At 38.6% G+C, this 72,089-nt stretch overlaps 2 pseudogenes; one reads left to right on the top strand and one right to left on the bottom strand.

The window, feature by feature from the left end:
- The first annotated feature begins 16,403 nt into the window (after positions 1 to 16,403).
- LOC113609084 (uncharacterized) lies at positions 16,404 to 59,153 on the top strand (annotated as a pseudogene).
- On the bottom strand, positions 51,103 to 51,567 carry LOC113609102 (ubiquitin-conjugating enzyme E2 D2-like; annotated as a pseudogene).
- Positions 59,154 to 72,089: the final 12,936 nt, after the last annotated feature.

Genomic DNA, 72,089 nt, shown 5'->3' on the forward strand with positions numbered 1-72,089 from the left:
TTCTTTCTTTCTTTCTTTCTTTCTTTCTTTCTTTTTTCTCTTCCTTCCTTCCTTGTTTTCTTTCTTTTCTCTCTTTCTTACTATTTAGCTATCTATCCAACTGTAAGCAGATAGAGTAGGACGTCCCTGAAGAGAAAGAACCAGGCATAGCTTTCTTGACATAAGAGAAGCCATTTTAGGGCTAGGCCAATTTGTGATCTAAGCCTGGCCACAATGCTTGCCCATGCAGAAAAACATGTCTGAGTAGTTAATGATTGTAAGGAACAAATGAATGTAGGAACAAGCAGCTATTGCCAGGCCAGGGGAATAACCATATCAGAGACAATAAATCAGTCACTAAGACTCCCAGTTCTGTTTCAAAGTTAAAGAATAGCCTGACACACATTCTTGAGCTGTTTTACAGGGTCCAAACCCCCTTAAACAATCAACAACCAGACTAACTGGAGCCAGAGAATTGATTATGCTGAACTTTGCTGGCCTTTGTGACTTCAATCAACTAAAACCTTAACTCCAACCTAGGATGGCTCTTGCCCCAGTTATATGCTAAATTGCTGTTTGAGCAAGTCCCCTTATGGATATGCCTGAACTTAAAACTTCCTCAATTTTACTGTTTGGGTAGACAGTAGACTGCTTTTGTGTTCTCCTTACTTGTTGCAAGTAATAAAATTTTTCCTTCTCCTGTTCTTTGTCTTGATTGTGTCTTTTGTTTTGACATCCACCAAGAGGCAAACCCAGGTCTTGCAACTATCTGTCTAATTAAAATCCATGAGTTCCTACTGATTCTTCCAATACCATTTCAATAGCACTTCAAGGTTTGTTCCAGCCTTCCCCCTTTCTTTGTTAGTTCTTTCTCTGATAGTGAGAAATGAGACCTTTGTTATCTACAGTATATTTACAGATTTGTTCACCATTAATATACAAATAAATTAGTTTCAGAATCTCTAACCCATAAGCCAGTGAGAAGTAACTTTGTCCCCTGGGGTATAATGTTTGTGTGCAGGGTTTTTTGTACTTTTTAAATTTTTTTTGGTATTAGACTATCTAGTAAAAGCACTGTTTCCCAAAGTTATTTAGGTCAGCTTCATTCTTCTCCATGTTTTTCAATATAATTATGTGATTCATTTTTAATACAATTGGATTTATTTTTTACAGCCTACTTTCCCCACCTCATTTTGGTTGACTTTTTTTTTTTTTTTTTTTTTGCGGTACGCGGGCCTCTCACTGCTGTGGCCTCTCCCATTGCGGAGCACAGGCTCTGGACGCGCAGGCCCAGCGGCCATGGCTCACGGGCCCAGCCGCTCCATGGCATGTGGGATCCTCCCGGACCGGGGCACGAACCCGTGTCCCCTGCATCGGCAGGTGGACTCCCAACCACTGCGCCACCAGGGAAGCCCTGGTTGACTTTTTAAATTAATATATAATAAAATTCACTTTTGTTGTTATAGTTCTGTGGGTTTTGAAATGCATAGAGTCATATGTCCATCAACAAACTTCCATATACAAGAGTTTAATCACCCCAAACTTCCCCAGTACTATCCCCTTATAGTTACCCCTCCCTATATGCCCAAACATTGGTATCCACTGATCTATTTTCCTCTCCATAGTTATGGCTTCTTCAGAGTGTCATACAAATGGAATTATACAATATAAAGATTTTGAGTTTGGCTTCTTCAACTTTGCAAAGTACATTTAAGGTTCATCTATGTTGATGCATTAATCAATAGCTCATTCCTTTCTCTTGTTATGTAGTATTCCCTTGTATGGATGTACCGTTGTTTTCTAACCACTCAGTGGTTAATGGACACCTAAATTGTTTCCATTTTTGACAATTATGAATAAAGCTGCTGTAAATGTTTGCATACTGGTTTTTGTGTAAGCATAAGTATTCAATTCAGTTGAGAAGATACACAGGAGTGGGACCTCTGGGTTATATGGTAAAGTGTATGTTTAACTTTAAGGAACTTAAAAAGTATTTTCCAAAGTGGCTCTACCATTTTGGATTCTCAGCAGAAATGTATGAGAATCACAGTTTTTCTGCATCTTCAATAGCACTTAGCATTGACAGGGATAGGTTTTCTGTTTGTTTTATTTCCTTTCTTGTTTTGTTTTGCTTTAAGATATTTTTGAAAGTGGATGGTGTTATTATTGTGGGTTTCACTGAATTTTCAAATGATTGATTAAGAATGATTAACATCTTTTCATGTGCTTATTTACTACCTATATATCTTTGCTGTTGAATTCTCTTCAGATCTTTTGCCAATTAAAAAAAGTGGAGGTTGTTAGTTTTCTTATTTTGTTTTTTTATGTATTATTTAGTTATTCTTTATGTAAGCCCTTTGTCAGAAATGTGGTTTGCAAATGTTTTCTCCTAGTTTTTGGTTTGTATTTTATTTTATTAATAGTGTAGACCAAAGGACAATGGTATTTTAAAATTTTCAGTGAAGCCCAATTTATAAACTTTTTACTGGTTTAGACAAAGAATTCAGGAAAGACCTGAACAAATGCTTTGGCCAACCCAGTACTTTATGGATTTTGCTTTTTGTATTGTATCTAAAAGCTCTTTTTCTTAACACAAGTTTCACAGTTTTTCTCCTATGATTTTATCTACAAAGTTTATAGCTTTATATTTTGCATTTCAGCCTATGATCCATTTAAAGTTAATTTTGTATAACCTGTTAGATCTAGGTCAATGTTCTTTTTTTTTGCATATAATCCTTCAATTGTTTCAACACTATTTGCTGAAAAGACTATCCTTTGTCCATTGAATTGCCTTATTGTTTTGGTAAAAATTAACTATGTTTGTGGGTCTATTTCTGGCCTCTCTATTCTGTTCTATTAATATATATGTCCTTATTTTCACCAAAACCACACTGTGTTAATTATTATGGTTTTATAATAAATCTTGAAATTATAAAATTCAAAGAACCAGCTGTGGGTTTCATTGATTTTGTATACTGTTTTTATGTTTTCAATTTTATTGTTTCTTGCTGTTATCTTAATTATTTCCTTCTTTCTCTATGCTTATGGTTGAATTTGCTATTCTTCTTGTAGTTTAGATTATACTGATTTGAGACTTTCTTTTTTATAATATAGCCATTTAACACAATAAATTTCCCTCTATACATTCCACAAATTTTGATATGCTGTATTTTGTTTTCATTCAGTACATTTTTTTTTACCTTTCCATTTGGATTTCTCTTTGACCTATACTTATGTAAAATGGGCTTTTCAAACTTCCAAAAAAATGGAGATTTTACAAATATCTTTCTGTTATTGAATTCTAGTTAAATTGCACTATGATCTGAGAATCTGCTTTTATGATTTTTATTCTTTCAGATTTGTATATATTTCTTTTATTACCCAATATATTATCAATTTTGCTCAATGATTCAGGTTCACTTTGTTGACCTGAAATAAATCATCTGCCAGATATTTCTCTAGTAAAGATGGGTTTATTTGGGATCAGTGGAGAATTGCAATTCAGGGTCTGCAACCATGACAAGCCACATGCAGGTTCCTGCACAGCATGGTAATGAAGACTGTTTTATAGAGACAAAATGGAATTTGGGAGGTCTATAATAAACAGAGATTCCATGACTTTTTATTGGCTGATTCCTTGCCAGGAAAGGAGAGAAGTCTTCTTCCTGTGTAGTTCTGCTATTATCCCAGGGCTTAATAGTTCCCCCATCTGGTCTCATGATTATTTAATTAAATGTTTTTATCAAATTTTCACATTTCCCCCTTTTGGTCAAGGTCTTTCTCTGAATGCATACTGATCAAGAGTCAGTTTTTTTAGTTTCAGCAGCTTTTTGTCCCTCAGGGTCAGGAAAGACCTTTCCTGGGTGTAATGTCTCATGGAAAGGAAAGTGCACAGATTGGAAACTTATTAAGGTCATATTCGAGTAATAAGAAGGGCTAGGAAGGAGAACTCTTGGGCACTTTTTATCTAAAGTCCATATATTATCAAGATGATAGACATTGGAGATTATCTGAAATATTGTGTCATCATCAATGGTTTGGTAACAGACTTCTAATAGGTGTCATCTGCTTCAATTCTGAGAAATGTTTAATTTCAGGTCACTAGTTGAAGTGCAGATCCAATCAGGTTTGGCGCTTTCTTTAGGTGTGTTATATGAATCCAAGAGCCCATTTCTTGGAGTTTGGTTATCAGTACCTGATAGGGGTCTTTTCAATGAGGTTGAAGAGAGTTCTTCTGGAGGTGTCTTTTCCAATAGGTGAAATTTCTAGGTTGCAAGGTATGATGCTTAAAATCTTCATCTCCTGAGCACACACAGTGAAAAAATTTCTCTATCAAAGCATGCTTATTTTTAGTAGAAGCAATTAGGCTTTTGCAATATTGGAGTATATCTCCTTTTATCAGATGTGGATAAACGGAAGCAGAAGCCAAGTGCATTGGGTATACTATGACTATCTTAATGGGTGAGAGTTTGTGAGTACCAAAAGGAGTGGATCTGAGATTTAGAAGGACCAATGGTAATGTTTTTGGCCAAGGTATTTGGAGGGTGTCTACAAATTTTGCCATTTGAGTCTTAATATTGCCATTAGTATGTCCAACTAAACCAGAGGATTGAGGATAGTAAGAATAGTGAAAGTGCTATAAAACTGGCCAAATAGTGCAGATTTGTTGAAGTACCTGGCCAGTTAAATGGGCTCCTCAATCATTACAAAATTTAAGAAGAGTTCCCCAGGTAGAGATAGTCTTTTCCAAAAGGACTTTATCCACAGAAGAAGCAGTAGCCTGTCTGCAAGGGAAAGTTTCAGTCAGTGTGAAAGCATACAGACCATGACCAAAACATATTTGTATCCATAAGACAGAGGAAGTTATATGAAGTCAATTTGCCAGATCTTGAATGGTCCATTAGGCTGTTTAAAATCTCTGGGAGCAGTACAAACAAGTTTCCCTGGGTTGTGTTTCAGACAAGTGGGACAAGTGAGGTAGGCACTTTTGCAAACTTGTTAATGTTTTCCCACCAATATTGATTCATGAGGCTATCATTTTGTCAGTAGACTAATGGGTTAATTCAGGTACAGTGAGGAGTAAGAATTTTAGAGTTTCTGGTAGGACTGGGTTTTTATTTGGTCCAAACCAGAGCTTTCTCTCTTTATCAAACAATCGTTGAATTTCAAATCTTGTGTTTTTTTTCTTTTCTGAGGCCAATTGTTGGGTTTCTCTAGCTAGTTTTTCCAAGTTATTATTTGGGCAAATATTTCTTTGGACTATGACAGAGGTTTGACTGCTCTTGGTTCCTTTAAAGGCAGCAGCATTCTTTTTGGAAATGTCAGCAAGTTGATTTCCCTTAGCTTCCAGAGAGTCAAGTTTAGAATGCCCCAGAATTTTAATAATAGCAAAAGTGGCAGGTTAAAGTATTGCATCCAATAATTTCTGAACATAGGGGACATTTTTAATTTTATTTCTTCTGGAAGCAAGGAAACTACTTTACTTCCACAATATTCCAAAATCATGAGCTACTCCAAAAGCATATCTGCTATCAGTATAAATATTGATAGTTTTGTCCTTGGCTAAAGTACAAGCATATGTAAGAGAATATAGCTCAGGCTGTTGGACTGAAGTGGCCATAGGTAAAGATACTGCCTCAATCAAAAGGATGTGTAAATAGCATACCCAGAACAATATTTGTCATTGTCACCTTTTAAATAAGAACCATCAGTTAACCATGAGAAGTCATCATTACCTAAAGAATTTGCTACAGGAGTCAGGAGGTGATCCATCAGCATTAAGCATTGGTTAGTGACTTCATCAGTGCTGGGAGGGGATAAGAGTGGCAGGGCTAAGATTATTGATATTATAATGTAAAATAGTTATAAGAAGAGCATTTAACAAAAGGACTTCATAGGAGGTAAGGCATCTGACTGAGAAATGTTGAGTTGAGAATTCAGGAGGGCTTCTACTACATGAGGTACAAAAATGGTTAAAGAGGATCTCACAACGTTTTTTTCAGTGGACTTAACCAAATGGGCAGTGGTCATAATGGCTCTAAGTCAAGGTGAGTATCCCTGTGCCACAGGGTCCAGTCACTGGCTATACTATCCTCTGGGTGGATGGTGGTCCCAGTGTTTTGGGATGAGTAACCCAAGGGCATTCCCTTCCCTTTCATATTCAAAACAGAAAAGGGGACTCTTATAATTGGGATTCCTAAGGGCAGGTGGGTTTCTCAAACTCTCCGTTAAGACCTTGAAATCTATGTCATCTGGTTCTTCCCATAAAAGTGGGTCAGTGTTGTTATAGTTGAGCAAAACATACAGAAGTTTGGCCATAAGAGAGAAATTTAGAATCCAACTTCAACAATAACCAAGTAGCCCAAGAAAACCTTGCAGTTGACACTTAGTTTTAGGTTTGGGGAAACTTAGGACACCCTGAAGTCTAATTAGTGCAGCCTTTGTTCTAATATCAAGTGCCTTAATATTGAACCTGTGTTTGGGCAACTGCAATTTTTCTTTGGTGACCTTTATATTCCTTTAAGGCTAAAAGCTTTAGTAAATGGACACTGTCTCTCTGTGAGGAGACTTGAGTAGAAGAGAAAAGAAGCAAATCACCCCCATACTGAAACAAAGTAGAATCTCTAGGAAACTTTATGTCATCCAGATCAGCCTTTAAGATTTGCTGAAGAAATAAGGACTCTCAGTAAAACCCTGAGGCAACACTGTCCTGGTGAATTGTTTTTCTTCCCAAGAGAAGGTAAAAATGTATTGACTAATTTCATCAACTGAAATACTAAAGAATGCACTGTATAAAGCAATTATAGTAAATAATTTACTTCGGGTGGAATGGATGTTAGTAACATATGAGGGTTAGAAACAACAGGATGTTGAGGAATAACAATGTTGTTTATTACTCAGGGTCCTAGACAAACCTCCTTCCTCGGTCCTTAGGTTTTCTCACTGGTAAAATGAGTGTATTACAGAGGCTAGTACAAGGGATAGTAACATCTTGGGTCTTGTCATCTTCTATTATGGGCTGTATTCCTTGAAAGTCTTCTTTACATAAAGAGTATTGATTAATTCTGGGGGGAGGTTTTGAGGGATCTATTTGAATCTTGATGGGAGGTGCATTGTGAATTTTTCCAATATCAGGTGGAAAATTTGCCCATAAAGAAGATGGCAGCTGATTCAATAAGGACTAATAATCAGTGTTTTCAGAGTCAGTTCTAGTACCATTAGAGATGGAACAAATAAAATATGTCAAAGAGTTATGTCATTCTCCTAGTTGGTTACTTTGACTACTGTCAAATTATAGAATTATCCCTCCATTTTGGGAGAAAGAATTTCTGGCATGATATTTCTCTAATTCTCAGTCTAATAAATGTGTAAGTGTGGAGGAACTAAGGAGAAAAATGTATGTATCTCCCAAAGGGCCTAAACAAAAGGGAATGGGTTCAGAGACAAGAACCTCTTGAGGCAGGGGCTATTTTATAGCAGTGGGGTTGATCACTGAGGGTGTGGCTCTAATGTCAATTAGAACTGGAAGAGATTCATCCCCCATCTGGAGAAATGTTTCTTCAAGCTGATTAAGAGGGAAGATTGGAAAGAGCCCCTGTATTTCCTCAGAGTTCCATTACTGAGCATTGGGAGGACACAGGAAGGCTGGTTAGAGGGCTGAAGGCACCTAAATCACTTCAATTTGTAACAATCTCTGTTCCAATATCTTGCCTCTTTGCAATAATAGCAGAAAATAGGAGGGTTTTTGTTTTGTTTAGAAGCCTTCATTTTCTGGAGTTGAAGATTAAGAATTTTTGTGGCCTTAATTGTGAAGCCAAATCCGGCCTCTGTACCCTGACACCAAATTAAATCTTGGAGACAGAGTTTGGGGTGAAGTAGAAAAGAATAGCTTTATTGCTTTGCCAAGCAAAGGGGGCCATCGTGGGCTAATGCCTTCAAAACTGTGTGTCCCTACCTGGAGAGAGTAGTGAGGAGTTTTATAGTAATGGTTCAAAGAGGGTGTGACCAGCTCGTGGACATTCTTCTGATTGGTTGGTGGTGAGGTAAGTGAGAGTCAGCATCATCAGCCTTCTGGTTCCAACTGGTCTAGGGTCCATGTGCTTGTGGGCAGCATGCTGTTAACTTCTCCCACCTGGTGGGGGTTTCAGTATCTGCAAAACAGCTCAAAGATATTGTTATGTATATCCCATGAGGGGGAACCAGGACCCTATCCCAAGGCTGCACTATCTTTTCTTGACTGTTACTTGTCTCTGCATCCCCTCCCATCCCTAATTAGCAACTGTTTGAATCTGCCAGTTTGAACTCAGGGAAAGTCATGGAGACTGAAGGAAGCCTATTTCTTGTAATCAACAAATAGGGGACACAGAAAGGCTTTTGTGCTCAGGAGCCCCATAGGGTCCCACTTGGTTTTACTTGGTGGTGACTCATCTAGAGTGTGAGAAAGCTGGTTTTCCAGATTAACTAAATCTGGAGTGAACATAGCTTCCCATTCAATCCTGGTCTTTTTACAAGAGGTCCCAGTTCAGCCTATTAATATACATAGAGTTAAAAGCTAGTTAGGTGAAATAAACATCTGAAGGAAGACCAGAATTTTCTTTAAAAACAATCTGAAGTCAATTGTAATAATCATGAACACATTCATCAGATTTTTGTGTACAAGGCCGAATTTTGTTCCAATCATCAGCCTTTGGAAAAGCCCTAGGAATTGCTCAATGAATTCACTTAGCGATTGCTTGAGCCTGATCATATAAGTTAGTGGGCTGATCTCCTGGTTGTAATTCTAGAGACCTTTCAGGATTTTCCCAATTAGTGGGTTTTATTCAATGCTGGGCTTGGCCTTCATTGGCTAGCATATGAACTAGCTGTCATAAGCTGGAAAACCAGGCTTATAAGTTTTAATCACTATATTAAATTCCTCAGCAAACCTGTGAGAATCTTTGGTTATTTTTTTTTCCTTTGGTTACTTTGAGAAAACCTTTGACTATGGCTCACAGTTCAGGTTTAGACCAGGGAATATAAGAAATTAAGATTTTAGCTTCTGAATTCTTAAAAGGCTTAATCTTAAAAGGACATGCTCTGACAAGTTCAGAGGAAAAGAGAATGAGGAGAACTTCAGAGAAAAGGGGAAGTTAGGTGAGAGAATTCATATGGGGGAATTGAGGGTATAGGGGAGCTGTAGGCCGAATAGAAGGGAAGGATGAAGATGGTGCCAGAAGTGGAGTCTGGCCATGAGGAGCTGAGGAAGAGAGATAAGATGGTGTCAGAAGTAGAGCCTGAGACAAAGAAGCTAGAGCCTAAGTAAGTCTTCAGGAGACATTATATCTTTCTTTAATTGTTTGTTAGCCTCAGTTAATCTTAAAATCTTATTTTGTAGAGAGGCAATTTTAGACTCCTTATAACATTGGGAAGCCTTAAAATACTAACAGAAATAAGCATTCCACTCAGTTCTGGGGATTTTTTTAATATTGTAGTCCAATTCAGTTTTAAGAAAATTAAGATTGAGGATTTCAAAAGTTCTTCATAATCTCCATTGATTTTCTAAATTACCTTTGGTCAGGTTGGTCCAAGTAGTTAGAAATGCACATGACAAAGGACCATGATTTTTAAACGTAATATTGGCCAGAATCCCTGTGGGTTGGGGCACCCTCAAAATACTTAGATAACTGGGATTCCATTTATAAGAGGTTTTTCCTCTAGACTAAAGAACAATTTTCAAACAACTTAAACAGTGTACAGTACAAATAGCTCAATTCTAACAACTAACAAGCCAATCCCAGCCAGTACTAAGAAGACAGCTTGATTCTGAGGAGGAGCCAGGCTGAAGGGTTTTTTTTGTTTTTGTTTTTGTTTTTTGCCAATCTCCAGAGGTAGGTTTTCCAAAGGAATAGGCTGAAAGTCTAAAAAACTGGCACAGTTTCATCTGAAGCAGTTCATTCCCAAAGGAATTGGGTCAAAGACATTTTCAGCCAGCTTTGGTTGAGACAGAGCTCAAAATCAGACTGAAGTGCCAAAAAACTATTCATATACAGAACAAGGTCTTAATCAGAAAAGCAAAACCTTAAAATGGATCCTGAATAAAACCTGGGGACCTTTTAGCACAAAGAGTGTGTGAGTTTGGATCTAGGATAAAGACATAACTTCAAACCATGTGGTCATCAAGAAAACAGTGAGCAACAATGGGCTCGATTATAACTCAGTTGTACCTCAAATGGGTACTGCACCTATTTGCTCACCATCCCCAGATCCATCAGAGGGTCTTCTCTGGTCCCTGTCCAGGCCACCAAAATGTTGACCTGAAATATATATTGTGGCAGATATTTCTGTAGCAAAGATGAGTTTATTCAGGATCAGCAGAGGATTGCAATATGGGGTCTGCAACCATGGTGAACCACATACAAGTCCCCACACAGCAAGGGAGGGCATTTTCTTTTTGTAGAGTGGAAATAAAAGTTGGAAGGGCTATCATAAACAAAGATGCCATGACTTTTCATTGGCTGAGTCCTTGCCAGGAAAGAAGAGGAGTGTTTCTTCTTCCTGTGGGTTTTGCTTTCATCACAGGACCTAAGAACTCCCCCTTCTGGTCTCCCAACTCTTTTCATTTGAGGTTTCTGTTTGTTAATTTTTTACAACTTGAAAATAAATTATATTCTGTTCTTGTTGGATAGTGTTTTATAATGGCCAATTAATTCTAGCTGTCTGATAATGTTCAGGTCTTCTACACACTTACTGATTTCTGTTTACATGTTGTATCAGTAACTGAAAGAAAGGTGATGGAGTCTCCAAATATAATTGTGGATTTGTCTATTTCTCCTTTCAGTTCCATCCATTTGTCTCATATATTTTGAAGTTTTGATGTTAGGTGCATGACCATTTAGGATTCAATTTTCTTTTAATGAATTGACCTGTTTATCATTGTTTAATGTTTTCTTTAGCCTTGATACTATTCCTCATATTAATATAGCTATTCCAGCTAACTTTGGGATAATGTTTTAATGGTGTATTTTTCTCCATCGTTTTATGTTTAACCTACTATAGCTTTATATTTAAAGTGAGTTTCTTGTAGCCAGCATAGAGTTGGGTCTTGGTCATTTTTAAATCAAATTTGATAATCTCTTATAACCAGTGTGATTAGACAATTCATATTTAATGTGCCTAGTGATACATTTTTCCCTAGTTGTTCCATCTGTTCTTTGTTTCCTTTATTTTCTTGACTTCTCTTGGTGTTAATCAACATTTTGGGATTTCACTATATCTCTTCTATTGATTAGTTCTTTTATTTTGCTTTTAAAATAATTGGTTTTAGTGGTTACAATTGGGTCTACAAAATACTTCTTTAATTAATCAGAGTCTAACTTTAAATAACCTTATATAGTTTCAAGTGCATTATTAGAAACTTAAAATGGAAAATTCTCAATTCCCCCCACATCTGTGCTATTATTGTCATACTTTTTACTTTTATATATACTATAAACAATAAAAAGCATTGCTATTATTTTTGCTTCAGACTATATATTTAGACTTTTAGAGCAATAAAAAAGACAAAAATGAATTTTATTTATTTTTAATAAAAATTATTTTGATACACATATACATAGTGAAATGATTATTACAGTCAGGCTAATTAACATATCCACCTCCTCACATAGTTATATTTTTTGTGTGTGTGGTGAGAGCAACTGAAATTTATTCTCTTGGCAAATGTCTAGATTATAGTTAATAATACAGTACAGTAGTATTTGATCAGCATCTCCTCTTTTCCCCCACCTCCCCACTCTGCTTCTATGAATTTGACTTTTTTAGATTCCACGTATAAGTGAGATCATACAGTATTTTTCTTTCTGTGTCTGGCTTATTTCACTGTTCCTATTCCAATTTGCACCATGGAATGGTACATCAATCAACAGTCAGGTAGATCAGTATAAACATGGGAGCCATCTCATTCTTGATAGAGTCCTAAACAAAGGCCCTGGCAGTTTTATGGATTCTGGTGTTGGGGAGAGGGTGCAATATTGTGATTTATAAGAAATATATATTTGGTCCTTTAGATCAGAGGTCCCCAACCTCTGGGCCATGGACTGGTACTGGTCTGTGGCCTTTTAGGAACCATGTCACACAGCAGGAGGTGAGCAGTGAACAAGCCAGCGAAGCTTCATCTGCCACTCCCCATTGCTCCCCAATGCTCACATTACTACCTGCACCATCCCCTCTCTCCCCCGGTCTGTGGAAAAATTGTCTTCCACGAAACTGGTTCCTGGTGCCAAAACGGTTCAGGACCACCACTTTAAATGACCAAAATATATTTCTCATATTTGGTCTTTATCCACAGTTCCTGGCTCACAGATCCCAAAATCCTTGGAATTTCCTAAGTGTTGAGAGGAGTGAATAAAAGTGTCCTGTGTTACATGAATGAGGTGACTTTTAGAAGCATCTAAAAATGGTGGCTCATTGCCAGGAGAACCAACCAAGTGATTAGAAGGTTGGAACTTTCAGTCTCATTGCTGATTTCTGAGGGGAGAGAGGCTGGAGGTTGAATCAATCACTACTGGCCAATGATTAGTCAATTGTGACTATGTAATGAAACCTCTATAAAAACCCAAAAGGACAGCTTTTTGTTCCTTATCAGAGAGCTTCCATGTGGGAGAAGCAGGGTGCTTCTTTGTGCCACTGTGTCAGGGCCCCAAGCTCCACAAGGACAGAAGCTCCTTTGTTCAGGACCTCACCCTATGTATCTCTTTATCTGGTCATTGATTCATATCCTTTAAAATCCTTTTATAATAAATTAGTAATCTAGTGAGTAAACAGTTTTCCTGAGTTCTATGAGCTGTTCTGGCCAATTAATTTAACCTGAGGAGGGGGTTAGGAGAACCTCTGACTTATAGCCAGTTGGTCAGAAGTACAGGTAACAACCTAGACTTGTGATTAGCATTCTGTGTTGGAAGGGGTCACTGGAACCTCCAATTTACATCCAGTCAGTCAGAAACACAATAACAACTTGGGCTTGAGACTGGCACCTGAAGTGGAGAGTGGTCTTGTAGGATTGAGCCCACACATGTTGGAATTGGGTCCAGGGTCAGGGGAGAGGCCTGGGTACTGGGTGAGAGTATGGAAGTGTCCTCAAGGTTTCTTCCTCTTTCCCCCATAAGAAGGTCTCTGCAGAGATGTGTAAAGAGGAACTATGCCCATGGCCTCAGATAAAGAGACCTAAGAATGAAAGTGCTGGGACTAGGAATGTAAATATTTGAGGAGCATGACCTGCTAGAGAAGCTTGAGTCCTAGACTGCAACTTCCTTCACAGGCTGCTATGCATTGGCTGTGTCCCTTGTCTGGCATGGGGAGGGCATCTTCCCCCATGAGGCTTGCCAAGGAAGGCCTTTGTAATTGCTTGTGGTCAGGCATAAAAAAATCACACATAGATTTTTAACCAGCAGCTGGACTCCTTAACTCTACTGTTGTATTTTTTATGACATGAGCAAGAAACTTAGGCTACTCCATCATGAAACTGAATAAGTTAGACTTTGAGGTGCTGTGACAATAACCAGGTGATTAGTCAGAGACAACAGCAGACTAAGGCTATGATCAAGACCACTCCAAGCAGGATGATCAGGCCTGCCTGGAGGATTGAACATAACCATGAATTTCAGTTGCTTAGCCAGGAAAAAATATTTCATAACTTATCATTAGGGTCTAATTTAGAGAGACAGGAGGAGGTTTTTACCTTTCTTTTTCAAAATTGAAGTATATTTGATTTACAATGCTGTATTAGTCTCAGGTGTACAACATAGTGATTTGATATTTTTATAGTTTGTACTCCACTTAAAGTTATTACAAAATATTAGCTACATTCCTTGTGCTGTACATTTTGTATCTCATTTATTTTATACCTAGTAGTTTGTACCTCTTAACCCCCTTCTCTTAACTCTCCCCCACTCCGCTTTCCTCTCCCTGCTGGTAACCATTAGTTTTTTCTCTATATCTAGGAGTCTTCTTCTTTTATATGCACTATTTAGTTTTATTTTTTAGATTCCACATATAAGTGAAAACGTAGAATATCTGTTGTTCTCTGTCTGACTTATTTCACTAAGTGTAATACACTCCAGGTCCACCTATGTTGCTGCAAATGACAAAATTTCATTATTATTTATTATTATTTATGGCTGAGTAATATTCCATTGTGTATGTGTATATATGTATATATATGCCACATCTTCTTTATCCATTCATCTGTTGATGGACAGCTGGGTTGTTTCCATATCCTGGCAATTGTAAATAATGTTGCTATACTGTTATGAACATTGGGGTACATATATCTTTTCAAAGTGTTTTCATTTTCTTAAGATATATACCTAGGAGTGGAGTTGCTGGATCATATTGTAGTTCTATTTTTATTTTTTTAAAGAACCTCCATACTGTTCCCTCAGGAGGCTTTTTCTTTAAGTTTTTGTATAAATCTTTTTTATTTTTACCTGGCCTGAGGTATCAATTTAGGCACAGCACAGCTGACCCGAATGACTTCCAGTGGTGAAGCAATGTAATGATAATCAGGGTACATACATAAGAAGCATAATCCCAGAGGACACATTTGGTATCCCTGAAAAAAAAGAGTTTACATTGTTAGGTCATTCTAAACTAGACATATATTCATCAGACAGTCACGTTAACAAGGCCTTCAATGTGACTTTCCAGTATGGGGGTCTCTTGCTGTGGGATTCCCTGTCTAGTCCATATCATTTAGTTTAGTATTTGGTTTAAGAAGGACTGCCTGAAGCAGTCAGTTTTAAACAGTTTTATTTGTCTGTGACATCAGTGTATCTGCCACACAAATGTGGATGACATATAGAGATATTTCATGTGGAAATCGCAGGAGCTGAGGCCATCCTCTGTTGTCTCATTGTTAACATTGTCAGGTGTGATCATAGGCTCAGCAGTCAGTCTGAAGAAGCAGTCAGTCTGCAGCTTGGAAAGATAACACAGAGAGTTGTTTTTAAAAGGAGGGGAACTCTTTCAGGAGTAGTTCTGAAACATAAAGATTATTAATGCCTTCTACCACCCCTGTGTTTTCCTAGGTGTTAGGGATTTAGTTTGTGGTTTTCATTATCAGTGTGTCCCATATTACATTTTAAATCATTCCTCAGTTTTATCTAGACATTTTGTTCCGAAGGATTGCATGCAAGAGGAACAAAAGTATTTTTACAGAAAAATATTTTTATAATGTAATCATAAAACACATCATATTTAAGAATTGGTTAGAACAAAATCCTGAATTTTCAAAAGATTTCAAAAATGTGTTTATATAATTCCCCAACCCTTGTTGTTTAATAGCTATTTCAATCTCCCATTTACTTGAGTCTTTGAAAAGGAGTCAAAGGGAATAGAAGGCTCTTGCAGCATCTTCCACAGTGACCAAGGTGTGAATAACTATAAAAGAAGGGTGTACAATCGAAGGAAGAGAGCAGACAGTCTGGTCAAACATAAGGAGCAAATGAGAAGTACCCTTTTGGGGAACTGCTTGCCTGAGATGTTTAGTCTAGACTGGGGCTGTCTTGTCCCCTCCCGTCAGTTGCTTAAGCCTGTCTTTTAATAGTCCATTAGAACACTCAACCACACTTGCAGCTTGGGGCTGATATAGAGCATGGATATTCCATAGTATGTCTCATGATTGGGTCCACCAATATGTAGCTTGGTCCACAAATTCAGGCTGTTATCTGATGCAATATGCTCAGGAAATCTAAACAGGAGACCAATGTGGTCTCATAGGGCCTGGATAGTGTGGTCTGAGTCAGTGGAACACTTGGAGATAGAAAGGCCAAACCTGGTGAAATTATCAACTGCAGAAAAACCATCTGGATGGCATGAGAGGCCCAATATGATCTACCTACCAAGAAAGTCCTGGTCTGTTGGGTGGTATTTTGAGCTTTGGCCAGGCTCTGGCAGGCAGGGTAGCTATTCATGCTGCTTTGGCAACTTCTGATGATAGTGGCAGTCCATATGTACAGGTCTAGTAAGATGGTGTCTGACTTTTTATGGACTGTCGTCTTATGGGTCTAGGAAGTAGCTGTACATCCGATTGCTCTGGGACAGAGGACAGGCCAATCTCTACATTTAACTATCAAACACAGTCTGCTTGTTGGTTATGGTCTCCCTTTTCAGCATAATGTTCTCTCTGGTAAAAAGCTTATTTGGGGTCAGAGAGAATTTTTATCCAAATGCCTTATCCTCATAGGGGGGCTTATTTTATGTCAGTCTAAGGCTTTCCTATGGTCCAATCAAACAGTGAGGTTATTAGTTATAGCCTATGAATCAGGAAGGCTTACAGTCTTCTATATGCCCCTTTATAATGGCCCTAAGTACAGCAATTCCTATCAGAGCTTGGAGGCAAAGGCTAGCAGAGGTGCACAGAAACATCAACATCAATAATACATCCAGTAATGGGGACTATAATGGTGGAGGTTTGTAGGGACCCAAAGGGACATACCTATAGTCAGACTTGGGTTACAGTGGCATCATATCCCAAACTAGAGAACATTATTTTGCTTTTCCCTCTTCTTAGTGCCAGGCATTGCAGGGATAACAGTCATCTAAGCACCAGTACCTAAAAGCTCAAGAAGTATATTTTCTTTTTATATTGAACTCAAATCTTGACATAGGTCCTCCAGTTCTTCCTGAGTGCAGAGAGACATCAGTCTAACTCCTAGCCTTGTTTATTTTTAAAAGCTGAAATGTGTGGATAAATGATAGTGAGGCACTCCAAGCTATCCCTAGGCCCACAGGGAAGGGCAGAAGGAACCAAATCTTTTTCAGTCACAGGGGCTGCTCATCAGAGTTTGGTCTTGCATTTTATGGGGCTGCAGAGGGAGTGAAGAGCCTGGTGGAGCAGCCAGCAGGGATGGACATCAATTTTTTGTTTGGAACTCCCAGGGGTTTCCTGAGCTGGGACATGCATCTTCTGTTGCCTTGGCATCAGCGCTCCTGGGTCTTAGGCCTTCAGATTCAGACTGAATTACACCACCAGTTTTCCTAGTCCTCCAATTTGCAGATTATCTCTCTCTCTCTCTCTCTTTCATACACACACCCACACATACACACACACACAGGTCCAAATTCATCCTGTGGTTATTACCCCTGTTCTGTAAAGCATAATTGGAAGAGACATCCTAAGCAACTGGCAGAAGCCTTATATTGGTTCCATAATTGTAGAGTGAGGATTATTATGGTGGGAAAGGCCAAGTGGAAACCACTAGAACTGCTTCTACCTATGAAAATAGTAAATCAAAAGCAATACCTCATTCTTTGAGTCATTGCAGAGATTAATGCCACCATCAAGGACTTGAAAAATGCAGGGGTGGTGATTCCCACCTTATCCTCATTCAACTTCCATATTTGGCTTTTGCAGAAAACAGTTGGCTCTTGGGGAATGAAGGTAGATTATCATAAGCTTAACCAGGTGGTGACTCCAATTTTAGCTGCTATACTATACGTAGATTCATTTCTTGGGAAAATTCACACATCCACTTGTACTTGGTATGCAGCTATTGAGTTGATAAATTTTTTCCCCTTATCTGTTGGTAAAGACTACCAGAAGAAGTATGATTTCAATTAGCAAGACAAACAATATAACTTGACTGTCCTACCCTAGGTGTATATCAATTCTCCAGGCCTAAGTCATAATTTAGTACATAGAGATCATTTTTTGCCTTTCCTGTCCACAAGACATCACACTAGTCCATTTAATTGATGAAATTATGCTGATTGGAGCTAGTGAGCAGGAAGTAGCAACTACTTTAGACTTATTGCCAATGTATTTGCATGTCAGAGGGTAGGAAATATATTCTATGAAGATTCAGAAGTCTTCTATCTCAGTCAGATTTCTAGGAGTCCAGTGTTATGAAGCATGTCAAGATATCCCTTCTAAGGTGAAAAGCAATTTGTTGCATCTGACCCTTGCTACAACCTAAGAGGAGGTACAGTGCCTAATGAGCCTCTTTGGATTTTGAAGGGAACATATTTTCTGTTTGGATGTAATACTTCAACCCCTTTACCATGTGACCCCAAAAGCTGCTAGTTTTGAGTGAGTCCTAGAACAAGAGAAGGCTCTAATGTCCAGGCTGCCATGCAAGCTGCTCTGCCACATGGGCTATATGATCCAGCAGATTCAATGGTGCTTGAAGTGGCAGTGGCAGAAAGTGATGCTTTTTGGACCTTTTGCAGTCCCCTATAGGTAAATCACAGTGCAGGCTCTTAAGATTTTGAAGCAAAGTCCTGTCATTTTCTGTGGATAATTACTTTCAAAAACCATTGAGAAATAGCTTTGGGCTTGCTACTGGGCCTTAATACAGGCTGAATGCTTAAGCACAGTCCATCAAGTTACCATGTACCTCAACTGTCTATCATGAACTGGGTGTGTCTGATGCACCAAGCCATAAAATTGGGCATGCACAGCAGTCCTCCACTATCAAATAGAAGTGGTGTATATGAGATTGGGCTTGAGCAGGCCCTGAAGGAAAATGCAAGTCACTTGAGGAATTGGTCCACATGCTCATGGTCCTTACCCCTGCTACACTACCTTCTCTTTCTCATCCTGTACCTACTGCCTCATGGGGCTTTTCTTACAATCAGTTAACAGAGGAAGAGAAGATGCAGTTCTCTTTTACAGATAATTCTGTGTTATATGCAGGCAATACCTGTAAATGGATGGCTGCAACACTACAGCCTCTTTCTGGGACATTTCTGAAGGAATGTGGTAAAAGAAATTCTTCCAGTGGGCAGAACTTTTATATGTACCTAGCTGTTCATCTTCCATGGAAGGAGAAATGGACAGATGAGCAACTATATACCTATTCAAGGGCTGTGGCCCATGGGTTGCCTGGATGGTCAGGGCCATGGAAAAATAATCATTGAGTAATTGGTGACAAGGAGGTCTGGGTAAGAGGTATGTGGATTGACCTCTCTGAATGGATGAAAAACATGAAGATATTTGTGTTGCATGTGAATGCTCACCAAGGGGAGTCCTCATCAGAGGAGTATTTTAATAATCAAGTGGATGGGATGACCTTTTCTGTAGAATCCAGCCAACTTTTTCCCCCATCCACCCATGGCATGGCCCAATGAGCTCATGAACAAAGTGGCCATAGCGGCAGTTATGTAGGTTATGTATGGGCTCTACAACACAGCTTCCACTCACCAAGCAAACCTGGCTATAGTCACTGCTGAGTGCCAAATCTGCTGATGTTGGAGACCAGCACCGAATCCCCAACATGGCACCATTGTCTATGGTAATCATCTAGCTACCTAGTGGCAATTTAATTACATTGGGGTGCTTCCAAATTGGTGTTGTTTCATTTTTACTGGAATAGATACTTACTCTAGATACAGATTTGCCTTTCTGGCATGCAGTGCTTTTGCTACCATCTTTGGACTTACAGACATTTTTTTTTTTTGGCTGCATCAGGTCTTCGTTGCTGCATGTGGGCTTTCTCTAGTTGCAGTGAGCGGGGGCTACTCTTCGCTGTGGTGTGCGGGCTTCTCAGTGCGATGACATCTCTTGTTGAGGAGCATGGGCTCTAGGTGCGTGGGCTTCAGTAGTTGTGGCACGTGGGCTCTAGAACACAGGCTCAGTAGTTGTGGCGCATGGGCTTAGTTCCTCTGTGGCATGTGGGATCTTCCTGGACCAGGGCTTGAACCCGTGTCCCCTGCATTAGCAGGCGGATTCTTAACCACTGCACCACCAGGGAAGCCCTTACACAATGTTTTACCCACAGTCATGGTGTTCCACATAGCATTGCTTCTGATCAAAGACCTTACTTTACAGCAAATATAGGTGGCAATGAGGACATGCTCATGGAATTCACTGATCTTGCCATGTTCTCCATCGTCTTGAAGCACCTGTCTTGATTGGATGATGAATGACCCTTTGAGGACTCAGTTATAAGGCCTGCTAGGTGGCAAGACCTTGTAGGGTTGGGACAAATTTCTTCAGGGGGTCTGTATATGCTCTGAATCATTATTCAATATGTGATGTTATTTCTCCCATAGCTATGATTCAAGCCAGGAATCAAGGAGTGGAAATGGATGTCTTACCACTCACTATTACCCATATTTATGAACTGTCATATTTTTTTCTTTCTGTTCCTGTGAACTTATGCTCTGCTGGCCTAGAGGTCTTAGTTCCAAAAGGAGAAATGATTCCACCAGGAAACACAACAATGATTTCATTGAACTGGAGGTTAAGATTGTTTCACAGCCACTTTGGGCTCCTCATGTGTCTGAAACAACAAGCAAAGAAATGAGTTACTTTGGTAACTGTATTGACTGATGCTGATTACCAGGGGAAAATTGGACTACTACTCCACAAGTAGATGTATAGAAGAGTATGTCTGGAATACAGAGGAACCTTTAGGGCATATTACCATGGCTTGTGATTAAAGTCAATGGAAATCTACAATAACCCAATTTAGGCAGGACTACTAATGGCCCAGACCCTTCAGGAATGAAAATTTAGGTCACCTGTTTGGATAAGAAAACCACTTGTAGTGTTTACTAAGCACAAAGGGAATACATAATAGATAGTGGAGGAAGGTAGTTTTATTTTAGTTTTTGGAAGAAGATTGTTTTAAATACTAGATACAACCATGTGACCAGTAACAGAATCAAGAACTATAATTGTCATGAGCATTACTTCTTAATATGTATGAATATGTATATATATCACAAATATCATTGTTTTCTTCCTTATCTTATTCCCTCATCATAGAACATAAACTGTATTGACTTTTAATCACACAGCATTTAAGTACTGTTGACTTTATCCTAGTGTTCTAGTTAACAGGATATCAGGATATCAAAGAGAAGAGAGGATATCACTAAAGAAATTTGTCATTTTCTGGGGAAGGAGTAGTGTAATGTATTTTTGATTATACTCAGGATTTTTTTTTTATCACATTAGGCAGCTGTACCACCTTGTTATTGTTTCTATTTGGGAATTAAGCATCATTTTAGGAGATGTGTATGGATGCTAAGTTGACAACAGTATTACTTGTGATGGTTAACTTTATGTGTCAACTTGGCTAGGTCATGGTACCCAGATATTTGGTTAAACACTAATCTAGATATTGCTGTGAAAGTGTTTTTTAAAATTTTCTTTCTTTCTTTCTTTCTTTCTTTCTTTCCTTCCTTCCTTCCTTCCTTCCTTCCTTCCTTCCTTCCTTCCTTCCTTCCTTCCTTCCTTTCTTTTCTTTCTTTCTTTCTTCTTTCTCTTTCTTTCGGCTGTGCTGTGTGGCTTGTGGGATCTTACTTCCCTTACCAGGGATTAAACCTGGATCCCCTGCAGTGGAAGCATGGAGTCCTAACCACTGGACTGCCAAGGAATTCCTGAAAGCATTTTTTATTTTTATTTTTTTTTTTTGCGGTACGTGGGCCTCTCACTGTTGTGGCCTCTCCTGTTGCAGGGCACAGGTTCCGGACGTGCAGGCTCAGTGGCCATGGCTCACAGGCCCAGCCGCTCCGCGGCATGTGGGATCTTCCCGGACCGGGGCACGAACCCGTGTCCCCTGCATCGGCAGGCAGACTCTCAACCACTGCGCCACCAGGGAAGCCCCTGAAAGCATTTTTAAAATGAGGTTACTACTTAAATCAGTTGACTTTGAGTAAGTCAGACTGCCCTCCATAATGTGGGTAGATCTCATCCAGTCATTGAAGGCCTTAAGAAATAAGAGACTGACATTACCCAAAGAAGTGAGAAATCTGCCTTTAAATTGTCTTTGGACTGAAGCTGCAAAATTAACTCTTTCCTGGGTCTACACTCTGCTAGCCTCCCCTGCATATTTTTAACTTGCCAGCATCCACAACTGTGTGAATGAAGTCCTTAAAAATCTCTCTCTCCCTCTCTCCCTATATATAATATATATATATTTAATATATATAAATATATACTATATATTATATATATAATAGAATATATATATTCTATAATATATAGTATATATTCTGTAGTACATAGTATACATATAAAATATATGTTATATATTTTATAATATATATATTTCTTTTTTTTACTCCCCTAGGGAACCCTGATCAATACACAGTCACACTGGTAAAAAGTCATAAGTACTATTGGGGAAGGCTGGGAGAAAGATTACCAACATTAAGTTTTTGACACTGTATCAGAATCCTTCCTTTACGGAAGCCAGCTTCCTCTTCATCCAAGGAGTTTGGGGGCTGTAAACTGTCTCAAGTCTGGGAATTTGTTTAGGGGTTCCCTCACAAATTTATTTCTCATAGTCATGGTGAGAAGATGTGTCCTCTACATCCTTCCAGGTTGTGTCAGCAGATCCTAAATGACAAATGCACACTAACATTCCTTTCTCCCAAAGCCTTTGAATCCCTTCTTCTATAATATACCAAAGCAAGTCTTTTTTCAACTGCATTTAGTGTAGTTTACCTTTTTGTCCATGTTGCAGCTAATGAACCAAACTGTTAGAGCCCTCTCTAACTCCAGAGCTGTAATATTAAATCCAGAATCTCTGCTTAGTGGGCTCATATTAGTAAATTTGGCCTTATCCAACTTTATGTTCCTTCCACTGTTATCCTACATCCATAATATTCATTCACACACAGATTCCCTAAATTTTTATTCATCAATGTCAGAAAAAATCATGTAGTTCTTTTGGTTGTGTGCCTCATGAGTCACATTTTGTACCTCATACTTCCTCATATTTAGGGGCCTGCTGTGACTTGAGTCTAGTTATATGTCTAAAAACAAAGAAGTATGGTAGGTGAGGGTCCTGAGGAGAATCGGCTCTCTCTTGCAAGGTAACTAACTCTGTGTTGGCCATTATAGTTTGGCAGGCAAAGCAGGTTTAATCTCATCAGATGTGGCAGGAACAGCTGCTTCTACTGGCAAAAAAGACTCATTATAATTTAGGGGTCCATTATCCCCAGCTTTACTAGAATTTTCTATTATGTCCCTATTCCAATTTTCTGTGTCTCATTCCTTCCCATTCTATGCCCTTGCTTTGACAGTAGACACCCTGTGAGGTTGTAAATTCAACTTGTATTGTAATTCAGCAATTCATAGGGTGAGACTCTGAGTCTGATCTTTAGCAATCTCAGTTCTGAAGCTACAGTAGATAAAGCTTTCTTTCAAGGAAAACCTAAAAACTTTCAAGTCATTTATGTGTAACTTGAGCTGGGAAATTGAATCCTTGAGCTCATCCTCTTCTTTCTCTACTTTGCCCAGGGCAATTAGGAGAACCCAGCCAATCTCATTCTTCATCATTTAGATCCTTGTTTGATTACGAATATCTGATGGTGATATATATTTATTTTGAAGAATTGGCCCAGGCAATTGTGGGAGCTCTAATGTCTGAAATCTGCAGGGAAGGCCAGCAGCCTGGAGACCCTGGGAAGTGTTGATTTTGCAGCTCTATTCTGAAGTCAGTCTGGAGACAGAATTCCCTCTTCCTCAGGGAACCTCAGTCTTTTTCTCTTTAGTCCTTCAACTGATTGGATGAGGCTCAATCACTTTGTGTAGGGTAAACTGCTTTACTCAATGTATACTGATTTAAATATTAATCTCATCTTAAAAATATCTTCACAGAGACATCTAGACTGATGTTTGACCAAATATCTGGGTAGTGGCCTATCACAGTTGACACATAAAATTAACCATCACACACAGTGTCTCACCTGCCCATATTTTGTCTTAGGAAAGTTGTCAAATATTCTAGCTGAACTCTTCTTACCAGTGTCTGCTTTCATCTCCTTCAGGTGAGGACATGATAACCTCTCCCTTTCTCTCTAGGTTTTGTCTCTCCTTTAATTTTGGTGCGGGTAGCTCCTCTGCAACTTCAGCTTCTTGGTAGGTTTGAAAAAAATTCATGAATTTAAGTTAATACAGCTCATGTTGGGAGCAATGCTTGTTCTAACTCCCTATATCCTGGGAGGAACTAAGATGTCAGCACTATATGTAAAAATCCATTTATGTTTCTATGTATACTTGCCTGTTGCTTCCACTTGCAGCATAAGACTCTGAGACAGGAAGACAAGAGTACAGTCATTTTGGGAAAGGACTGGAGAACAGCCTTGGGAAAAACAGGCCTTGCAAGCTAAAGAACAAAGGTACTGGGGATCTGAGTCCTAGAGACAAAAAACAGGCTGGCAGGAATAAAAGATTATCTTTGTTACACTGAGTATACCTAGTTGCCACAAGGCAAGAAACTCAACTATAAATTTTAACCCTATCTGTTCCTGTGCTTTCTTACAGAAAATTCTCATGCATTTCTTTCCCCTCACAAAAGCACTCCCTATTCCTGATAGCCACCATGGAGCCAATTGCTACTGATCAAAAAAGTATTACAATTTCTAGAAATTATCAATGATCATGAGACAAGCCCCCCTTTTGTTATAAAAGAAACTTGCCCCTTCTACTCCGGGAGCTGACTTTTTTTTTCTGCCTTCTCCCTTGTGCACAAGCTATCTCTTTTAATAAAAAGCTTTGCTTGCCTGGACTTCCCTGGTGATCCAGTGGGTAAGACTTCGTGCCCCCACTGCAGGAAGCCCTGGTTCAATACCCGGTCAGGGAACTAGATCCCACATGCATGCCGCAACTAAGAGTTCGCATGCTGTAGCTAAGAAGTCCTCATGATGCAAAGAAGTCTGAATGCTGTAACTAAAAGATCCCGCATACTGCAACTGAGACTTGGCACAGTCAAAAAAAATTTAAAAAAAGAAAGAAAAGAAACAAAGAACTCTTTTAAAAAATAATAATAATTTTTTAATAAAAAAATTCAAAAACTAAAGTTAAAACATTTTTTAAATTAAAAAAATTTACAAAAATAAAAATTATAAAATATATTAAAAAAGCTTTGCTTGACTAAGAGTCTTGTGGAAGTGATATTCATTTCTATGGTAGTGCTGTCCAAGAATCTGGAAAGGGCCCAGTAACAACTCCACGATGTGCATTCACTGAATTTTGTTTAATTATCGTGAAAAACACTACTTGAATTTATAGACATGTTTGAGAATTTCTTTGCATATAAATCCAGAAGTTTTTCCAAACTTTGAAAATGACCTATATAGAGACACAATTTAAAATTGACAAGATAAAAGGATTATAAAAATGAAAGCTTTTTGTTGTTCTTTTTTGTTTTGTTTTTCCAACCCTTCCTTTGCCATTACTACAATTATTAGTAGGCTGGTGGGTAGAAACTAATAGCAATATCTATATATGTATTTGTATATGAAAGAATTATAACCCACCAAACAGTTGGGGAAATCCTAGAGAAAAGTCTTTCAAAATATGGGCTCTGATGCAGGTCACGTGAAGGATCAGAGATTTTATCCTATTTGTATGCTAACAATTTAGCTTGCCACAGTTCTGTAGATGTTGCCAGAATGGCACAAATTTTCTGGGTCAGAGACAAAGAACTTTATTACTCATGGCACAATAGGCAGCATGAGCTTCATGTTTTTATCAGTTCCTCTTGTCACGAAATCCCACAGGAAAGATGCAGAAAAGTGCAGGTCAATGCTACACACACAGTGGGTTTGTGCCACAGCTGAGAAACCGGGAACGTAGGAAACCCCTTGATTTTATAAGGGGGCTGCTAGAAAACTTGTCCAGTGTTAGCCCCAGAGGAACACATTATCTTTGTTGTACTGGTGAAGAAATAAACCAGCTCTCCACCCAGGAGGGAGATTCTACACCTTACAAGACTTCTTTCTATACAATCATACTTGAAATGATAGTTTAAAACAAACTATGATCTGAATGTTGTTGCCTTCCCCCATTCATATGTTGAAGTATTTCCCCTCAAGGTGATGGTATTAGGAGGCGGAGCCTTTGGAAGGTGATTATATCATGAAGATGGAGTCCTCATGAATGGGATTAATGCCCTTATAAAAGAAGCCAAAGAAAACTCCCTTGTCCCTTCCACCATGTGAAGTTACAGTGAGAAGACCATCTATAAGGAAGCAGTATCTCACCAGACACCAAATCTACTGGCACCTTAATCTTGGACTTCCCAGCCTCCAGAACTGTGAGAAATAAGTTTCTGTTGTGTATAAGCCACCCAATTTATGGTATTTTGTTATAGCAATCAAATGGACTGACAATGCCTACACTCATGGAAACATGAGATAACATGGAGAATTGTTTCTCCATTATCCATTAGTAGGTCAGGAAATCTTTTTAGTGGGTCACAACTAGCACATTAATACATATATACACATATATGTAATTGGTCATGATGAACAATGTGTTTCTTATTGTGGGTTATTGTCACAGAAGTTTGAAAGCCACTGCCCTAGAACAGTTTAAATTGCAAAAGTTTTATTGAGCTAAGAATTCATGAAAAAATTAGGGGTCTGAAGTGTATCTTACCCTGGAACTTTAATGAGATATCTGGAAAATCTTTATTAATATTTGTAACAGGAAAGAGCCAATTCTGACTCCATGTTGGATCTGTTTCTTTTACTTTAACCTTTGCTTTTCATTGCTTTTGTTATTATATTCACTGTCTATAGCTGTAAGCACACATAATGGCCTGCCACAGAAAACTCTGCCCCTCTGCCTGACTGTTAAGTGCTTTTGTTCAGGTCACAGAGAGACATTCTGACCCTGCCCACCTGTGAATGACTGCAGAAAAGAAGAAATTAACACATCCCCTCCCCGGTACAGGCCATGGGAAGAGATGTTTTGCAAGATAAATGGCCTTTTTATTTTACTTCCTCACCTCCGCCCCCTCTCTGTTCTATAAAAGGAACTGGCATCCAGACCCCATAAGATGATTTTCTGGGGACTCTAGTCTGCCGTCTTCTTCATCTGCTGGCTTTCCAAATAAAGTCTCTATCTCTTGCCTCAACACCTCATCTCCCGATTTTTTGGCCTGTCATGCAGTAACCAGAGTGATCTTGGATTTGGTAAAAATTTTGGCTTAGCCAGCCAGGAGCCTTGCTGCTCGTGGCTAGCCAGCACCAGTCAGGGAATACTGGGGCAAGGCCCTAGCAGCTGCCAGGATTAGTTGCCCTGAGGATCTTCCCTTCAAGATTCCCTGAAGCAGCACCCGCTACCCCAGCACTTGGCAGTTGAAGCAAGGAACCAACAAACTTCTACAAGTAGATGGACTCGATTTTAGAGGGTAAGTCGCTCCAGTGTGCACACTGAGAACATATCCCCCCCCCCCTCAATTTGGGCTTTTCCTTTACGGGACAAGCCAGTTTGTTTGGTTGGGGTACCATGTTGGAGAGGGGAATTATTGTTGGACTTCATCTGATTTGGGAACCGGTTCGTTGGTTTTGGTTTTGTGTGTGTTGATGTTGGAATTTGTTTGCGTGTTTTGTGCTTTGGTGTTATCAAACTTATAAAAATGGGAAATACTCCATCTATCCAAAAGGAGAGTCCTTTGGGGAGTATATTAGAGAAATGGGCAAAACATAGCCGTGAGCCTATGACTAAGAAAGACATGATATACTATTTTAATAGGGTGCGGACCAAATATATGTTAAGTTCAGAAGAGCGATGGCTCCTGAATGGCTCACTCAATTATTATACGATCTTGCAATTAGAAGTGTTTTGCGGAAGAGCAGGGAAAAGAGATGAGATTCCGTATGTAGAAGCATTTGTGCTATTGCATCAAGAGGAAAAGGAGTCAGAGAACTGCCACCTTATGGTGTAGCAGTCTGAAAGGAAACCCAAGGGGGAAACTGTTCTACAAGGGGAAGAGGGAGAAAAATGAGAGTGGGGACATGTTACTTCAAAATCTGAACCCCCTCCGGCCTATCCAGCTCCCCCACTGGCCAAGCAGGCTGCACCGGTGGTTTTTCCAACAGCCCCCTCCCGCATATTCATTACTTTCACCATCTCCTGTTTCCCCTACCCACGGGGATCGAATAGAAGTTTCTATGTTAACTCCTGGAACACAGAGACCTGGTTTAGTGTTACCATCTAAGATCTAACAGGGAACACAATTTGGATTGGGAGCCACTTCTGCATCAGGGCATTTTCCCTTGTGCCGATATCCTGTAAGAGGCCAGGGGACGCCCTTAGACTTGAGGCATCCGATTCTAATTTCCCCACAGGAGCCCCAGGTAACTTTGACAGTGGGGAACAAGTTGATTGACTTCTAATAGATATGGGTGCCACATATTTTGTGGTAAACACCAAGGTGGTACAGAAAACATCTCAGTCTATCATGGTCACAGGAGTTTCTGGAGAAGTACAAAACCATCCATTATTACAGCCTTTAGAATGCCAACTATGGGACCTCACCCTGAAACACAGCTTCTTATGTATGCCAGAGTGCCCAATCCCCCTTTTTTGGGATGACATCTCCTTTGTAAATTAAATGCTCAAGTAACTTTTTTGCTAGAATATCTTGACATCAGGGTCCTACCAGAGCATGCTTTAAACCTACAAATGGTGCTCATGGAAACCCCAGAGAAGGAAAAAAGTCATCCAAGGAGAAACTTGCCTGTATCTTTGAGATGCAAATGTCCTATCTGGTCTTCTCAGGAACACTCATCTCTGTCATCCCTTTTTTTTTTTTTTTTGCATTGAATGTCTCTATTATTTTCTCTATGTCATTAATTTTCATTCTGATTTTTATTATATCTTTTCTTCTGCTTGTTTTAAGTTCAGCTTGCTTTTCTTTTTCCAGTGTTTAATAGTGGAAGGTTAAGATATTAATTTTAGATTTCTCTTTTTTAATACAATTATTCACAGCCATAAATTACCTTCTCAAAACTACTTTACCTGAATTCTATAAGTTTTTACTATTCTGTGTGTTTTTTCATTCAGTTGGAAATAGCACATAAGCTTTTTTATTTAAATTAATTTTTATTGGAGTATAATTGCTTTACAGTGTTGTGTTAGGTTCTACTGTACAGCAAAATGAATCAGCCATACATATACATGTAACCCCTCCCATTTGGACTTCCTTCCCATTCAGGTCACCACAATGCATTAAGTAGAGTTCCCTGTGCTATACAGTATGTTCTCATTAGTTATCTATTTTATACATAGTATCAATAGTGTATATGTGTCAATACCAATCTCCCAATTCCTCCCACCCTCCTTTCCCTCTTGGTATCCATCCATTTGTTCTCTACACCTGTGTCTCTATTTCTGCTTTTCTGCCATCCTTTTAAAATGTAAATTTTGAAAAGAAGGTAAAGTAATTTAGAAATTGACTTGTCAAGGGTAAATAGAAATCCTAAGTGTCTTTTTGTAAACATTTAGCCAACTAGACAAGTGAGCTTGATTGTTCCATCTGCCAGAAATGTATTTTAATACAACCTCTTTTGTAAACTGATGGGTTTTACATTGCTATACCTGATTCAGGGCTGAAATTTTGAAATAAGAACTATGAGGTCGCTCTGTCTGTCTGTGTGTTTGTATGTGTCTTTGTCTTTGGATAACATTGCTGAGGTTAATCTGTAAATGAGCTCTATTTAATTGGCATGAAGAAAAGTAAGCACTTACTTACAAATCAAACAATTCTAAATACAAGAGAAATTAAGCTAAATGAGTTTTAGGTTCATGTGAACTGGGAAATATTTAGTATTAAATAATACCTGGTATTAATGTTTAAGTTTGTTGATATAATTAATATACATGTGTCTTTAGAGTCATCAACATTAAGTATAATACTTTCACTGCACCTAGGTTTAATAGAAGTTAAATGAAATCTTGTTATACCTGTTGCAAATTTGTCAGCAAGAAAAATAACTTGATATGATGAAACTTTAAAGTAAATGTAAACGAGATAAGAGCCTTTAGGTTAACTCTATAGGAATAATTATGTTCTGAAAAATTATCTAAAAGTCTCTCCAGATTTTGGTAACTATTACTTGCCTCTTGGTTTTCACTAGAAATTAAGGTTTTTAAGAGTTGGGGATTCTAATTTAAATATATAATTAAAGCTACTGAAAATTAAAAAGAAAAACAACATTTCAGTATGGTAGAGTGTGTGTTTTCAGTTAAGAAGGTATGAGGAATGGAATTACATTTTACAGATAAAGTTTTATAAATGGTCAGGATTAACTAACTTTAGATTGAAGTTAACTAAGTAAATGAATTTTGTTAAGTAAGCTAATACAAGACTGGAATTTGATCTCTCTGCCTGTTAGAAGTGCTCCTTTTTGATAACAGATTGTATGAATTTCTGTGCCCTTAGTTGATCCATATTTGTTTTCTTTTAATCGGTTTGTGAGTTTGGTTAAATGAATAAGTATTGTTTCACAGTGACCTATGATCCTGTTGTGTTTTAAATCCTTTCTGATATTTTTAACAAACTTCCCAAATATCAAAATCTGACTAAAGCTTTTTAGCTTCCAGCTGATTCTGGGATACTTCAAAAGAACATCTCTGAGACATCTCAGAGAGGAATGCCAAACTATGCTTATTTGGTATGTTAAATTACTTCAAAAACATTGTCAAGTGATTGGAGATGAACCTTTGGTTATAGAGTAAGGATAAATGTCATTAATATAGATATTCCAAATTTTATATGGAATCCCTAACATCTGATATGTCCTAATATGTTATCAATCATAATTCTAGTTATTCTAAAATGTTATATGTAACAGAAATATCCACATTTCCTGCTAATTGCATTGTACTCAAATCTTTAACCAGACTACTTTGTTTTGTTCTGATGCTTTTACAAAATGATTTTCAAGAAGACTCATAAAAAGGAACTTTTTAACAATTACGAATTTCTGATGGCCTTTAGATAATATCATGGGACTGGGTAACAAATGACAAAACTAGTGGAAAACCTGATTACTTCAACCAGATCAACAGGAATTAATTACATGGGACTGAATGAACTGGTAAATATGATTTATAACTTTATGTCTTTGGGAAATATACTGGCTTTAATCTTTGTTTTTCTAAAAAAACAAAACAAAACAAAATCTTTTCTCTTATGCTATGATGTATGACAAGTTGATAAAGTATGTCTTTGTAAAAAGAAAGGAAACATTTATCTTTTTCTCTCTACCTGGTTGATTCTGCCAGTAGCATATGCTTGTCTCAAAGATTAAGGCCATGCATGTCTAAGTATGCATGGCCAGTACAGTGAAAGTGTGGATACCTCATTAAATCAGTTATGGTTCCTTTGGCTGCACATTATTGCAGCTGGATTACAACTAGTTATACTAATCATTGTTTTAATTTGTTCTTTGTTTCCAAAATGTTTGTGTTTTGTGTCTCCCTGCTGCACGGTGACTTTGTCAATGTTACTAGCTGCATCAATTTTACCCTATTTTATAAAATTGTTGTGTCTTATAGTACCTAGTGTGTAACCAGGACTCCAACAAAATATATGATGGTTAACATCTTGAGGAAATAGATCCCATTTATAACATAAAATAACTGTAATAGTGTGATTCTAGTTATGGGAAGAGGCAACAAGGGAAAATATCTCCTGGTTCATATTAGACTAGTAAGAGGATCCAGAGAATCTTTAATTATCAATAGGACCTAATCAGAAAATTAGCACCTGGAGTGGCATATTAAGAATTTTCGCCTGATCTGGGATGAGCCTCCAAGCGCTGTGGGACAAAATTTCATCATGAGATGTCTCTCAAATATTGGTGAAATTCCTTAACAAGAGGAAAGGATCTGAGAAATGGAATATTTCCTGCCATATCTGTCACCAGCAATTGCAGCCCTCCAAAGTGAGCAAGTGAGACCTGAAGATATTCAGGAAGGAGAAGAATACCTGCCATTTAGCAGCCATCAGACTGCAGTCATTCCCTATGGTGAGCCCTGAGGAAACTCAGGATATGAGAATATAGGATACAGGCCCCCAGATAGCTGAGGTGCATACCAAAGGAATGATTTCAGTGAGCCCAGATTCTTGCATCTTCCCATACACAGAAAAACATTAAATTCCTTAACTTGAGAAGTGGCTCTCAGGCTTGAAGTCCTCAAAATTCCCAGTAACTCTCAATTTTAGGTTGTGAATACTTTTAAAGTCTACAGGTGTAAAGTAAACACTTTTCAAAGAGGAACAAAAGAGGACAAATCTCAAAATTGGAATACTGGCACTGACGGCAGACAGTCCCAGAAAGATCCATTTGATGAAGCAGTTAGAATGGTTGTCACCACTTTTTCCACAAGATTGCCAAACGGACATTGACAGTGGGGAGTTGTAACAGGAAGGAGGCAATTCTGACTCCATGTTGGATCTGTTTCTTTTCCTTTAAACTTTGCTTTTCGTTGCTTTTGTTATTATAATCACTGTCTATAGCTGTAAGCATACATAATGGCCTGCTACAGGGAACTCTGCCCCTCTGTCTGACTGTTAAACTAAAGTGCTTTTGTTTAGGTCACAGAGAGACATTCTGACCCCACCCACCTGGGAATGACTGCAGAAAAGAAGAAATTAACACATTCCCTCCCTGAGGCAGGCCATGGGACGAGATGTTTTGCAAGATAAATGGCCTTTTTACTTTACTTCCTCACCTCTCCCCCCTCTGTTCTATAAAAGGAACTGGCATCCAGACCCTGATAAGGTGATATTTTGTAAGATGGTATTTTGGGGACCCTAGGCTGTTAACCCAAGTTCGAGTGCTCGACTCACAGTGAGGCCAAACAAACTGAAACATCAGAATTTGGGGCAGAGAAAGGTTTATTGCAAGGAGACAAGGTGGCTCATACCCTGAAAAGGCTCGAGCTCCCCCAAAGGTTTCCGCAAAGCATTTTTAAAGCCCGGGGGTGGGGAGAGAGATCACAGGGTACGTGATCAGCTTGTGCACAGTTCTCTGATTGGCTGATGGTGAGGCAACAGGGTGGTGTCACTGGGGTTAAGTTTGTCAATCCTTAGGCTCCAGGAAACCAGGGGCTATGTGCTCATAATCGTCAAGTAGTTCTTCCATCTGGTGTGTGCGTCTGTGTGTGTGTGGGGGGGGCGGGGGTTCACATCTACAAAACAAGGCAGGAAATTTGCATCAAACATTATCTAGGTACCTCAGAGAGGAGCTAAAGCAGAAGATATGAAAGAAGGCCTGTCCTGGGAAGGCCACATAGGGTGCTGTTTGGTTAAAATTCCCCCCTTTTCTTTGTCACTGCACAATCATGAGGAGAACATTTTTTTTTTAAATATCTTTATTGGGGTATAATTGCTTAACAATGTTCTGTTAGTTTCTGCTGTATAATAAAATGAAACAGCTATATGTATACATATATCTCCATATCCGCTCCCTCTTGCATCTCCCTCACACCCTCCCTATCCCACCCCTCTGGTGGTCACAAAGCATGAGCTGATTTCACTGTGCTATGCAGCTGCATCCCACTAGCTATCTATTTTACATTTGGGAGTGTATATATGTCCATGGCACTCTCTCATTTCATCCCAGCTTACCCTACCTCCTCCCTGTGTCCTCAAGTCCATTCTCCATATCTTCGTCTTTATTCCTGCCCTGCCCCTAAGTTCTTCAGAACGATTTTTTTTTTATTTTTAGATTCCATATATATGTGTTAACATATGGTATTAGTTTTTCTCTTTCTGACTTACTTCACTCTGTATGACAGACTCTAGGTATATCCACCTCATTACAAATAGCTCAATTTTGTTTCTTTTATGGCTGAGTAATATTCCATTGTATATATGTGCCACATCTTCTTTATCCATTCATTCGATGATGGGCACTTAGGTTGTTTCCATCTCTCTGGGCTATTGTAAATAGAGCTGCAATGAATATTTTGGTACATGACTCTTTGAATTATGGTTTTCTCAGGGTATATGCCCAGTAGTGGGATTGCTGGGTCACATGGTAGTTCTATTTGTAGTTTTTAAAGGAACCTCCATACTGTTTTCCATAGTGGCTGTACCAATTCACATTCCCACCAGCAGTGCAAGAGTGTTCCCTTTTCTCCACACTCTCTCCAGCATTTATTGTTTCTAGATTTTTTGATGATGGCCATTCTGACTGGTGTGAGGTGATACTTCATTGTCGTTCTGGTTTGCATTTCTCTAATGATTAGTGATTTTGAGCATGCTTTCATGTCTTTGTTGGCAATCAGTATATCTTCTTTGGCAAAATGTCTATTTAGGTCTTCTACCCAGTTTTGGATTGGGTTGTTTGTTTTTTTGATATTGAGCTGCATGAGCAGCTTGTATATTTTAGAGATTAATCCTTTGTCAGTTACTTCATTTGCAAATATTTTCTCCCATTTTGAGGGTTGTCTTTTCATCATGTTTATGGTTTCCTTTGCTGTGAAAAAGCTTTTAAGTTTAATTAGATCCCATTTGTTTATATATATATTTTTATTTCCATTACTCTAAGAAGTGGGTCAAAAACGATCTTGCTGTGATTTATGTCATAGAGTGTTCTGCCTATGTCTTCATCTAAGAGTTTTATAGTGTCTGGCCTTACATTTAGGTCTTTAATACATTTTGAGTTTACTTTTGTGTATGGGGTTAGGAAGTGTTCTAATTTCCTTCTTTTACATGTAGCTGTCCATTTTTCCCAGCACCACTTATTGAAGAGACTGTCTTTTATCCATTGTATATTCTTGCCTACTTTATCAAAGATAAGGTGACCATAGGTGCGTGGGTTTGTCTCAGGGCTTTCTATCCTGTTCCACTGATCTATATTTCTGTTTTTGTGCCAGTACCATACTGTCTTGATTACTGTAGCTTTGTAGTATAGTTTGAAGTCCGGGAGCCTGATTCTTCCAGCTCCATTTTTCTTTTTCAAGATTGCTTTGGCTATTCAGGGTCTTTTGTGTTTCCATACAAATTGTAAAATATTTTGTTCTGCCTAGAGAATTTTCTTTAGCATTTGTTGTAAAGCTGGTTTGGTGCTGCTGAATTCTCTTAGCTTTTGCTTGTCTGTAAAGGTTTTAATTTCTCTGTCGAATCTGAGTGTGATCCTTGCTGGTTAGGGTAATCTTGGTTGTAGGTTTTTCCCTTTCATCACTTTAAATATGTCCTGCCACTCCCTTCTGGCTTGCAGTGTTTCTGCTGAAAGATCAGCTGTTAACCTTACAGAGATCCCCTTGTGTGCTATTTGTTGCTTTTCCCTTGCTGCTTTTAATATGTTTTCTTTGTATTTAATTTTTGATAGTTTGATTCATATGTGTCTTGGCCTGTTTCTCCTTTGATTTATCCTGTATGGGACTCTCTGCACTTCCTCGACTTGATTGACTATTTCCTTTCCCATATTAGAGAAGTTTTCAACTATAATCTCATCAAATATTTTCTCAGTCCCTTTTTTTCCCTCTTCCTCTTCTGGGACCCCTCTAGTTTGAATGTTCTTGCATTTATTGTTGTCCCTGAGGTCTCTGAGGCTGTCCTCAATTCTTTTCATCCTTTTTTTTTCTGCTCTGCAGTTGTTATTTCCACTCTTTTATCTTCCAGGTCACTTATCCATTCTTCTGCCTCAGTGATTCTTCTGTTGATTCCTTCTAGAGAATTTTTAATTTCATTTATTGTATTGTTCATCATTGTTTGTTTGCTCTTTAGTTCTTCAAGGTCCTTGTTAAACGTTTCTTGTATTTTCCCCATTTTTATTTCCAAGATTTTGGATCATCTTTACTATCATTACTCTGAATTCCTTTTCAGGTAGACGGCCTATTTCCTCTTCATTTGGTTGGTCTGATAGGTTTTTACCTTGCTCCTTCATCTGCTGTGTGTTTCTCTGTCTTCTTATTTTGCTTAATTTACTGTGTTTGGGGTCTCCTTTTTGCAGCCTGCAGGTTCGTAGTTCCTGTTGTTTTTGGTGTGTGCCCCCAGTAGGTAAGGTTGGTTCAGTGGCTTGTGTAGGCTTCCTGGTGGAGGGGACTGTTTCCTGTGTTCTGACGGATGAGGCTGTTTCTTGTCTTTCTGGTGGGCAGGACCTCATCTGGTGGTGTGTTTTGGAGTGTCTGTGAACTTCTTATGATTTTAGGCAGCCTCTCTGCTAGTGGGTGGGGTTATGTTCCTGTCTTGCTAGTTGTTTGGCATGGGCTCTCCAGCACTGTAACTTGGCAGTCGTTGAGTGCAGCTGGGTCTTAGCTTTGAGATGGAGATGTCTGGGAGAGCTTTGGCCAGTTGATATTTTGTGGAGCTGGGAGGTCTCTGGTGGACCAATGTCCTGAGCATGGTTCTCCCACCACAGAGGCTCAGGCCTGACACTTGGCTGGAGCACCAAGACCCAGTCAGCCACACTGCTTAGAAGAAAAGGGAGAGAGAGAGAGAAAGAAAGAAAGAGATAGAGAGAGAGAAAGAAGGAATAGAAAAGTAAAATAACATAAAGGTTTTAAAATAAAAAAGAAATATTAAAAAAATAAATTAAAAAGTAATAAATAGGAAAAGAAAAGAAAGAAAGAGGAGAGCAACCAAACCAGAAAACAAATCCACCAATGTTAACAAACACTAAAAGCTATACTTAAAAGAAAGAAAAAAAAAAGGACAGACAGAACCCTAGGACAAATTGTAAAAGCAAATATATACAGATAAAATCACACAAAGAAGCAAGCATACACATACACAGTCACAAAAAAAAGAAAGGAAAAAGAAAAACATATATACATATATTTAAAAAAAGGAAGAGAGCAACCAAATCAATGAACAAGTCTACCAATGATAATAACCTCTAAATATTAAACTAAAATAAGCAGAAAATCAGAAACAAACTAGATGCAGAAAGCAAACCCCAAGTTTACAGTTGCTCCCAAAGTCCACCACCTCAATTTTGGGATGATTCATTGTCTTTTCCGATATTCTAGAGATGCAGAGTACAGCAAGTTGATGTGGAGATTTAAACCTCTGTTCCTGAAGCTGCTGGGAGTAATTTCCTTTTCTCTTCTTTGTTTGCACAGCTTCTGGGGTTCAGCTTTGGGTTTAGCCCCACCACTGCATGTAGGTCGCTTGAGGGCATCTGTTCCCCACCCAGACAGGATAGAGTTAATGTAGCAGGTGATTAGGAGGCTCTGGCTCACTCAGGCTGGGAGAAGGGAGGGGTATGGAATGCGGAGTGAGCCTGTGCTGGCCAGAGCCCAGCATGACACTGCAACAGACTGAGGTGTGCCATGTGTTCTCCTGGGGAAGTTGTCCCTGGATCATGGGACCCTGACAGTGGTGGGATGCACAGGCTCCTGGGAGTGGAGGTGTGGATAGTGACCTGTGCTTGCACACAGGCTTCTTTGTTGCTGCAGCAGCATCCTTAGCGTTTCATGCCTGTCTCTGGTGTCTGTGCTGATAGCTGTGGCTCATGCCAGTCTCTGGAGCTTGTTTAGGTGCTGCTCTGAATCCCCTCTCCTTGTGCACCCCAAAACAATGGTCTCTTGCCTCTTAGGCAGTTCCAGACATTTTCCTGGACTCCCTGCCAGCTAGCTGTCCTGCACTAGCCCCCTTCAGGCTGTCTTCATGCAGCCAACCTCAGTCCTCTCTCTGGGATCTGAACTCCGAAGCCCGAGCCACAACTCCTAGCCCCCATCTGCCCCAGCGGGTGAGCAGAAAAGCCTCTCATGCTGGTGAGTGCTGGCTGGCACTGATCCTCCGTGCAGGAATCTCTTCACTTTGCCCTCTGCACTCCTGTTGCTGCACTCTCCTCTACTACACTCTCCTCCATGGCTCTGAAGCTTCCCCCCACACACCCCATCTCCACCAGTGAAGGGGCTTCCTAGTGTGTGGAAACTTTTCCTCCTTCACAGCTCCTTCCCAGACATGAAGGTCCTATCACTATTCTTTTGTCTTTGTTTTTCCTTTTTTCTTTTGCCCTACCCAGATACGTGGGGAGTTTCTTGCCTTTTGGGAAGTCTGAGGTCTTCTGCCAGCGTTCAGTAGGTGTTCTGTAGGAGTTGTTCCATATATAGATGTATTTTTGATGTATTTGAGAGGAGGGAGGTGATCTCAATGTCTTACTCCTCCACCATCTTGAAGGTCCCACCCCCACACCAGGAGAACAAGTTTTGATCAAGAAAAGGAATAAAGGTTCAGATAGAGAGGTTAATCATAAACTTGACAGAGGGACCCATAGTGTCCCTCTTGGTTACAATTATTCCAGCAGACACTGCTTTGAGAATGGCTAGTGGCTTCTGAGTCTGACACAGCTACTCCATTTTTACTTCCAAATGCATTTCTCTCCTCAATGGCCAAAGCAGATGTCACCATTAGTGATTTTAATGCTTTTCTAAATATGAGAAGATGCAAGAATTTGGGCTCATATAATCTGAAAATATCTAAGGCCTGATCCTGCCAGCCTTTTCCAGAGCACAGAGTGCCTCATTCATGATCTCCACCCTGACGTCCTTTTAGGGGGTGTTGAAGGCCAGCAGCTGCAATGAAGAGGTAGATGGCAAGTGTCAATTTCCAGCTGGTCCCTTCCTGGTCATAAATTTGATCATGGTTTTGGGGGCTCTTCATGACCATTTTGTCCCACAGTGCTAGGAGTGCTCATTCTCAGGTCTGGCAAAGATTTCACTGGTTGGCCACTCAATGTGCTATCACTGGACTAGGCCTTAGTGCCAAAAGTCTCAGTATCTCCTGTCTTACTAGCCTCTTATGTTCCAGGAAAATATTCCCTCTTGTTGCTTCTTCTCATACCTAGAGTTTCACTATTAAAATCACTGATGGTATATGGAACTATATATTATTTTATCAGAGGCTCAGTCACACATTTGTTAATGAAAGAAACAACAAAATAGGCAATATAGGTTATAAGTTGTTGCAAGTATCTCCTGGTTTCAGCCAGACTCAGGAGGTGATATGTTACTTTCTTCTTTCCTGCAGCCATTCACAGGTGGGCTGGGTCAAGATGTTCCCAGTGAGCTGAACAAAGTATTCTAGTCTAACATTCAATTGTGGGGAGAGGGTTCCCTGTGATGGGCCATTATGTATACTTTAAGCTATAGGCAATGTCTCTGTATTGATGAACTTGTAGCAAAAGCAACAGAATACAAAGATTAAAGTAAAAGAAACAGGTCTAATAGGGAGTCAGATTTGTTCTTCCCTATTACACTTACTGACTGTCAATGTCCATTCCACAGTCTTTTAGGGAAAGGCACAACAACCGCTCTTAGATGCTTCCTGCTGTACGGGGGCAATGAAGGGTGATTGTGGAATGGAATTGATCATCCTTGGGCAGGGAATATTAAACCCCTTAGCCTTGTTATCTAATTTGTAATTGGACCTACCTATTAATTTTAACTTTCTCACTGCGTCATAACTATACTTAGGGGGAGAGATTTCCTTACATCTGGATAAACACAGATTAAAAGCCAGTAATATTTCAGGCAATATCAAAAATTACAACCATATTCATCAGTTTACTCAGTCCTATATAATTATCCTTTTTACTAACAGTTTTATGAAATCACAGTTTCCATTACACTTTTAAAATATCTTACCTAGCTCACCGGTGTGATTTAAAAGTTATCAGAAACCTGTTTTTGTCAAAACACCCTTTTATGACTCTTGAAGATGTGCCAGTCTTGTAAAGCATCAACTTAGCTGCCTGTGAATGATAAGTCTTAAAAAGGCAAGGTTAAAGATCTGATTACCATTCTTTCTTTCAAAGATGCTTATGCAAGCTATTGTGGCATGCAATATTTTAAGATAACTAAAATTATAACATCATACCAGGATATATACAAATTTCAGAAACTTTATATGATTTCTACAATGTCTATATTAATAACACTTATTCATACTGTATAATCTGAGGAGGCTTATCACTCATTTGACAATGCTTTCTGTGTAATTTAGCATACCAACCAATTCTAGTCAGTTTAGTATATATATATATATATATATATATATACACGCAATCTTTTATTTTTTTTTCCGGAGGTGCCTCAGGGACCCTCTGAAGCATCCCAATGTTAGCTGAAGTCAAAGGAACTTTACTTAGGATTTGATAGTAAGGTCGTCAAAATATCAGAAAGTTTATTTTTTTTAAAAAAATTTGGTCAGATAGAATATTTAAGAACAAATTCAAATCAGTTAAATGCAAGATAGTTCACACAATCTGTTGTCAAAAGCAGCATTCTAAGTAAACTTGTTCTCTTAATAAAGAGGAACCAAGTCTGGTCCTGCACCCAACTACTTTTATTTATTTATTTATTTATTATTTTTCTTTTTGTGGTACATGGGCCTCTCACTGTTGTGGCCTCTCCCATTGTGGAGCACAGGCTCAGCGGCCATGTCTCATGGGCCCAGCCACTCCGTGGCATGTGGGATCCTCCCAGACCAGGGCATGAACCCATGTCCCCTGCATCGGCAGGCGGACTCTCAACCACTGCACCACCAGGGAAGCCCTACCCGTCTACTTTTAATAACAAGATTCATTTCCCAATTAAGTGTAATTTAATCTCAGCCTGACCAAAACTCCTTTTTTACTCAAAATATATATCCCACTTTCCTACTGGATAGTGAAATGTTTTATTATTTTTAGTAGCTTTAATTACATATCTAAATTAGAATCCCCAACACTTAAAACCTTAGTTTCTAGTGAAAACCAAGAGGCAAGTAATAGTTACCAAAATCTGGAGAGACTATTTTAGATAATTTTTCAGAACATAATTATTCCTATAGAGTTAACCTAAAGGCTCTTATCTCGTTTACATTTACTTTAAAGTTTCATCATATCAAGTTATTTTTTTTGTTGAAAATGTGCAACAGGTGTAATAAGATTTCATTTAATTTCTATTAAACCTAGGTGCAGTGAAAGTATTATACTTAATGTTGATGACTCTAAAGACACATGTATATTAATTATATCAACAAACTTAAACATTAATACCAGGTATTAATTTAATTCTAAATATTTCCCAGTTCATGTGAACCTAAAACTCATTTATCTTAATTTTTCTTGTATTTAAAATTGTTTGATTTGTAAGTGCTTACTTTCCTTTACGCCAATAGTGCTCCTTTACAGATTTACCTCAGCAATGTTATCCAAAGACAAAGACATAGACAAACATACACAGACAAACAGAGAGAGCTCATAGTCTTCATTTCAAAATTTCAGCCCTGAGTCAGGTACAGCAATGTAAAACTCATCAGTTTACAAAAGGTTGGATTAAAATTAGGTTTCTGGAGGATGGAACAAATCAAGCTCACTTGTCTAGATGGCTAAATATTTGCAGAAAAAAACACTTACAATTTCTATTTACCCTTGACAAGTCAATTTCTAAATTACTTTACCCTCCTTTCAAAATTTGCATTTTAAAAGGATGGCAGAGATGAGGATTCCTGAGAAGACCAAATAGGACATTTGCACCTCAAAGATACAGGTAAATTTCTCCTTGGATGACTTTGTTTCCCCTTTGTTGGTCTCTGAGGTGTCAAAGCCATTGCCATCATGGGCCTTTTGCATATTTCTCTGGGTGCATTCAGCCTTTTCAACCATATCCCTATTATTGAAAACCAAATAAGCCAATTGAAACAAATCATTCATTGGAGTCTGAGGACCAGCAGTTGCTTTCTGAATTTTGCGTCTGAGGTCTGGGATAGACTGGCTATGAAATGCATAGCCGAAAGGGCCTGTCCCTTGGGGGAGGAGGGATCCACTTTTGTATACTAAAAGTGTCCACTAGTCTCCCTTGGATGACTGAAGGATTTTTGTGCTGTCCCTATTGCACCTCTTTCACCTTTTTATAATTAATAGATTTTACTGTAAGTTTTTTCATACCCTAATGAAAGTTATGAATTAAAGTTTAGCTGAGGGAACATTCCCAGCAGTTTTGAATGTTATTCTTGCACCCCCTTTTTTCTTCAGTTCCAAGCAACACAGATTGATTAGATCAGCTCCAGAGAGCCCAGGTAGATCATTTATATCTCAAAGGCACAGGAAGAGAAATGCAAATTCCTCTTCTAACTACTTATATAAAACCCAGCCATCTCAGGCTATTTTCAGGGAACTTTACTTTTTCTCAGTTCCCAAATATCCACCTCAGTTTAAACAAACAAATACATACATATCATCCACTCACATTCACGTGCCCCTTTTCCAGCAAAACCAGGAAGAGAAAAAGGGATTCGGACTCAGGTACCGAGACACCCATTCACATACACACACGTACCCCCAAGACAAAAGCAATTGCAAAAGACCCACTTTGACAGAGTAGCGAAGCCATTAGGGGCCTTTGCCGTCCAGATCTCAGGGAGTATTGAAGCATTTTCTTTCATTTAGGGAACACAGCTAAAGATCTCTTAGTTTTGCAAAAGCACCCCAGGGGACGATAAGATGGAACAGAGCTCTGATCATCCATACTTAATTATTAATGGCCGGTGTTATCAAATATCAAGCAAACAGCAATTCAAATTGGTCTCTCAGGTTCACAGTTCCCTAGCCCCTAAAAGGAAGAAAGTCCTAACCAATGTTCTGCCACAGGCAAAACCAAGGCAATAAGGAAGGTTACCCTGGTGTCGTCACACAGGAGGCCTGTTATTGACCAAAATGTCTCAGCTGGCCAATTCAAGTACTAACACACATACAAACAACCAACGCATGGTCCCACAAACAAAGAATCAGACAAGGCGTAGCCCAGAAATTCCACTTCCATTCCCAGACAGAGGCTCCAGAGAGGCCTGCCTCCTGAAAAAGAATGGACCATTAGTGGCTCACCCCAAAACGATACACACAAAAACACAAACAACAACTAAGTTACAGTCACACAGACAGAAAATCAGAAGAGGTGTAGTCTAGAATTCCCCTTTCACTCCCCAATGGAGGCCAAGCCCGGCTCTCGCAAATGAACCGGTTTCCAAATCGGGTAGAGTCCAACAACAATTCCCATCTCCAACAAGGTACCCCAACCAAACAAATTGGCTTGTCCCATAAAGGAAAATCCAGTCTGTGGAGGGAATATATTCCTGGTGTGCACACTGGAGCGACTTACTCCTCAGGTGGCTCACTTCCCGCAAGGGAAGCAGCCCAAATGGAGTGGAGAGAATTACAAGCCTGCACAAGCTGAAGTGACTCACCCAATGACACCAAATGTGAACTGCAGCTCCAGACATTTCTCGGCTCCAAACAGCCTCATGCCATGGGTGACCTGCGCCTGTCGGGGACAGTCCCTCCAAGATCCCAGGAGCGAAATGGACTCCAATATTTGCTGGGGCTCAGGGAACTTGATGCCCCAGGCTGGGGTTGACCTGCCACGGACACGAACTCCTGGCTGGCTGGCCAAAATTTTTAATGCACATTCGTGTCCCCAACACACAGTGAGGCCAAACAAACTGAAACATCAGTTTGAAGCAGAGAAAGGTTTATTGCAAGGCCATGCAAGGAGACGAGGTGGCTCATGCCCTGAAAAGCCTTGAGCTCCCCAAAAGCTTTAGGCAAAGCATTTTTAAAGGCCGGGAAGGGGGGGGGCGTCACAGGGTACGTGATCAGCTTGTTAACGATTATCTGATTGGCTGATGGTGAGGCAGCAGCGTGGTGTCACAGGGGTTAACCTTGTCAGTCCTTAGGCACCAGGAGACCTGGGGCTGTGTGCTGATAGTCATCAAGTAGTTCTTCCATTTGGTGTGTGTGTGGAGGGGGTGGTCATAGCTGCAAAACACCTCAGGAAATTTGCATCAAATACTATTATCTAGGTACTTCAGAGAGGAGCTAAAGCAGAGGATATGGGGGAAGGCCCCATAGGGTCTTGCTCGGTTACAGTCCGCCATCTTCTTGGTCTGCTGGCTTTCCGAATAATGTTGCTATTCCTTGCCTCAACACCTCATCTCCCTAGTTTGGACTCCGTAACATATTGTTGACTTAAAAAATATTCACAACCTAAAAGTTGAGAGCTATGTTTTATTAGGTGGGAATTTTTAGGACTTCAATCCTGGGAGGCAGCATCTCAAGTAACCCTGAGAAAACTGCTCTGAGGGGGCAAGGGGGGGGGCGAGCCAGGATGTATAGGAGTTTTGCAACAAAAGGCAGGTAGTAGGAACATCAAAAGATTTCTGTTAATTAAAGAAATTAATTAATTTCTTAATTAAAGAAAACTATACACCTGTCTGTGTATGGGAAGATGCAAGAGTCTGGGCTCACTGAAATTATTCCTTTGATATGCACCTCAGCTATATGGTGCCCTGTGTTTTATATCTTGAGTTCCCTCAGGGCTCACATTGGAGGGCTGCAATTGCTGATGACTGTGACATCCTTTGTTTACTGATATGGCAGGAAATATTCAATTTCTCAATATCCTCCTGTATCATGAATGCCATGAATTGGAAAATAATTTATTTACTTTATTTGCTTGTTCATAGAATTTATAGTTGCTCTGTTGGAACTCTTCATCTTCAATATCTAATTTTAGAAAGCAAACCTCATGTATGATCTAGATAAAAGTAATCTAGCTATTGAAAGGTTCAACTATTACTTTAATCCAACTTAAAATAGCACTGATGCTCATGGTCCCTTTTTTTGTTTATCTTGAGGACAAAACTGATAGCTCAAGTAATTGAACTTAGAAATCCTTAAGAATGCTCGAAGAGCAGAGCTGGGGAATTGTAGCTCTGGCATTTTTGTTTGTTTTGTTCTCATGGTGAATAACTCCCTTTTGCATTGTTAAAAGGAGTCTTTCATTTCTTAATGTTAGTTGTTATTCTTTCACCCAAATAATATACCTTAGCAGACCAATGCTTTCTTGATTTTTATTTTTTTAGGCCTCACAGCATGTGGGATCTTAGTTCCCGAACCAGGGATCTAACCCCCACCCCCTGCAGTGGAAGCTCAGAGTCTTAACCACTGGACCACCAGGGAAGTCCAGACCAATGTGTTCTTTAATTGCTAATTGAAAACAAAGAAAACCAGTCATTGAAATGACTTCTGGCAGTCACTTATTAGTATTCTAGCATTATGAGGAAACTAATGCTAATTCATTTTTAAAAGACAGCACATTTCCCCCTTCGTTTTTCTTGTTAGAGAAATCTCGAAGAGATGAGAGAGCTTTCCTAGTGTCATCAGGACCATTGTATAAATGCTAATAACTCCACTTTTAGCCTGTATGCCAATGACTTTCAAAACTATATGCCCAGCTCAAGATTTTTTCCTAGACCCCATACCCAATAATCTGATTGATAGAGGAGTCATCTAAATGCCTCACATAAAAATCAATTCATTCAACATATCCAACTCAACTGAACTCTTGATCTACCCTCCGCAAACCTGCTACTGTGTTGTGTCACTTTTTTAGGAAAAGGCAGCATTCTCCTGGTTGACCAGTTCAGAAACTTGGAATTAATTCAAAATCAGTGCATTTCAAACTTTTGGTCTCAGGATTCTTTTACACTCTTAAAGATTATTAATGAACCTGTGGGCACTGGGGAATAATTTTTCCTCTATCCTTCTGGATTCTTGGTTGATACCATCCTGTAATAAAAAAGACAGATTAACAGCAGAAACATAAATTTAAAAGCATACTTCTGGGAGTCCCACAAAGATATGAGACTAAAGGCAGCCAGGCAATTGAGGCTTATATACCATCCTGAGTAAGGAGAAGTGGGTAGTGGTCTGGGGCTTCAAAGGAGAGGAAGGCAATTCACAGGAAGTTGAGAAGAGTAAATGTTTGGTAAATAAATATTTGCCCTGCCATGTAGATAACTTTCTCAGATATAAAAAGTTATCTCTTGTAGTAGCACTTTTCCTGGTACAAGCTCCCTTTTCTGATTTCTTTTAGGCAGTTAAGGGGGAGGTAAAAACTTTTCTTGACTCTGGTGGGTCTTGATTGCCTTCAGCTCCACATGGTAAAGTGGCATATTTGGAGTGTTACATTCTGCTAAAATTCAATCCCAAACAGATTTTATTTAAGTGGTTCATATGTGTTGATATTTACATATTAAAAATTAAAGCAGAAATTTCAAAACTATTTTTCCAAAAATAACAATAAACACTTTACATGTTAAATAACCTATTTTTAAAGGTTTTATCATAATTTTATTATTTTTCTTTTTTTCTTATTTTAATTGAAACATAAACGATTTACAATATTATATTAGTTTCAGGTGTACAACATAGTGATTCAATATGTTTATAGATTGTACTCCATTTAGAGTTATTACAAAATAATGACTGTTTTCCCTGTGCTGTACAATATATCCTTGTTGTTTATTTATTTTATACCTGGTAGTTTGTATCTCTTAATCCCATACTTCTCTCTAGCCCATTCCCCCTTCCCTCTCCATACTAGTAACCACTAGTTTGTTCTCATATAAGTGATAACATAGAACATTTGTGTTTTTCTGTCTGACCTACTTTACCTTAGATGCTGCCATGAAACCAATATCCTAATCTTTTATATTTGAAAAATGTTTCCTGTCTGTCCTGTCTTCTGCATCCTTATTAACACTGCTTTCATTTAGACCCTAATCATCTCTCATCTGGATTCTCAAAATACGTTCTGATCTGGTCTCTGTATTTAACCTGTCTCTTGCAATTTGTTTTCTATTCTGTCCTTAGAATGATTTTTCTAACATGCAAATCTGAACTTATCATTCTTCAGTTCAAATTATTGAATTGTTCTTTATCACTCATAAGATCAAGTGTAATTGTCTTTAGGTAGGCTATAAGACCACCCACATTCAGGCCTCTTCCTGCCTCTCCAATAATTTGTGGTGTAGTCATATTGAATATGAACAAAAAGTTATTTCTTGTTTACCATATACTTTGTAATGCTTTTATATCTTTGTGCTATGTTCCTTCTATCCATGATGCCCTTTTTGTCCCTTATCTACCTGTGAAATCCTACTCATCTGTCAAGGTTCAAAGGACGTATAATTACCTAACAATGTACTCCCTTCCCATCTCCATGCCAGAATTGGGTAGTTTTTGGTATCTCCAGCTGAATAGGACCAAAGGAGCCATGTATTAACACTTCACAAAATGCTCATCAAATAAGACACACTCAATGAACATTTAATTTTCTTTCTGTAGTGTGGAAATCCCTGCTTCTTTTTGGTCCCTTACTAGAAACACTAAATGCTTCATTCACACAGTTATCTAAGGTAAATTTTAGGGGGAGGAGGGAAAAAGTTAATGTAATATAGTATTTTGTAAATGCTATCTTAATACAGTTTTGAAGTCATGCCTAAAATCTCTCAGTTGCCTTTTGCAAGCAGTTTACTAAGCTCCCACACCAACAGGGACAGCCCTTAGGCCTATGAACCTGGGAAATTTTTCAGGTAACCCAATCCACAGGGAACTTGGGAAACCTACCTCACCCCATCCCCCCCTTGCCCTACATATGTTGCCCCTTGTTCCTTGTCCTCTGTCTCTGGGTGCAACTCCCCGTGTGGCAGCCTTGTCTAGTTTGCAACTGTAAGTAACAAAGAGTTCTGCCTTTCAACTATCTAAGATTAATTTGTTCTATCCCACCATCAAGAACCTTTAAATTTTATAAAATAGTAATGTAATCTGTAGTCTAAATTCTTAGAATAATCTTGTTGAAGAACTTCCAAACATAACTTGAGTTACATGTTCACAGATTTAGCAAAGAAATGCTACTTCCTTTAATAAATGGTGATAGATAAAGAGAACTCAGAATGATATTTTAAGTGGAAAGCAATATTTCTTTAAGAGCTCACTCAGAAATTTTCAAAACAATTTAAACATTTATTGCATTCATTATTTGATGAATCCAAGAGTGCACTTAATTCCCACCTTTTATGCAATCTGTAATGAGGCTGAATAGCTCAAATTCTCTTATCTGCAAAGCTATGAAGTATTTAATCTATGCCTATAACCATAAATGGGTTTGAATATTGCCAGTAAAGTTAATCAAAACATTTTTATGTAAAAAATAAAATCACTTGGGGAAGAGGTATGCTGGTAACTAAGTCAAAATACGTTAAATCTTAGCAATCTGCATTAGTACAGAATCTCACCCTCTTTTGTTAACAAATAATAATTCAAGTGGTGCAGTGAACTACATGGTCTATTAAAGAGTGCTCATTTCTCACCTGCTTAAAAATCATTTTTGATGATTGCAAATGCAGATTACTGGGCCCTCCTATAGGTGAGATTCAGGAATTTGCATTTTTAACAAGGCTTCAAATTGATTTTTTTTGTACTCTAAAGCTTGTGTGTATTTCTAAAAAATAGCCAGAGGGGGATACTTCGTGTGACCAACATCCTTGTGAATGCACCCTTTCATGAATTCCCAAATTCCCAATTAAACTTACAGATTCTCTTAGCCCATGCCTTCTCCCCCAGCCATCCTAAGAATATCAGAAGTACAGACTTGACCTGTGAAATCATCTTGCTGGCAGCCCAGCACAAGCTTATCCTAAAAGGATAAATATAATGAAGTGAAATAATAAATACAACTCCAATTATTGAATGTGTATTCAACGGTACAGGTTAAGTGTTTTTCACATATCATCTTATTCTTAAAACTAGGAAGTGTTATAGACAATATTCCTATTTAGTATTTGAAGAAACTAAGGTTCGAGCCTCCCTGGTGGCTCCCAACCACTGTTGGGAGTCCGCCTGCCGATGCAGGGAACACGGTTTCGTGTCCCGGTCCGGGAAGATTCCACATGCCGCGGAGCGGCTGGGCCCGTGGGCCATGGCTGCTGGGCCTGTGCATCTGGAGCCTGTGCTCTGTGGCAGGAGAGGCCACAACAGTGAGGGGTCCGTGTACCGCCAAAAACTAAAAATAAAATTAAAATAAAAAGAAACTAAGGTTCATAGGGGTTTGGTAACATATTTAGAGTCACACAATTAGATATTGTCACACAATTAGATATTGGTGGAGCCTGGATAAGAACACAGGTTTTTGCTCCGAGCTCCCATTCTTTCTCCACACTATCTCTGATCATAAAAAATTTAAATCAATAATTAGGGAAGAAAAGATAAAAGAAAAAATGTCCCCATGTCACCAAATCCTCAATTTCTTTCATGATACAGTAGTGACTGGCTGTACATGGCTATTCCAATATAATTAATTTAATATTTTAATTTAAAATTAATGAAAATTGAATAAAAATCCAGTTGCCTGATCACACTAAACTTCAAGTGGTCAATAGCTACAGCAGCTAGTGTTTACTATATTGGATAGTACAGATATAGAACATTCCTATTTGGCATCACTGCCTGAATGTATAGGTAAAAGGAAATTTTATATTTGAGGTGTTAGTACTTTTGATAAATATTTTTGACTTATTTTGATAAATATTTTTTTAAATGTTAAGCCATTAATATTTTCATGTTTTTACTTAAAATTTTAATCCCTCTCTGCCATTAAAAAGAGTGGATTATAGTATTTTTTAAAGGTTTTAAGTAATCTGCTTATTTCACTGGTTAGACATTCCTGAATGTACAAGTTCTAAAGGGAAAATTGGATCTTTTCCAGCACACACAAGTATTTTCATAAAATTAATTTTTACCTTTACAATCAGATACATCCAAGCAGTTAAGACTGCTGGGGTGCAATTCTCCGTGGTGTTTCTACACATCTTGTGACAGTATTTGTCCTAGACTACTCTTTCAAGGACATTTGTATAGCAAACAGCCTTGGAAGATAGAGGGTCTTCCAGGGTGGAGGATGGATTTGTTTCCTGAGCAGGTTAATAAAGATTGCATTTCCTTCTGGGGCAAAAGTTGGTCAGGTTTGGTAGAATTTCCCTTTCTAAGATTGGGGGTTTCCTTAGCTTGGGGTAACTTGGCTGTTACACAAACCCACTGTAGGTGCAGCACCCTCCTGGTCTGCTCCACATCTCCCTGTTGAGTGTTGTGGGGCAAGGGGAACTAATGTCATGTGAAGCTCATGCTGCCTGCTGGGCCCTAAGTCCTGTCTCTAACCCAAGAGTCTGTGTCATTCTGCCAGCCTCCATTGGCTCACATGTAGGCCTGTAAGCTGGGTAAAATCTTAGACCATACACAGTTCTTGAGAAACCATAAGACAAATGAGTGCTAATAGGTATGTCCTGAGAAGCAGCCTACAATCCAGAGTGGGAGAGAGGCAGAGTGACAACAAAGATAGGGATTGAAGGAGTGGGAGGTGGAGAAGACTGGGAATAAAACTCATCATTTTATTTTGTAACAACTCCAAATCCATTTAATTTTGCCAGTTAAATATGGACCTCAAAATAGAGGATGTTACCGAACCAAACTTGGGGCTGTTCTCCTGCTTGCAGTAAAGCCAGTCTACTGACACCGGGTTGCAGAGAAGGAAAGTGCAGCCTTTATTTTAAGGCTCCAGACAAGGGGTCTAGGGTAGCTAATGCTCAAAAAACCTGATCTCCCCAGTAGGTTTCAGGGAAGCATTTTTAAAAGCAAGATGAAGGAGGGGAGTCGCAGGATGTATGATCAGCACACAATTGTCTGATTTGTTGATGGTGAGGTAACAGGGTGGTGTCACAGAGGTTAACATCAATCCTCAGGCTCCATTAGGTCTGCGTCTACATGCTCATGGTCATCAAGTAGTTAACTTCCTCCATTTGGTGGCGGTTTAGCATCTGTAAATCAACTCAGTGTCTGCCTTAGATACTGTTATCTATGTATTTCAGGGAGGAACTAAGGATTCCATGACTGTCATGGCTGATTTACTGTTTAAATTGTTACCAGTTCACCTGGCCCAACTGCTACTTTTGTCACTACATGGTCACATCCTTTCAATCATTAATTCTTGAGTCAGGCTTTTGTGACTCAGGGGAGCCCTGAGAAACTATGGCTTTTCTGCAGACAAGAGGCAGGCAGAGGACCTGGAGCGTGGGTCTTGCCCAGTTACAAGGATATTGGTTAATACTAATCTTGTTCAAAATCAACACCCAAAGTTTCTTCAGAATAAAGTGGACACCTGACTAGCTTTGTAATCTTCATTGTTTGTCCTCACCGTTGTCAGTTCTAAAAGACTCACATTAAAAATTATCTCTCTGGTTGGTGGAACTGCTCTCCTTATCCTAAAGCCACCACCTCCTTGTTCTTGCTTTCCTAATGCTAAATCAATAACGAAAACTTAGTTAAAACTGGTCTCACACTCACCCAAACCCCCAACCTTACCCCCACTCACCAATCCCTCCTCCACCCTTGTTTCCACCTGCAGACTTGCTCCACCACCTCCACACACCCTGATACATAGGAGGTGTTACCACATACGCCCAGAGGATGGGGAGCCCTCCTTTCATAGAAAGCTGACAAAAGATAACCAATTAAACTGCCAGCTTTAATAAGGTGATGGGATTATCATTTATTTTTAAATTACATGGCGTATTTATTAGTCCATTCCCGAGCAATTCTGTCATACTTCCTCCTATCCTTTGTGTAGATCTTAGCAATTTCTGGAACCAAAGAATCATCTGCGTTGGTGTCGCACAACAGGGAGTAAGTGGATAACAATACTTTGGAAATTGTCAGTGCTGGTGATCACTCAGATCTAAGGATGTCCAGGCAGATGTTTCTGTTTCTTTTAATGTTTGGATGGTAAATTCGGGTGGTGAATGCGATCTTGGGTGGTTTGAATGGGTAATTGGAGGGAAACTGGACCTTTAGGAAGAAGACTCCTCCCTGGTAGGGGCTGTCATTGGGCCCCATTATGGTCGCATGCCAGTGGAACATGTCATCCCCCACTAGCCCTGCTGAGCTCTGGGCGGGGGGGGGGGGGGGGGGGGGGGGGGGGTCGCGGGACAGGTCGAGGAGCTCCTTGTGGATGCACTTTAAGGCCATCATCTGTGACACGTGGCCAATCCTTGGCGCTGGGCCTGGCGACAGGTAGAAGGCGATGGTGGTGATCATGGGGTGGGAGGAGTGGTGACAGACGGCGCAGGTAGATGGGTGGACTGAAGGCCGGCTGCAGCGTCGAGGGGGGCGTCGTGGGAGGCGGATGGTCGCGGAGAGTGGGAGAATGGGACTGAGGAGGGAGTCGGGCGCTCCACCATACCTGATGCGCCACTGGACGCTAGTAGCTCGTGGCCACCGCTTCCTCCTCGGTGCTCTCCTGAGCTGGAGGCCACGCAGCCCGGAGGCCGCGCCGCCCCAAGACACAGCCGCCTGGAGACATTGCTAGTGCCGCCGCCTGGCGGGGACCCGCTCAGTGAGGTCACAGGGGCCACGCTGATGAGGCTGCGTGGTGTCTCCCAGGGCGGGTGCCTCAGGGAGTGAGGTGGGTGGGGTGGGGTGGGCAGGGTTTACGTTAGAGGGGGGAGGGGCGGGGAAGTGAAGGAGGAAGGGACCAGGTAGGGGGGCGTGGAAGGGGGCGGAGGCATGGAGGGGGATCGGGGGTACAGGGGTCTGGGGAGGGATTGGGGGGTGGAGGGGCTGGGGCTCACCCAGCGCCGGGGCTCTGGGCTGGCAAGTTGAGCCACACCCACTGTCCACCAATGAGAGTTACCTGAATAAATAAGAGCGGTTCAAGGAATTCCTCTCCAACAATAATACAGATAACACATCAATAACACAGATTCAGCATCCCTTAACATTTTACCCCATCAGCTTTATATTAATTCTCTGTCTTTCTGTCTCTATCTCTGTCTCTGTCTCTCTCTCTCATATATATATGTATGCACACACACACACACATATACACATACACTTCTGAGTGAGTTACATACATCCTGGCCTTTACTTACAGATACTTCTTTGTGTATTTCCTAAGAGAGACATTCTTTTATATGATCAACTTTAGCAAATTTAACATCGTTACAATACTTTTATAACTTTTTTTTAAAATTGAAGTTTAGTTGATTTACAACATCATGCTAGTTTCATGTGTACAACATAGCTACTCAACATTTTTACAGATTACACTCCATTAACTTTTTAAAGTAATGTTTCATAACGTTTTGGTAAATTCATTTTCTATGAAGAAATAAAGCCTTCAAAAATTCATTGTGGGGTTAAAACTTCTTTAATTTTTGAAAAACTTCTGACAGGAAAAGGAGGAAGGAAGGAAACCAGTACTCTATCTGGTATATATAATCATTAACTTTAACATCTATAAAATACTTTAATATCCATATTCCAGTTATGTCAATTGACATGTAGTGTCCTTAAAACTTATTTTAAACCCCTCCAGTACAGAATCCAACCTAGGATCCAAGTATATTGCATTTAGCTGTTGTCTCTATTTAGTCTCCTTGAGTCTGGAACATTGCTACAGCCTTTCTGTCTTTTATGATACTGACACATTTGAAGAATTGCCGGGGGTGGGGGGTGGGTGGGGGGGTGGCGGGGAACACACCTTTCCCTAGTCACACTTCCCAGTCTTAAAACTGTAACTTCAGTAAACCCAGATAATATGGGAGAGAGGAGGAGGAAAAAGGGAAAAGAATGACTGCTCATATTTGTATTTTGAATGCTGCAGTAAAGTTGTTTAAATACTTTATGATGTGTGTTACATTAGGATGCATTCTCTATTGCTTTTTGTAAGATGAATGAACTTATCTCACCCACAGGAAGTTTGTATTCTCCAATCCTCTTTGAAAAGATGAGAAACTGACAAGTCTTTTGTTGACAATGATTACATTTCCAAGAAACTAAGAAAGAAATACAAGGCCATGTTGTATGGATTAGTTGATTCTGATTGTAGATTAAGATGTATCTACATATTTATCTGTAAATGTATATATATATATATATATATATATATATATATATATCTTAATCTGAAATTAGAATCGATTTATGTGTGTGTGTATTCTCACCATTGACAGAAATGTTATTTGAGTAAAATTGTTAATGTGAAGTACTTTACAGACTTACACCTTCTTTTTTAGTTTCCTATGCTGTTATAACAAAATTACACAAACTGGCTTAAAACAACAGGAATTTATTTTCTTATGGATCTGGAGGCAAGAAGTCTGAAATCCTGGTGTCAGCAGAGCTCTTTCTCTCTTGAAACCTCTAGGGCAGAACCCATCCTCACCTCCTCCTTGCTTCAGTGGTCCCAGCAATCCTTGTTGTCCCTTGGTTTGTGGCTGCATCACTCCAATCTCTGCCTCAGTCTTCATGTGGACTTCTTCCCTCTGTGTGTTTTTGTGGTTGTCCAACTCTTTTTCTCCTTATAAGGACACCAATCTTTGGATTTAATGCCCACCCAAATCTAGTATAATCTCATTTAACTTCATTACACCTACAGATACTCTATTTCCAAGCAAGATCATATTCTGAGTTCCACGTAGGCATGGATTTTGGGAGGATACTGTTCAACCTAGTACAGTATGCTCTCTACCCCCCAAAATTCATATCTTTCTCACACAAGAATACAAAATACAAAATATACTCATCCCATCCCAACATCCCCAACAGTCTTAAACCATTCTGGCATTAACTCTAAAATCTCATCTAAATATCAAGTCAAAAATTCCAAATCTCATTTAAGCACACTAAATCAGGTATGTGTGAGACTCTGGGTATGATTCACCTTGGGACAAAATTCCTCATCATCTGTGGACCTGTGAAACAGAAAACAAGTTATCTGTTTGCAAATACAATGATAGTACAAGCAAAGGATAGACATTCCCATTATGAAAGGGAGAAATTGGAAGGAATAAATAAGTCAGTAGTCTCAAGCAAATCTGAAACCCAGAAGGGAAGAGTCCACTAGTTTTTGTAGCCTGAAAAATAAACTTCTTTTACCAAATCTACCCTTTGGGCCCAAGGAGGCCCTGCCAAGCCCTGCCAGGCCCTGCCTCTGTTCCTGTCTCTAGCTTCTCTGCCTCTGCACCCATGACTCTGCCCTGATAGTCATTCTTTTTCTTGAAGAAGAGCTCATGTGTGAATATTTCTATCAGTCTGTTTCTACCAGTAGAGTCTCTGAAATCTGATAGCCTTTCTGCATTTCATCCTGTCTCTGGCTCCTTCAGTCACAGCTTGCAGTGTTCCTTCTGATATAACGTTCTCAAAAACCTTGTCAGTTCTTCCATGTATGTCAAGGGGATCCATGCCATTACAGAACTGGATAACCCACCTCTATTCCTGGCTTCTACTGAGATGGTTGACTGGATTGGATCCATAAGTCACAGGCATAATTTCTTCAGGAAAAGTTTGTGCAGTCACACACTTAGCCCAGAAAATGCTAACTGGGCATGCTAAGAATTTTCCAGATAATCAAGTCTGGTTCCTTTTTGCTTAACAGTTCTGTTCTCAGTTTATCTCATTCTTCTCACACTTTATTGTAAGCAAGGAACAAGGAGAAAGCAGGCTGTACATTCCACACTTTGCTTGGAAATCTCAGCTATATGTCTCAGAACTTACTTAGAAGTTCTATCTTCCCACTAACAGCAGAGCACAATTAAGCCAAGTTTTTCGCCACATTAAAATGAAGATTGCCTTTCCTCCAGTGTCCGATAACACGCTCCTCACTTCCTTCTGAAATCTCACCAGAAACTCATTTAACACCATATTCGAATCAACATTCTGTTCATGGTGATATATGTATTCTCTAAGATAATAGAAATTCTCTTTACCATATTCTTCATTTCCTTCTGAACTCTCACCAGAATCACCTTTAACATCCATATTTCTACCAATGTTCTCTTCAACACAATTTAAGCATTTTTTATTATGTGCCTCAAAATTCTTCCAGCTTCTACTTATTACCCAATTCCAAAGCCACTTCCACAATTTCGTTATTGTTACAGTAGCACCTCATTTCCCAGTACCAAAAGTTCTATCAGTCAGGGAGTCAGGGTTCTCCAGAGAAAGAAAAACAGAATAGTATATATATTATAGAATTGTGTATATATATATATATAATTGTATGTATACAATTAATTCTGTTTCTCAGGAGAACCCTGACTAATACAGATTTTGGTACCCAGAGTGGTTCTAGAGAGACAGAATTTTAAAGATGAGTTTTTTTAAATTGGGTTCTGGGGTTTCTGGAAACGGCTCTCTAATCTGATTATATTTAAATGTGCTAATGACTCTTTCTAGTAGTAAAGAGAACACTCATGGACCATGGCATAATCTGACAATATAGATACACAAAATATCACCGTTAGATACTCCTAATCAACCACTTACAAGAAGTAAGGATCTGAGTGACTATGTATATGATACTTTGGAACACTTTTGACAAGCTAACTAGTGAAGTGATATTGGCTAGTTGCTCCTAATGTTGCTGGACAAAGTAGGGAAAGAAAAAGATGAGTGCACGGATTTGAATTCCCAACTCAAGCACTGCATAAATGACCTGAAAATTTCTATGTGTACCATGAAGGAGACCCTTATTTCCTATAGCTGCTGGAACGAGATTGCTGAAAATCAAACCAAGAATCTCATCCTCCTACTGTCTGAATTACAATGCAAATTGAATTCTCAGCCTTGTAGGATGTTTAGAGTTAATGTGAAGACATTGATTGGGAAGAAATGGGATACTAAAAGTTGGATTTGGGACTTGTGGGAGACCCTGATGAACTTGGAGACATTGAGCTCCTACATTCTGATGAGTTTTCTTTTCCTGTGGAAGAGGCTTCTCTTATGCATTGACTCAGCAACATGGACTTCATCAAGGCTGACTTGGTTACAGCCACCACTGAGTATCCAATGCCAGCATCAGTAACCAACAATGAGTCTCCAGTATGGCACCATTCCCCAGCATGGTTAATTAACTACTGGTGGCAGGTTGGTTACATTGGACCCCTTTCATCATGGAAAGGGCATCATTTTGTTCTTACTGGAACAGACACTTACCCTGAATATGGATTTTCCTTCCCTACTCATAATGCCTCTTCCAAAACTGCTATCCATGGACTTACAGAATGTCTTCCACTGTCATAGTATTATACACAGCATTGTTTCTTGTTTCTTTTTTTATAAATTTATTTTTGGCTGCATTGGGTCTTGGTTGCTGCGCACGGGCTTTCTCTAGTTGTGGAGAGCAGGGGCTACTCTGCGTTGCGGTGCGTAGGCTTCTCATTGTGGTGTCTTCTCTTGTTGCCTAGAGCAACAAGAGAAGCCTAGAGCATGGACTCTAGGCACGTGGGCTTCTGTAGTTGTGGCTTATGGGCTCTAGAGTGCAGGCTCAGTAGTTGTGGCGCACGGGCTTAGTTGCTCCGCGGCATGTGGGATATTCCTGGACCAGAACTCAAACCCGTGTCCCCTACATTGGCAGGCAGATTCTTAACCACTGTGCCACCAGGGAAATCCCACAGCATTGTTTCTGATCAAGAAAGTCACTTCACAACAAATGAAGTGTAGTAATAGGCCCGTGGAACTCACTGGTGTTACCATGTCCTTTACCATCCTGAAGCTGCTGGCTTGATACAATGGTGGAATGGCCTTTTAAAGACTCAGTTACAGTGCCAACTAGGTGCCAATACTTTGAAGTACTGGGCAGTATTCTCCAGAAGGCTGTGTATGCTCTGAATCAGCATCAAAAATATGGTGTTGTTTCTCCAATAGCTGGGATTCACAGGTCCAGGAATCAAGGAGTGGAAGTAGGAATGGCACCACTCACTGTGATCCCTTAGTGACACACTACCAAAATTTTGCTTCCTTTTCTCCAGGACCTTATGTTCTTCTGTCCTAGAGGTTTTTGCTCTGAAGGGAAAAATGCTTCTACTAGTAGAGACAACAATGATTCCATTGAACTGGAATTTAAGACAACTGCCTGACCACTTTAGGCTCCTCATGCCACTGAATCAACAGCAAAGAAGGGAATTACTGTGCTGCTGGAGGTGATGGATCCCAACTACCAAGAAGAAATTGAACTACTCCATAATAGAGGCAAGGAAGAGTGTGTCTGAAATACAGGAGATCTCTTAGGGTGTCTATTATTATTACCATGCCCTTAATATATTATTATTACCATGCCCTTGATATATTAAGGTCAATGGAAAACCACAACAACCTAGTCCAGACAGGACTATTAATGGCACCAATCTTTTAGGATGAAGGTTTGGGTCACTCTACCAGGTAAAGAACCAGGACCAGTTAAGGTGCTTGGAGAAGGCCATGGGAATACAGAATGGCTAGTAGATGAAGGTAGTTATACTTACCATGTGGCCAGTTACATAACCTGGAAGAGTAACTGTTGTGAGTATTTCTCCTTATTTTGTCATGAATATGTGTGTGTGTGTGTGTGTGTGTGTGTGTATGTACACCCCCCACATCCATGACTATATATATAAAATATACATATATATTTATAATTATATATATATAAAAAACTTACATTATTGACTATGAATTTTATTTACTTAAAGGCAACTGATTTTGGATGTCATACAAAACAGCCATCACAGCAATACCTAGATTAGTGTCTGATTATATAACTCAGTGCTATAGCCAAGCCATATTAACACATAAAACTAGCCATCACAACTTCTAATGCAGTATTTTCCACTTTTAACTAGTTAAATTTGTAGAGAGATAGATGTTTTACCTATTACAAACTCAAAAATTTATTTTCCAGTTTCATAAATGCTAAACATAAATCATAATGGAAACTTATGGAAGTGACTCATATGCATTTTACACCTTGGCATTGAGACTAATCTCCTGATGTGTGTGTGTGTCTGTGTGTGTGTATGTGTGTGAGAGAGAGAGAGAGAGTGATGAATGATGTTAATAGTTACAATGTAATCAAACCAAAGGTACATATATTTCTTCCTTTTGTAACATTTACAATTCATTTTTAGAATTTTCTTTCTATTTCACTTCCACTTATGTGAGAAGAAAGATTAATTTCATAAAGAAAGCAACAAGCAAACAAACAAAAACCAAGCTGAGTTGAGATACTATTGGGTCTTACCCAATAAGGTCTGATACTAAAGAAAGTAAAATAAGTTTCTCTTTATTAACTTTAAGATGAAATATTATACATTGTGAGTTGTGCTCATATTGAAAGAATATACTATATAGGTCAATTTTACCATACTCATGCTTCTAGTAGAAGTAAAGTTAGGCATACTTACCTGAAGGCAGAATTGATCCATGTGAAATATACTCATTGGTCATAATACATTTCTATTTTAGAATTTACAGGGCAGTTATATCCATATTAAATTGATTGGCTCTGAACTTTTAAAATGACTGTAAGCTCATTTCATACAATTACATAGATTAATTTTCCCAAGCTTCTCATTTCAATCATGCACCAAAGGTGTTGTACATATAAGTATATAGTAGTAGGCTTAAAACCTATGAAACATAAACCCAACACTAAAGAAAACAGGTCTTAGATAAGCATGGCTTTACTATTTAAAATTTTCATTCTTTTAAGTTATTCTTGATCATTTTCATTAGGTGTGTTGCCCTGTGATCTTGTGAAGTACAAAGTGACTAATGGCTCATATTTTCCAGCTTGATGGACTTTCCTTGTGGTATTGAAATTGAGAATAGATGTATGTATCTAGCAGAATCTAAGAATGTAGCATGTTATGGAATTAACAAAGAGAATAAAGATAGAACTAGTAATGAATCTCTAGTTTAATCATTCAAGCTTGCACTCATATAGTGCCAAAAATGTGTGTTTAGCCTTTTTCCCTCTTCTCTGTTGGGTACTATGTTAGTTAAATATTGAATGAAAGAAAGTTTTAGAACACCTTTCCTTGAAATCTAGCTTACAGTGAGTACATCATATACTTTAGTTCCTCATTTCCTTCAGATGTTTGCTCAAACCTGTATAGGTCAGCCACTGTGCTCCATACTAGGGTTACAAAGAAGAGTAAATGCCAGGTGATCACTGAGGGGCAATTAAGCCATTTTCTGTGAATATTTCTCAAGTGAATAAATGAATGAGTGAGTGAATAAATGAATAAATAAATGAATGAAAGGAACTAATCCTTAATCACTAATCCTAAGAGATATCAAAATACATTTTGTAGAACTACTACTTGCCACAAAATAATTTCTTTCTGACAGTTCCTTACCTGCCTCTCTATACCACTCTCTAAGTTCCTGGAGAATTTTCATCTGTAAGGTTTAACAGTTTTCCCTCTCTTATTTCGATGCTAAGAGTCAGCCCTATTCTTTTTCTGTTGGATAATTCAATGTCAGATATCATACCCTAGAGCAGATATTTGTTGCCTTATCTTTTCCTCTGAGCTATTCAAATAAAGAAACTAAGCCAAAATTAATCCAATCATTTTGGGAATGTCATTTGCATTATCTACTCTGTCAGATCATGTTTAGATAGCTTGGTGTCTTATCATAGGTTTACTAATAATTTAGCTTAGTGGAGCTAATATTAGTTTTCCTTTGAGTTTCAGATGAAACAAGAGATGATATTGTCAGAAATTTGTTGCCTTTCTTGTTGTCTTTCATTTCTGAGGTTTGATATCAGTGTGCTCTTAGCATACATTTCAACGAGAAAATCAAATGTTCTCTGTGTCACATAGTTTAATAGTGTTTACCTATTTGTCTTTCTTCACTTGGATGCTTTATATGATGGCAAAGATAGATATGGTGGAATAAATATCATGGATTGTAGTTGTTATTATGGGGAAGAATAGAGACATTGTAGAAATCCAGTTATAAAAATCTAATATAGGGCTTCCCTGGTGGTGCAGTGGTTGAGAGTCCGCCTGCCGATGCAGGGGACACGGGTTCGTGCCCCGGTCCGGGAAGATCCCACATACCGTGGAGCGGCTGGGCCCATGAGCCATGGCCACTAAGCCTGCGCGTCCGGAGCCTGTGCTCCACAACGGGAGAGACCACAACAGTGAGAGGCCCGCGTACCGCAAAAAAAATAAAATAAAATAAAAAATAATAATAATATATAAGTGAAAAAAGTCATAAGCAAATTGAGGAAGATTCTGTAATATAGTACATATGTTTTCACAGCTCACTCACTTAGCCTTGGTCTTTCTGAAAAAGTAAGTGTAGGATTTCTGGTTTCTGGTCCACATGAAAGGAGCTTGGAAGTCACCATTCTGTCCTAACAACAAGTAAAAAACTGAACAGACTGAAAAATCAACAACTCTTCTTGGATTTGTAAGAGAGGGGAGGACACGGGACAAACTGCTCTCCCTAAGATTGTAGAGAGAGAAAGGCAAATAAAGAGAGTCACTTTTTACTGGAGCAAAGACTCACCAGCAGAAACTGGCTCAAGAAACAGTGACAGGGTAGAAAAACCTAAACTCTAATTTATGAATTCCCAGAAGCTCGGTATGGACAATCCTGAGAGTGAAAAACTCCAAGGGGACCCAGTCATAGAGTGTCCTCCAAAATATTGTGAGATTTACCTCTAGGAGCTTGACTTGGCTCAACACTAAATATTGGAAAATATCTCCTTCTGCTTCTGCAGGGTGTCAAGAAAAGGAACCATTGTCAAAAATGTCAGAAAAAACTTTTTTTTAATTTTTATTTTTTAAATTTATTTTTTTAATACAGCAGGTTCTTAATAGTTACCTTTTATATATATATATATATATATATATATATATATATATATTAGTGTATATATGTCAATCCCAAGCTCCCAATTCATCCAACCATCACTACCACCCCCCCACCCTGCTTTCCCCCCTTGGTGTCCATACCTTTGTTCGCTACAACTGTGTCTCTATTTCTGCCTTGCAAATTGGTTCATCTGCACCATTTTTCTAGATTCCACATATGTGGATTTGTATACGATATTTGTTTTTCTCTTTCTGACTTACTTCACTCTGCATAACAGTCTCTAGGTCCATCCACGTCTCTACAAATGACCCAATTTCATTCCACTTTATGGCTGAGCAATATTCCATTGTATATATATTCCACATCTTCTTTATCCATTCATCTGTCGATGGACACTTAGGTTGCTTCCATGACCTGGCTATTGGAAATAGTGCTGCAATGAATATTGGGGTGCATGTGTCTTTTTGCATTATGGTTTTCTCTGGGTATATGCCCAGTAGTGGGATTGCTGGGTCATATGGTAATTCTATTTTTAGTTTTTTAAGGAACCTCCATACTGTTCTCCCTAGTGGCTGTATCAATTTACATTCCCACCAACAGTGCAAGAGGGTTCCCTTTTTTCCACACCCTCTCCAGCATTTGTTGTTTGTAGATTTTCTGATGATGGTCATTCTGACCAGTGTTATACCTCATTGTAGTTTTGATTTACATTTCTGTAATAATTAGTGATGTTGAGCAGCTTTTCATGTGCCTCTTGGCCATCTGTATGGCTTCTTTGAAGAAATGTCTACTTAGGTCTTCTGCCATTTTTTGACTGGGTTGTTTGTTTTATTTAATATGGGGCTGCATGAGTTGTTTATATATGTTGGAGATTAATCCTTTGTCTATTGACTCGTTTGCAAATATTTTCTCCCATTCTCAGGGTTGTCTTTTCATCTTGTTTATAGTTTCCTTTGCTGTGCAAAAGCTTTTAGGTTTCATTAGGTCCCATTTGTTTATTTTTGTTTTTATTTCCATTACTTTAGGAGGTGGGTCAAAAAAGATCTTGCTGTGATTTATATCAAAGAGTGTTCTTCTTATGTTTTCCTGTAAGAGTTTTATACTGTCCGGACTTATATTTAGGTCTTTAATCCATTTTGAGTTTATTTTTGTACAGGGTGTCAGGGAGTGTTTTAATTTCCTTCTTTTACATGTAGCTGTCCAGTTTTCCCAGCATCACTTTTGGAATAGACTGTCTTTTCTCCATTGTATATCCTTGTCTCCTTTGTCATAGATTAGTTGACCATAGGTGCATGGGTTTACCTCTGGGCTTTCTATCCTGTTCCATTTATCTATATTTCTATTTTTGTGCCAGAACCATATTGTCTTGATTACTGAAGCTTTGTAGTATAGTCTGAAGTCAGGGAGTCTGATTCTTCCAGCTCCATTTTTTTCCCTCAAGATTGCATTGGCTCTTCAGGGTCTTTTGTGTCTCTATACAAATTTTAAGGTTTTTTGTTCTAGAGCTGTAAAAACTGCCATTGGTAAATTGACAGGGATTGCATTCAATCTGTAGATTGATTTGGGTAGTATAGTCATTTTCACAATATTGATTCTTCCAATCCAAGAACATGGTATATCTCTCCATCTGTTTGTGTCATCTTTGATTTCTTTCATCAGTGTTTTATAGTTTTCTGAGTACAGGTTTTTTTACCTCCTTGGGTAGGTTTATACCTATGTATTTTATTCTTTTTGTTGCAATGGTGAATGGGATTATTTCCTTAATTTCCCTTTCTGATCTTTCATTGTTAGTGTATAGGAATGCAAGAGATTTCTGTGTATTATTTTTGTATCCTGCAACTTTACTAAATTCATTGATTAGCTCTAGTAGTTTTCTGGTGGCATCTTTAGGATTATCCATGTATAAGTACCATGTCATCTGTGAACAGTGACAGTTTTACTTCTTTTCCAATTTGAATTCCTTTTGTTTATTTTTCTTCTCTAATTGCCATGGCTAGGACTTCCAATACTATGTTGAATAGAAGTGATGAGAGGGGACATCCTTGTCTTGTTCCTGATCTTAGAGGAAATGCTTTCAGTTTTTCACCATTGAGAATATTTGCTGTGTGTTTGTCATATATAGACTTTATTATGTTGAGGTAGTTCCTTCTATGCCCATTTTCTGGAGAGTTTTTAATCACAAATAGGTGTAGAATTTGGTTGAAAGCTTTTTCTGCATCTATTGAGATGATCATATTGTTTTTATTCCTTAATTTGTTAATATGGTGTATCAAATTGATTTTCATATATTGAAGAATCCTTGCATCCCTGTGATAAATCCCAGTTGATCATGGTGTATGATCCTTTGAATGTGTTGTTGAAATCTCTTTGCTAGTATCTTGCTGAGGATTTTTGCATCTATATTCATCAGTGATATTGGTCTGTAATTTTCTTTTCTTGTAGTATTTTTGTCTGCTTTTGGTATCAGCATGATGGTGGCCTCATAGAATGAGGTTGGGAGTGTTCTTTCTCTGCACTTTTTTGGAAGAGTTTGAGAAGTATGGGTGTTAGCTCTTCTCTAAATGTTTGAACAGAATTAGTCTGTGAAGCAAACTGGTCCTGGGCTTTTGTTTGTTGGAAGATTTTTAATCACAGTTTCAATTTCAGTGCTTGTGATTGGTCTGTTCATATTTTCTATTTCTTCCTGGTTCAGTCTTGGAAGGTTATACCTTTATAAGAATTTGTCCATTTCTTCCAGGTGGTCCATTTTATTGGTATAGAGTTGCTTGTAGTCATCTTTTGTGATGTTTTGTGTTTCTGTGGTGTCCATTGTAATTTCTCCTTTTTCATTTCTAATTTTATTGATTTGAGTCTTCTCCCTCTTTTTCTTGGTGAATCTGGCTAAAGGTTTACCAATTTTGTTTATCTTCTCAAAGAACCAGCTTTTAGTTTTATTGATCTTTGCTATTGTTTTCTTTGTTTCTATTTCATTTATTTCTGCTCTAACCTTTCTGATGTCTTTCCTCCCACTAACTTTGGGTTTTGTTTGTTCCTCTTGCTCTAGTTCCTTTAGGTGTGAGGTTAGATTGTTTGAGATGTTTTCTTGTTTCTTGAGGTAGGATTGTATTGGTATAAACTTCCCTCTTAAAACTGCTTTTGCTGAATCCCATAGGTTTTGGCTCATCATGTTTTCATTGTCATTTGTCTCTACATATTTTTTGATTTCCTCTTGATTACTTCAGTGATCTCTTGGTTATTTAGTAACGTATTGTTTAGCCTCCATGTGTTTGTGTTTTTTACATTTTTTCCCCTGTAATTTACTTCTAATCTCATAACATGTGGTCTGAAAAGATGCTTGACATAATTTAAATTTTCTTAACTTTACTGATGCTTAATTTGTGACCCAAGATGTGACCTGTCCTGGAGAATATTCCATGTACACTTGAGAAGAAAGTGTAATCTGCTGTTTTCTGATGGAATGTCCTATAAATGTCAATTATATCTATCTGGTGTAATGTGTCATTTAAAGCTTGTGTTTCATAATTATCATTCTGTCTGGATGTTCTCTCCATTGGTGTAAGTGAGGTGTTAAAGTCCTCCACTATTATTGTGTTACTGTCGATTTCCTCTTTTACAGCTGTTAGCATTTGCCTTATATATTGAGGTGCTCCTATGTTGGGTGCATATATATTTATAATTGTTATATTGTACTCTTGGATTGATCCCTTGATCATTATGTAGTGTCCTTCCTTGTCTCTTGTAACATTCTTTATTTTAAAGTCTATTTTATCTGATATGAATATTGCTACTCCAGCTTTCTTTTGATTTCCATTTGCATGGAATATCGTTTTCCATCCCCTCACTTTTTGTCTGTATGTGTCCCTAGGTCTGAAGTGTGTCTCTTGTAGACAGCATATATATGGGTCTTGTTTTTGTCTCCATTCAGCAAGCCTTTGTCTTTTGGTTGGAACATTTAATCCATTCACATTTAAAGTAATTATCAATATGTATGTTCCGATGATCATTTTCTTAATTTTGGGGGGTTTGTTTTTGTAGGTCTTTTCCTTCTCGTGTTTCCTCCCTAGATAAGTTCCTTTAACATTTGTTGTAGAGCTGGTTTGGTGGTGCTGAATTCTCTTAGCTTTTCTTGTCTGTAAAAGTTTTGATTTCTCTGTCAATTCTGAATGAGATCCTTGCTGGGTAGAGTAATCTTGGTTGATGATTTTTCCCTTTCATCACTTTAAATATATCATGCCACTTCCTTTTGGCTTGTAGAGTTTCTGCTGAGAAATCAGCTGTTAACCTTGTGGGAGTTTCCTTGTATGTTATTTGTTGCTTTTCCCTTGTTGCTTTTAATAATTTTTATTTTTCTTTAATTTTTATCAATTTGATTACTAAGTGTCTCAGTGTGCTTCTCCTTGTGTTTGTCCTGTTTGGAACTCTGCACTTCCTGGACTTGGGTAGCTATTTCCTTTCCCATGTTAGGGAAGTTTTCAACTATAATCTCTTCAAATATTTTTTCTGGTCCTTTCTCTCTCTCTTCTCCTTCTGGGACCCCTATAATGCGAATGTTGTTGTATTTAATGTTCTCCCAGAGGTCTCTTAGGCTGTCTTCATTTCTTTTCGTTCTTTTTTCTTTATTCTGTTCTGCAGCAGTGAATTCCACCATTCTGTCTTCCAGGTCACTTATCCGTCCTTCTGCCTCTGTTATTCTGCTATGGATTCTTTCTAGTGTATTTTTCATTTCAGTGTTTGTATTGTTCATCTCTGTTTGTTTGTTCTTTAATTCTTCTAGGTCTTTGTTAAACATATTTTGCAACTTGTTGGTCTTTGCCTCCATTTTTTTTCTGAGGTCCTGGATCATCTTCACTATCATTATTCTGAAATCTTTCTCTGTAATGTTGCCTATCACCACATCATTTAGCTGTTTTTCTGGGGTTTTGTCTTGTTCCTTCATCTGGTACATAATCCTCTGCCTTTTCATTTTGTCTGTCTTTCTGTGAATGTTGTTTTTGTTCCACAGGCTGCAGGATTGTAGTTCTTATTGCTTCTGCTGTCTGCCCTCTGGTGGATGAGCCTATGTAAGAGGACTGTGCAATATTCCTGATAGGAGGGACTGGTGGTAGGTATAGCTGGTTGTTGCTCTAGTGGGCAGGGCTCAGTAAAACTTTCATCTGCTTTCCTGCTGCTGGGTGGGTCTGAGTTCCCTCCTGGTTGGTTGTTTGGCCTAAGACTACCCAGCACTGGAGGCTACAGGTTCTTTGGTGGGGCTAATGGCAGACTGTGGGAGGGGTCACACCAAGGAGTACCTCCCAGAACTTCTGCTGCCAGTGTCCTTGTCCCCAAAGTGAGCCACAGCCACCCTCCACCCCTGCAGAAGACCCTCCAACACTAGCAGGTAGGTCTGGTTCTTTCGCCTATGGGGTCACTGCTCCTTCCCCCTGGGTCCTGATGCTCACACTACTTTGTGTGTGCCCTCCAAGACTGGAGTCTCTGTTTTCCTCAGTCCTGTCAAACTCCTGCAATCAAATCCTGCTTGCCTTCATGGTCTGTTTCTTTAGGAATCCTCCTCCCATTGCCAGACCCCCAGGTTGGGAAACCTAATGGGCTCAGAGCCTTCACTACAGTGGGTGGACTTCTGTTGGTACCATTGTTCTCCAGTTTGTGTGTCACCCACCCAGTGGTTATGGGACTTGTTTTTATTGTGATTGTGCCCCTCCTACCATCTCATTGTGGCTTCTCCTTTGTCTTTGGATATGGGGTATCTTTTTTGTTGAGTTCCAGTGTCTTCCTGTCAATGATTGTTCAGCAGTTATTTGTGATTCTGGTGCTCTTGCAACAGGGAGTGAGCGAACATCCTTCTATTCCACCATCTTGAGCTGATCCTCCAAAACACTCTGTTCTTAACAAGGCTTCCTCTTAAGAGGAAACTAGTTAACCAGAGCCTAGCCTGCCAGTGTGTTATCTGAGTCTAACCGACCTGAGGGAAAGGAAATATCCAACTCCAGCAGGATCTAGTCTACCAACAGGGATAGGAGAAATACCCAATTCCAGCCACTCTAGCCATCTTGTCCCACCTAATAAGGGAGAAAAAAGGTAAGAAAAAAAAGCTTGTAAATTTCACAGTCCAGAGGCATAAGTGCACTGAAAGGCTGAGACCAACTCATAGGATTGTAGAACACCTCACCCCACACCTTACCGTCACATTGCTAAAGGCTTATTTACATTAGTCTCTTTTACCTGGTACATCATGTCTGGCTATCAAGAAAAAATTACAAGGCATACCAAAAGGCAAAAAACACAATATGTAGTGAAAGAAGAAGCATCAGAACCAGACATGACAGAGATATTGGAATTATCATATCAGGATTTTTAAACAACCATGATTAATATGCTAAACAGTCTAATGGATAAAGTACACTGCACACAAAAAGAGATAGACAATGCAAACAGAAAAATGGAAATCTTAAGAACTAAAAAGACATGCAAAAAAATTATAATACACTGTGACAGAAATGAAGGTTGCCTTTGATGGGCTCATTAGTTGACAGAACAAGCCTGAGAAAAGACTCTCTGAGATGCAATACATTAATACAATTCTAAAAACAAAGATTACAAAATTTGAAAGCAGCACAACAATATCCAAAAATATTTCGATAAATACAAAATATGTAAAATACGTGCAATGAGAATACTAAAAGGAGAAGAGAAAAAGGAACAGAAGAAATATTTAAAACAATAACTGAGAATTTCCTCAAATTAATGTCAGACACCAAACCACAGATCCACTAAACTCAGAGAACATCAAGACAGATAAATGACAAAAACCCTACTTATAGGTGTATCATTTATAAACTACAGGATATAAAGGATTAATAAATATTTAAAGTGTTGAGAGGAAAAGAACATCACCAACCTAAAATTTTGTACCCCACCAAATTACCCATCAAAAGTGAAAAAAAATACTTTGTCAGACAAACAAAAATTTAGGGAATTTATTGCTATTAGACTTGCCTTGCAAGAAAACAAAAACTTCTAACTGATAACAGTTAATAGATAGTAGATGACACTTTGTTCAAAATAATAATAACAACAATGTATTTGATTATACATGTATATGTGTATTCTTATGTATAAATGATTTATATATATATATATATGTGTGTATGTATGTATATACACCTTTATTGTGATATTTGCTTTATTGAAGTGATCTGGAACCAAACCCACAATATCTCCAAGCTATATTATATTATATTAATTATAATATATAATAATTATATACATTATATTATACTTTGAAGATATTGTTAGTTTGGTTCCAGACCGCTTCAATAAAGCAAATATCAGAATAAAGTGAGTCATTTCCCAGTACATGTAAAAGTTATGTATACACTATACTGTAATCTATTAAGTGTTTAATAGCATTAATTCTAAAAAGCAAGTGTACAGGGCTTCCTTGGTGGCGCAGTGGTTGAGAGTCCTCCTTCCGATGCAGGGGACACGGGTTCATGCCCCGGTCTGGGAGGATCCCACATGCTGTGGAGAGGCTGGACTCATGAGCCATGGCCACTGAGCCTGCATGTCCGGAGCCTGTGCTCTGCAATGGGAGAGGCCACAACAGTGAGAGGCCCACGTACCACACACACACACACAAAAGCAAGTGTACAGACCTTAATAAAGAATACTTTTTTGCTAAAAAATGTTCATCAACATCTGAGCCTTCAGTGAGTCATAATTTTTTTGTTGGAGGAGGGTCTTGCCTCCATGTTGATGGCTGCTGACTGATAAAAGTGGTGATTAGTGAATGTTGGAGTGGCTGTGTCAATTTCTCAAAATAAGACAACAATAAAGTTTGCTGCCTTGACTGACTCTTCCTTTCATGAACAATTTCTCTATAGCATACAATGCTGTTTGATAGTGTTTTACCATAGTAGAACTTCTTTAAAAATTGCAGTTAGTCATCTCAAAACCTGCCACTGCTTTATCAACTAAGTTTATATAATATTCTAATTTTTTGTTGTCATTTTAACAATTTTCACAGCATTTTTACCAGGAGTAAAAGGAGAGATATTCCATGTTGATGGATGGAAAGACTCTATATTGTCAAGATGCCCATTCTTCCCCAAATGATCTATAGATTCAAAGCAATATCAATAAAAATTTCAGCAAGTTATTTTGTGGCTTTCATTACAGTGCTTTGAAAGTTTATATGGAGATGAAAAAAATCAAAAACAAAACAAAACAAAAAAAACAGAATAACCAACACAATATTGAAGGAGAAGAACAAAGTTGGAGGACTAACACTACTCACCTTCAAGACTTATTTTATAGCTACAGTAATAAAGACAGCAAGGTATTGGTGAAAGAATAGACAAATATTTTAAGGGGCCAGAAAGTGAGTGCAATAATAGACCCACATAAATATAGTGAATTATCTTTGAAGAGGAGCAAAGGCAGTACAATGCAGCAAAAATAGTATTTTCAACCAAAGGTGTTGGAATAACTAGACATCCACATGCAAAACAGTGAATATAGACACAGATCTTATATCCTTCACAAAGATTAACTCAAAATGGATCACAGATCTAAATGTAAAACACAAAACTATGAAACTCTTAGAAGATAACATGGGAAAAAATCTAGATGATGGTGCATATGGTGATGCCATTTTAGATACAATACCAAAGACATGATCTGTGGAAGAAATAATTAATAAGCTAGACTTCATTAAAAGTAAAGACTTCTCTGAAAAACACAATGTCAAGACAATGAGAAGACAAGCTGCAGACTGGGATAAATATTTGCAAAAGACACATCCGATAAAGGACTGTTATACAAAATATGCAAAGAACTCTTAAAACTCAACAATAGGAAAATAAACAACTCAATTATAAAGTAGGCCAAAGAACTTAATAGTCTCCTCACAAAAGAAGCTATACATATTGCAAATAAGCATATGAAAAGATGCTCCATACCATATATCATCAGGAAATTTCAAATTGAAACAATGAGATACAGCTATGTATCTATTAGAATGGCCAAAATCCAGAACAACAGAATGCCAAATACTGGTGAGGGCTTGCAGCAGCAGGAACTTTAATTCATTGCTGGTAGGAATGCAAAATATTATGGCTACTCTGGAAAATACTTTGGCTGTTTTTTACACAACTAAACATACTTTTACCATGTGATCCCGCAATCACATTCCTTGGTATTTACCTAAAATTATGTACGCATTAAAACCTACATGCAGATATTTATAACGGTTTTGTTCATAATTGCCAAAACTTGGAAGTAACCAAGACATCCTTCAGTAGGTGAATGTATAAACTATGGTACATCCAGAAAATGGAATATTATTCAGCACTTAAAAAAACGAGCCATCAAGCCATGAAAAGATATGGAAGAACCTTAAATACTTATTACTAAATGAAACAAGTCAATATTACAAGGTTATATACTATATGAGTCCAACTCTATGACATGGAAAAGGCAAAACTGTCATGATGCTAAAAACATCAGTGGTTTCTACAAGTTTACAGGGGAAGAAAAGAATGGTGGAGCACAGAATATTTTAGGGAAGTGAAAATGCTCTGTGTAACATAATGATGTATAAGGTATCATTATACATTTGTCTAAAATCATAAAATTTACAACACCAAGAATGAACCATAATGTAAATTATGGACTTTGGGTGATTATGATATACCAGTGTAGGTTCATCAATTTAAAAAATTTATCACTCTGGTGGGGTCTGTTAATAATGAGGGGGACTATGCATGTGTGGGGGCAAAGTGGGATATGGTAAATCTCTGTAACATCTCTTCAATATTGCTGTGAACCTAAAACTACTCTAAAAAAGTAAAGTCTTAATAAAAGCAAAATCTTGTTGCTTAATTCTCCTAGAACTCAGTTCTATCAAAGGTACTAACAAAAAAAAATAACTGTAGGTTTAATAATCAGGTAATTAAGATGGAAATTTCAAAATAGTATCCAGATTATGTACTATATATAGTTTATTCAACTTCTTTTATTCTGAGTAATATGAACCATGAAACAAATATTATTTCTGTTATTGTATCAGGTGTTGTTTATTTGTCTTTTTGTTTCTTTCCTTAGTATGGAAATCTGACCACATTTCTTTGAGGTCGATTTCATTAAAGATACCAGGTTAGGCTATTGCTGCTTGAAAATAGTATTAAGAATATGATACTAGTTTAATGTATTCTTCCTGAATAATTGGAACTACTGGCATTTACATGACCAGCACAGAAGAAATATTGTTAGACTAGTCAGAACTTTAGTAAGATATAGTTATACCAGTCATTTAGGTTAATGCAGAATATGTTCAAATAGCTTTCTGATAGAAAAAATAATTAATTATTCAAAGACCCAGCCTTTCATATTACGGTCATTGAGTTCAATCTCTCCAGCATAAATTTTGACTAAAAGGTATTGCATGTTTGTCCTGTATCATTGAATGCTTAATATGTGTCAGGCATTGTTTCAGGCCTTAAGGCCCCAAGATGAACAAGACAGATGCAGTCACTGTCCTTACTGAGTTTCTATTATTGTGGGGGGACAGACCCGAAATCAAGTAAGTATCCAAACAACCTAATTACGGCAATTTGGAACGAATACTATAAAGAAAACAAACAAGAAACTGAGATGGAAAAAAATAAAAGTGAACCTATTTTAGATAGTTTGATTAGAACAGATCTCTCTGAGGAAGTGATATTTAAGTTGAGAATTAAAGAGAAGGAGCTGGATTTGGGAAGTGAGGGGAAAAATTTACTTTAGGCAGAGGGCAGAGTGTATGCAAAACAGAGATATGAAAAAGGTTTGTTGTATTAAGAACTAAGAGATCTGTGAATGGAGTGTAGAGATCAACAGAGTACCCAGGATTAAAATTTACCTGG

This window comes from Aethalodelphis obliquidens, unplaced genomic scaffold, assembly GCF_003676395.1.
Source record: "Aethalodelphis obliquidens isolate GAN/ISIS:26980383/991018 unplaced genomic scaffold, ASM367639v1 scaffold54, whole genome shotgun sequence".
Classification (NCBI taxonomy): Eukaryota; Metazoa; Chordata; class Mammalia; order Artiodactyla; family Delphinidae; genus Aethalodelphis; species Aethalodelphis obliquidens.